Raw genomic sequence first — 72089 nt, forward strand, 5'->3', positions numbered from 1 at the left:
AATAAGAAGAAGAATAAAACTAAATTTGAAGAAAGAAAAAGAAGAATAAGAAAGACAGAAGACGAAGAAGAAGAAGAAGAATAAGAAGAAAGAAAGAAGAAGAAGAAGAAAAATTATAAAGAAAGAAAGAAGAAGATGAAGCAGAAGAAGAAGAAAAATCAGGTCGTCATCGTCGTCGATGTCATGGGCAGCGATGGAGGTGGCATCGCCGGAAGATATCTGAGATAGACACTGAATGGAGGAGGAGAAAGAAAGAAAAGAGAAGAGAGAGATCGTGAGGGAGAGAAGAAAAAAATAAGACAATTAAGTTTATGGTACCATATTTTAAACTTTTTTTTCCAAAACTTACTATATTTTGTATAACTATTTTTTTTTCCCATAAATTTAGAAACTACATATATTTTTCCAATATATATATATATGTAAACTACTCTATATTTAACACTCAAAACCCTCGTGTTGGAGATAGACTAGAAAGCCCAAAGATTGAGTTGAAAAATAAACTTACGCCCCACATAGGAGGTGACCACAAAGATGGGCTTGGGCCCGACCTATATTAGTATAAACTCATATGGGCTCACAATGGGCCATTACCATGTCCTACTTGGGCTTGGGGAAATAAATACCCTTAATAGTGATAATTTTTAATTTTTAATTTTAACGTTAAAAGTTAACAATATATTAAAAATAAAAAGATTATGGACTAATTTTCCACTATACACAAAAGATAGGGGTCAAGTTGTATTTAATCTTATTTGTTTTAACAATTTTTTAATGGTGTTAATATTAAAGATGTAACTGCATCAAAACAAGAATGTTGTGGACTAATTTGCTTATTAAAAAAAAACGGAGATAAAGATTAACTTACCAACATCTCTTCTATATAAAAAGTCTGTAAATAACAAAAATTATTGGTTTTAACGATTTTTTTTGTGTTAACTTTAACTGAATATTCTTATATTTAAGAGAATGTTATTATATTTAATGGTATATTCTAAACATGACGTAAACTTAAATAAATAAATAGTTAAACAAATTAAAATAAGATATTTTACAATGGTAATTATTTAAAATTAATAAAATCATATATTTTATAACTTAAATAAAATTTAGTTAAACTTAAACATACTATTATATTAAACATATAATATATAATATTTTGTTATGTCAAATTAAAAAAAATAGAACAAACATAAACTTAAACAAAAATAAATAAATAAATAAATAAAATAGGATATTTTAAGATATTTTATGATAATTTAAATAATTAAATCATATTTATTTAAAAATAATAAATGCATATATATCATTTTTCTATCTTATAAATTTGTGTGATAGTTTATTTTTTTATCAAGTAATTGAAGCTCTTTTTCTTCATCAAATTCACTAAAGGACATTGTGAGATACATTATAACTTAAAAAATAATTGATGCATGTATACTTCTGTCTATACTATGACTTTTTCTATTCTTATTTTATTTTTATTATTAATTTATTTTTAAATATTATTGTATTTTATATATATGTCTTGTAGCCATGTAAATATATATCTATACGTTGTGTTTAGATGTCATATATGTAAAAATTATTGATATAAATATTTATATATATTATAGAACTATAATTCATTCTATTCTATATATATTTAAAAATAATAAACTAATTTTTATTAAAATTATAGACAATGTTTACAATTTTAAAATTAAATAAATGTGCAATGCACGTTGCTTCTACCTAGTATTAAATATATATATATATATATATGAACCAACCTTACAAATAAATCTAAAAAACATTAACAAATCCATACTAAATGCGTCTACTATAATTTTGCTAATGGCATAAAGTTGTTAGAAGAAATTGGTACTAGTTCTTTTTCTTGTAAGAAAATCTTAATTTTGTAGATTAATTTCTTTATTATTTTAAATGTTAAATTACAATAGAACTCCTCAAGTGTAACAAAAAAAAAAATTCCCACTTCCAAAAAAAAAAAATTATTACTACTTACTTAATTTTCTATACTAATAACACTATCATGGTACATGACTTTAATTTACCTCTATATTAGGAAAGAATCAAGAAAAAGTTTGTCTTTTCTAATTCACAAAGTGACCTTACAAGCATGCTCAGCAAACAGCTAAAACCAATATAAGTTACAATTGTGAATAACTGTATATCACATGTAAAAAATAAAACACCTCTAGCTGAGGAAAACAAATGTAACCAACTAAAACAAAGCTAACTAAAAGGCCCAACCACTAACTAATTCTGGTTAGTCTAATACTCTAATTGTCACTATTTGAATAAATTCTATTGAAACAATGAAATTCACTCAATGATTTTGTAATTTTGGTGGGGTTCATATAATAGGGACTAATGTGTTTCCCTTCTTCATTGGAGATTCAGGCACATTGTGGTAAATATTTTACTTAGAACGAAATCATCTTTATATATATCTTTGGAATATTCTTTGGGGATGAGAGATTATAAGGAAAGGTTGTTGCTGAAGAGTTGGGAATCAAAAGCCGATGAAAGTTTGTGTAAAGTTTTCTTAGGTTTGGATGGTCTCTTTCCAACTCCTTTTTGCCAATGGACGTAGAAGTTATCTATTCCTATGGGCCAATCCTATGAGAAAATGGGCCCAAAACAAAATAAAAATTTGGGGTATTTTTTTTAATATAATTCTATAAAAGTGATATTTTTGCAAATTAATTTAAAATATGACACCCTTATAGAATGTGGTCCTGGATATGGGTCTAACTCACCTATGCCTAGGCTTTGGGAATGATTGAAGATTGAGAACTTATAGTAAATAACCTAAAAGAATGATATCAAGAAGCTCAATATCCTCATTTTAAAAATTGTAAAGAAATAACCATTTTACATTATTGATTGCCTAAATTGTCCTTGTCATATATGTGTCTCATTTGCATCTCATTAAAGTGATACCCATAACAAATGACATCTTTTTTAGGATGATAATTATAAATATTCCTTATTTTTAAGTTAGAGAGAAATAATATTTTTTTCATATTTTTAATTTTATTAGAAATTTTCATAAATATGACTTTTATGCTATTATTGTGCCAAAATATGAGGATTATATTTTTCCTAATTTGTATGAGGAAATTTATTAAAGAAAAAAACAAAGTATGAGAAACACAATTGCTAACTAACTAATTAAATATGGAAGCTAACTTCAAAACCAAAACACATCAGCCAAACAGGGGTACTATTGTAAATTAGTATTCCACTATTCCCTCTCTTAAACCCCAGCCATACAAAACCTTTCTCTCTCCAAACCGAGCCGCACCATCCTCTCTAGCTCCACCCAGCACAAATCCCCTCCAGCTCCTGCAAATCCACGACCCCAAAGCAAAACCTAACTCCGGTGAATCCGTGACCCTCTGTTCAACAGCCCCATCCATTCGAGACCTCAGCTCCGTTTGAGAGCCCCATCCAAGCATTGGCCCAAGCGCGACACCACCATCTCCACGAAGAACCACATACAGCTTCGGGCATGGTGTCGATGCACACCCAGCTCCATGACGAACCACCTCCCAGCTCCACGACGAGATTGTTTCTGCAATTTTCAGATCTAATTTATTTTTGTAGATCTGAACCCAGGAGGCGGAGAGGCAGGCACGGTTTAGACGTGGACCTTGGTGGGGATGTGTAACGTCCTGGATAGCCAAGACCGTTACACTGTGTGTTTACAAAAGTGCTAGACTTGCTAATCAAGTCGTTAAGTTGAAAATGTGTTATCGAAACTAATGTGGAACTAGGGTTAAAATATTTTGGTCTTAAAAGTAGCATTTCTTATAAATAAAACATTCTCTGTTTACACGGTATCCCAAAATCAATAGAATTAAAACCATTTACAAAAGATTCAAGATTTAATTACAGTATTAGCCATACTAAGGCAAAATAGACAGTTAAGCAATCCCTGTACTGATCCACTCCTCGGCCATGGCGACCGAACAGCTGACTATGTACATTCTGCCCCGCAGCCCTTCACCTCAGGGTTGGTCCAACTTGCTTTTGCCTTTACCTGCACCACGTAGCACCCGTGAGCCAAGGCCCAGCAAGAAAACACACTAACAGAGCATAAGAAGTCAACAAACAATCCAATATCTCATATCACATAGGCATGTTCTCAATCATATAAACATTCATGATAATCAAGTATTCAACATACTAAACATATCAACTCATATCAATCACCAATTTACAAATGAAAATTAGGGTTAGCGCCCTTAGGCTGCACCCTCTGTTTATCCCACTGACTCCGACCCGCTTAAACCGAGCTCAGTGAATATAAAGCTGTCCTTGGCTACCAGTGGCCAAGCCCCGCCCTGTGCGCGAATATCGTATATGGTACCCTTAGGCCGTTTATCACATGTCCCATGGCATAATACCATCATTGACATTATACAGATATCGGGAGCACTTAGTCCCATCACAAACATATACCGAGTGCAGTTTTCTTACTTTTAAATTTACTAGCTTTGTTTACTTTGATCTTTGAGCACGATCCCTCTTGAACCCTAGCGTGCACCTAGTCACAACCATAGGTCAGAACCATCACTAAACCTCAAGTCCAAAAACCTAACCTCGGGTCCAATCATGAGCCCTCGGGAAGCTCTAATTCCACCAAACGGGGTGGTGGAATTGAACCCCGAACCCCTGGGCAAAAACCCTTGAAAATAACTCAAAAACCCTCTTCTGGAAGCAGGGTAGCGCTACAACGCTCTTTGGAGGGTGCTACAACGTTACAAGCAGAACCAAAGACTGAGGAAACTTCAAAAGTCTTACCTCAACTAAATGGATTATTCTTGCTAAACCCTTGTCAAATCTTCAAGTCAGACCAAGAACTCTTGCCTCAAGCTTACTCTGGTTTCCCCTGGGTTTCTGCTCCAAAATACCTCAAGAATTGATGGAGAAAACCTAGACCGACCTTGACAAAATAGCCTGCTCTTCTTTCCCTTTTCTTTCCCTTCTTTTCTTTCTTTCCACAGACTTCTACTTCATTCTACAAACTCCACTAAGCATAAAGCCTCAGTTATTCCTATCTTTATATGCCAAATGACCATAATAACCTCCCCTTTAATTCTAAATCCTTTAATCCATTTAGGGGCATTTTGGTCATTTTACCCAATTCCCGCTAATTCCTCAAGTGTCTCTAGTATTTTCCGCTTACTTCCCGACACCTAATTAATCACCAATTATATTCCTCGATGTCAAAATAGACCCCAATATATTCTCTAAATTCCCATTTATACCCCCAGGCTCGCCCCGAGCCGGGTATAAATCCCCGCCGTGACTTTTTCGCTATCCTGCTCACTAGGATCGTCTCGAATCACAGATCCCAGATATATCCACATAATAATGTGGCCTCAACAATTATCACATATATATACAGTTATGCCCTCAACGAGCCAAATTTACAATCATGCCCTTTCTAACCTAATCAGGGCCTACATGCATACTAATACACATAGTCATGCAATCTCAGACATTCAAATAGTCATATAACATACTTTAAATCATTAAATCACATGTATTCCAGTTATGACCTCCCGACACACTAATCAAGGCCCTTAAGCCTTATTAGTAAATTTGGGTCGTTACAGGATGGGTGCTCAGATTCTGGGATCTCGGGTTGGTTGGGTTGAGTGTGATCCGTGGTGCTAGGAGCTCCGAAAAATAACTAGGATGGTGGGGTTGCGACGGGGTTCTGTGCGCACGGGATATGGGTTTTGGTGGTGGTTGGAGGAGAGGGAGGAGGGTGGTTCGTGGTCGGAGGTGATGCAAGGAGGTGGTCGGAGTAGAGGGTCGGCAATGAGAGGCAGGCAACAAGTAGTGTTCTTGGTGAGGGAAGAGAAGAAAATGGGAGAGAGACAAGGGGGTGGATCTATTTTTTTTTTCTTTCTATCTTCAGGTTTGTGGTAGCTGGTTACCTACACGTTCTTTGTGTGTATATTTCTGGGGGTAACTAGTTACCTTCATGTTCTTTGTGTGTATATTTCTGGGTTCTTTATGGTAACTAGTTACTTTTATGTTATGATATGTGTGTATATTTGTGGGTTCTTTATGGTAACTGGTTACCAATGTTACTAAAATTATAGTTATTTCTTCCCTTTTTAATGAAGTGTTCTTCATATTTTTCCTTCCAATTTGATGTTTCTTCTCATATTTAATATGATTAACATGTTACCCCTCTTACGGTAGCTGGTTACCCCTCTTATGGTAGAATGTTACTCCTCTCAAGGTAACTGATTACCCCTCCTAATACATGTTATTTAACCTAGATGTAGGATTTTTTGTGAAAGATTGGTCAAGTAAATAGTTACCTTAACCAGACTTTGAAAAAAAATACAATCTAAAAAAAAAAGGAAAAACAATGTTTATAATAAATAAAAAATAATAATAAACACAATTCATATTACCAAAAAAAAAAAAAAAATTGAAAAACAACTAAAGAAAAAATTAATATAAAAAAATCAATTAAGCTTAATAAATAATAATCAAATTACAAAAATACCCTTCCAACTTAATAAATTTGATTAAGAGTAAAACTATGATATAAACCAACTTTTATACAAAAATATAGGAAACTAAACCCATAAAAGTGAAAATTCTTAAAAAAAGCCATAGAATATATATTTTTTTTTTAAAAAGCCATATTTTTGTAAACTTTATTTAAAAACACATATAAAATGTAAGTTCCTCTATTTTTGTTTTTCCAATTTAATCTTTTCTATGACTTTAATACGGTGGTATATGTATATTAGTTTTGTTCAATTATTTTTTATTTTAAAGTTATATTGATTTTTTTTATTTTTTATGGGTTGTTGGTATATTATTTTCCAACTAGTGTATGTATTTTTTGTGGTATGATATATCATATTTTTTTATTGATGATATTTAGTTTCTATATTTTTATACATAATGATAGTATATAATTTTGTATTATGGTATTTATATTTTAGTGGCGGTATATAATTTTGTTCGCATAATATATACATTTTTGAGTAATAGTTTTGTAAGTGTTGTTGGTACACTATTTTTCAATTCAGTATATGTATTTGTGGTATGATAGATGACATTGATGTTCTATCTTGTTATATGTAATGGTGGTATATTTTTGTTAGCATGGTGCATACATTTTAATGGTGGTATATAATTTTGTTAGCATGGTATATACATTCTTTTAGTAATAATTTTTTAAGTGTTGTTAGTATATTATTTTCCAACTCAAATATATATATATATATATTTTGTGGTATGGTATATCATTTTTTTTGTAGAAGATATTTAGTTTCTATCTTGTTATATATAATGGTGGCATATAATTTTGTTAGCATTATATATACATTTTAAAGGTGGTACATAATTTTTTTAGTTGTGTATATACATTTTAATAGTGGTATATAGTTTTGTTAACATGTTATGCATATTTTTTGAGTAATAATTTTTTTTTTCATTTTTTAAGTGTTGGTATATTGTTTTCCAACTCAGTATATATGTTTTTTGTGAAATGATATATCATTTTTTTAGATGATATTTAGTTTCTATCTTGTTATATGTAATGGTAATATATAATTTTGTTAATATAACATATTTATTTTAATTGTGGAATATAGTTTTGTTAGTTTGGTGTATACATTTTTTGAGTAATAATATACAAATTTTATTATCATGGTATATTGATTTTTGTCTTATGGTATATAAATAATGTGGTACATATGTTTAAAGATTTTTTTTTCCAGCTATAGTCATAATTTTTTACACTTTGTAACACTTATGTCCCAAAAGTTGATTTTCTATTAGTTAGGTCCACAGCCTTTTTAAATCGTATAATTTAGTTTCCTAAATGCTATTTTTATTTCTTTTTTTCTTTTAAAATACATAAAACAAAATACAAAATAAATGGTGAATCATTCTTAAAATATTTGGACACTTAATTTATGACAATAACTGTGGCGTCCCGTTTGAACACATGTTAGTAGCCGGTTCGGGCTGACAACATATTTTGTGAAATATTATTTTTAATAATATTATATGAATTTGAGACAATTCACGATTTGTTATAGTCACTGTGATGATCTGGTGAATGATCTAGTCTTTTTGCAAAGAAAAACTTGGTCTTGGACCAAGGGGTAAACCCTAATGGGAGAAAAGTCTTGGTTTAAATAAAATAAGAAAAATATTATGACATAATAATATTTTTAGACAATTGGAGAATTTATTGTTAAGCCAATAAATTTTAAGAAATTGGTTGAGGTTTGAATTCTAATTAATTATGCTTAAGGGGAAAAAATGCTTGCTTTGACCTTGAAGGGCATTTTGGTCAATATGAGATAAATTGACAAATTATTTTTAATAGTGTGACAAATATTAATTTTGGTCACAAAATATTCAAATTAATTCATGCATGAAAATTTAAAAACTATAGGTTAAAAGAAGGAAAATGCCTATTTTGCATAATATTGAAAATTAACTAATAAATAATTCCACAAATTTATTTGGGCAAATTTTAATAAATGTGATACATGTAAAAATTGGTGTCACATTTATTCTATCATTTTAAGTTTACCATATGTTAGTATGTTACCCCAAGTATTAAGGGTTAGTAGTTTTGTGGCACCAATACCACTTTTGAATAATAGCTAGTTGTGGACATTATTTGAGGTATTAGTTTTAAAAAAATATTTAAAAATAAATAAATGAGTGTAGGATTTTGGCCAATGGGGGGAATGGAGATGCATGAGGTGTCACTCATGTATGGAAGTAGCCAAAAACCCTATTCTTAGATAGTCAAGAACCAATCAAGCAACAAAGACCTTTCCTCTTCCTTCCTCCCCTCCCAAAACTGAGACACTCCACTTTCCTTCTCATTCTTTTCATTTTCTAACTTTGAAAAAAATTCAGAGTCTCTCCCTCTCCCTCTCACTGCAGCTTTCTCTCTCTTTATCTCTCAAGGAGAAACTCCATTGAAGCTTGTGAATAACCCTAAGCAAAAATGAGTTCAAGGTAACACATTTCACAATTTCTTCTTGTCTTTCTTTATGCCAAATGTCTTCTACCATTATTCTCTAAGTTGGATCTCATTTCTCTCATGGTAATACAAGCTCCGAGCTTAGGAGAGCACTCATAAGCCAAGAAGGAATGAAAGGTGGTGTAGGCAAATCCGAAAAAAAGAGATCTACCTTTTCTTTTCCTTCTACATGCCAACCCTATGTCACCTCTATCTCCTCTTTATTCTCTGAGTTTACTCACTCGTGTCCATGGTTCTAAGGTCAAGAGGTTCAAAGAGCAACCCCAAGTCGTGCAAGATCATTTAAGTGCATGCATGCAACCTTGAGCACCAAAAGAGGTAATTTATTTAGGGTTTGAAATGTCAATCCCTCTCTATTATTTACTCATTTCCTTATGGTACAATCTGACCTTGTGGTGTTTGGAGAAGGTTTGAAGATATTGGAAGCTAGTGGTGGGATTCGAAACTTAGGAGAACACCAACCCAAAGCCTAGAACAACAAAGGGTAAAAATATTATGATTTTTTGGTTAACTTTGTGTATGATTGGTAAATCTGAATTGCATATGTAATTTTTGTGGTTAATCCTTCATTTGGCATGTAGTAATGTGTTTAGTGTGAATGATTGATGCATGCATGGTAATGATTGATGCATGTAGTTTTGTAAGATTTTAGGTGAAGTTGCTTGCTGCCATTTTCGTGGTCTGATTTCCAACGAGTCAAACCACACATTTATGCCCCTATTTGTGAAAATAAATTATGTAGTTGTGTAGTACTTGGAGAGTAATTTATGTTAGGCTTTGGAAAATCACAAAAATGTATTTTTAAGCTCAAGTTATGCACTTTTTGACATTGTGATGCAAATCTGAAAAAAAAATATTGGGTAGCGTGCACTGCCCAGATTTCATTAAATATTTGAGTGGGTTTTACTATCCTAAAAATTATGACATTTTATAGGAAGATATTTTATATATGTATAAAGGTCACTGTAAAATTTTAGAGAAAAATACGTTATGTTTTAAGAGAAATAAAGTTTTAAAATTTTCCCTAAAATCTGGAAAATGTAAAATACTGACCATAACAAAATGAGGATTTTAGGATGTTGGTTCTCCCAACCTAAAACGAGTTGACGCGAGGTTTTTGCTGAGTTCATGTCATTATTGCAAGGAATAAGTGGACAAAATTTCAGGGGCTTTGGCAAAAAACTAGAGATATGGCAAAGGTTTGAATATAGATTTTTATCGCTTAATTAAAAGTTAAAAGTTAAAAATGTGAAAAATATAAATTTGTTCTTTTTATGAAATTAATTAAAGACTTAGGATATTAAATCAATCTAAATCAGTTTGAGATAAATAAAATATAATTTTTACCATTTTGAATAAATTAAGGGTCCAATTGCCATTCTTTTCAAAACTGGCATAAAAGAGGGAAAAAATTATGGTATTTTTTCTAAAAAGAGATTTCGTTAACTCTTTTGATTCTAAACAAGAGTACATAAGTATCAAATAAAATAGTTTCTTCCCGAAGAAATATTAAATTATGTGGTATGGAGAGCATGTTACTTTGGAACCGATTCCTACGATAATTTAAAGACCGAAACAAAAATCCGACCTTTATACATTATGAAATGTGTAGGAGACTACTATATAGAGTCTATAAGTATTGATTGAGTGCAACTATTATAGATTAGCTATAAGTACATGCCTTAGTTTAATCCGAGCGCACTATATTAATTACAATAATTGTCAAGGGGAAAATGAATGGCGGTATTAAGGATTCTCCTGGAAGCTAAAGAATCTGGGTGAGTTAGCTTTTCCCTTTCTTGGCTATAACATGAATATACTAGTGTGTGCTTGTAGTAGATTACACTAGTTTTGTTTGGGTCATTAAGATCAGGGTATGCTTGATACCCACCTTTGCAATTATTATACATTCTGCGGCTTAATGGTAAGTGGGTTTGGGTTGGAGCAAGAACCTTAGTGTAATACCATTCGGGTTGGAGCTAGGACATGGTAAAATATAGTCTGGGTTGGAGCCAGGACATGGTAAGATAAAGTCTGGGTTGGAGCCAGGAGGAGGGTAAGACATAGTCCGAGTTAGAGCTAGGACAAAAATAAAATGGTCTGGGTTGGAGCCTGGGCAGCAGTAATATAGTTCGGGTTGGAGCCAGGACGTTAAGAGTGAATCCATGTTGGAGCCAGGATCCTTTGTGTTTGTTTGAATTGATTAAATTGTGTAATTATATATCATGAATGTTCTGGTATTTTCTTAGTGCATGTTTTATGATATGTGTGAAATTGGTTGTTAGGTACAACCAAAGTGTTAGTTTATGATATGACTATTATTTAAGAAAATTGTGTGATGGGGTTGGAACTTATCCAATACCCTCGTGACCAGTAGTGGTAACTACCTTAGGTCAACCCGTTATCGGGGTTTAGTATAGTTGTGTTGTAAGGCTATTCTTACTAATCTTTGTTGCTTACCTAGTTATTCTTGTTGTAGGTAAGAACAAGAGGGAACGGTGAGCGCCGAAGTTTGCTTGCGAATATGTACATGTTGGCCGACCTGGGAATGGTTTTGATGGATCACCAGTTTGAAAATATTAAGTTGAAAACTTGATATGACTTTTGGGATAACTACTATATTATAACTCTTTGGGATAATTACTTGAATTTTAGTTTGTTAAACTAAAAGTGTGTGCATACGATCTTTTAAAGGTATTTTTTATATGGATTTTCGATAAGATGAGCTAAAGTAAAAGTTTTTAGGCGCTCTTTGCGGGTGGTTGCACGATCCTCACAGAGTGCTAACGGAGAGTGTAACTACTCCCATCCGAGGAAGTATGTCTGTTCTTCATACTGACCAGTTGTTCTCCTGGCAAGCGTACCGAGCAGTTACAATTATTCATTCGTCAAGTGTACTCCGACCAACCTATTGGGGGGGGGGGGGGTTTCCTAGTCTGCTCCACACATCCCAGATTAGTGCCACGTCAGATATGCTAATTTTTTTGGATAACATTCCCCCCCCCCCCCCCCCCCCCCAAGTTTGCAATGGTGCTAAGCAGCATGGAAACTTTCTTTTGAGGGCCATATCGTCCAATATGGTAGGAGGTACACGCCCACTGCTACGTGGCATAACACTTGGTATAGTTAATAGCCTTTGTATTTTTAAGAAATGACCTTTCAGTTCTTCCCACCACTTTTTGGAACTATAAAGCATCATAATAGCCCTCCATTTAGTGTACCGTGCAGTTATCAAAGAGTGGGTGATATATTAGGTGGCTGAGACGAGGTGATTGGATGGGCGTGCTGACGTGTCTGGGGAGATGTGTCTGCGATGGCTGAGGGGATTGCTGAGTGAACGGACGCATTGAATTCTTGTAGGGAGGAAATCATTTTCCCTTGGTTATAAATAGGGATGATTTTTCCGTTCCTCTTCTTTTCTACTTCAAATAAGCCAGAGGTGTCCTGAAAAAACCCTAATCTTTATCTACTAGTTCATCCAAGAGAGCTAGCCTATATTCCGATCCCTACATTGCACCACCTTCGCTCCACGAACTTGTCTTCAGTGCCAAAATACCACAGCAAGTAAGTTTTCCAGGCTCTTCTTTTTATAATTTCTGTAACTCATGTAAGATGCTCTCTTTTTTCTTTGCGTTTTTTACATTGTGGCTATGAGTAATTTTCTTGATGAATCCCTAGATTTCTTGAATGTATGCTGCCTGAATCCGTAACTAGATGTCCATTTTGAGTGGCTTTTGGCCTAAATAGCCTTTTTTGAACTTCTAATTTTGTACAAACTAAGTTTTAACTTCCTCTTTTTGTTGATTGACGTTCGGGGTTCTTGAAAAAACCCAAAGAACACCATTCAAAAACTATTATGGAACAAATCTTCCATTTTCTTGAGCTCCTTTGTTTTTAACTTGATCTACCCCTAGTTCATCATGCTGCCCTGTGTTTGTTCTGGGCTGGTCAGTAAAATCCATGAACCCCTACTGACTAGCACTATTCGATGTTCTCGCCTCACCTTTCCCTTTTTCTTGTATGCGTAGAAGAGAGTTGACCACCAAACTGTGTTGTTCATCAGGCTACCCTGTGTTTGTTCTGGGCTGGTCAGTATAATCTGTGAACCCCTACTGACTAGCACTGTACGATGTTCTCACCTCAACTTTCCCTTTTTCTTGTATGTGTAGAAGAGAGGTGACCATCAAATTGTGTTGTAAGACATCATTTGAAATGACTGATGGTCCGCATGAAACATATTAATTGCGGGATAAAAGAAGAAGACTCCCATGTGGCACGCCGTGCCACCACTGGGGTCGCGCAGGGGGTCCCATCTATTGAGGAAGAGGCGAGCTCTTTGTTGCAAAAATTAAAGCTACGCAAGTATACGTAATCGCTTTTGTAGTTTATTTCGGTAAGACCGATATCGTTCCCACGGAGACTGATTTTCAAGTACCAATAGCCTATTTTATTTTCTATTTGGTAATCAAAAATTGGAATTTGTAAATCTAAAATAATAAATAACAGAATTAAATGAAAAACAACAAAAAACAATAATCTTGCAGCAAACTTGATTCAAATATATTAAAGAAATTAGGGATTCTAATCTCCTCTACTATCCACTTTATTATTCATTAACGCATCATAAAGATAATTCTTCTCATTATGATGAAAGACATAAAAAAGTGTTAAATATTCAGGTTAAGAAATATAAAACTCGACCTAATGCAAGTGATCTATATTTCTATGAGAAATTTAAACAATAGGAAACAATGAACTCAGCCCTAAATCACATAGATCAATTTGATACTCTCGTTCTAAATTGAAATCTATGTCTATTCAATTTTAGCATATCCAAATCTCACTTCTCAGATTTTGATTTGAATTCATAAATAGCATGTAAAAAGTGCGCAATCAATCACATATATAATAAACACAAATTGAATAGATCTTAGATGAAAAAGAAATTAAAATCTTGCATTAATTCATAATAAAGATTCAAGAGATTCAATTAAAAACCCTAAATAGAATTTAGTTCATGTTCATCACTAAGAAATTCATAAACATGAAATTAACATAAAATAAAAAGAAAAGAAAAGAACTCTAATGATAAATCCAATCTTCCTCCAAAGCACTCCTAAACTCTTCTCCCAGTCCAGATTTGCAAAAAGTGCCTCTTTCCCTCTCTTTAATCGTATTTTAAACATAAATAGAATTTTTTTTAAAACATGAAATGGCTAAAACGCCCTTAATTAAAAATCTGCATTTTTCTCATTTGTAGACGTATCCTGCGGTCGCAGGAATGCCCTGGAAATGCCAAAACTCTTCTGGACTTGCGGCCGTAAGACACCCTTCCTGCGGTCGCACGAAGTGCTCCAAAACACCGTTTTCCACCAATTTTTGTCATTTTATCGATTTTTCCACCATGTTTCCACACCTAAGTCACCTAAGCCCTTCGACACCTGAAAACATACAAAAACAAACGTAAAATAGAACAAAACAAAACAAACACCTAATACTTTACCTAAAAAACACATAGAAAAACAAGTCTAAAAATCATTTATCAAACATCCCCAAACTTAACATTTGCTTGCCCTCGAGCAAAGAAAACAAGACTCAAGAGAAACTAAACAAATAAATATAGACACTAAACAAATGAATCAAGATAACCACAATTTTTAAGCCTCAAAATTAATGAATGACAAGCATATATAATTTTTGAAAAAAATTCTGACAAGTAATCCAGATTTTCAATCCAACCACTTCTTTAACTTACCCTAACCCATTGATCATTTTTGTTTACTCAACCATGAACAGTAAATAACACACATTTAAAATAATTTACACAAATTGAATTCTCACCATCAATCCATCAAATCCCATATTTCCATATGCTTGCTAACTTATTATTCTCCACTAATATTGTAATGACCCAACTACTCTAGACTTTGGACCATTAACGACAACTATACATAGACACTAATCTTTAATAAAACATACAAGTGAAATAATCATTACTTCATTAAAAACTTGTAAAAACAAATGTTAAACTACATAAAACTTAAAGTAGGATATGGGATCCCATTGTTTTAAAAGAAAAACATAACATAATTGTAGATAAAATTGATTACATAGTAAAGTGTGGAAAATACATATAAAACCATAATTAAAGAAACTTCGTCCTCGAATCGAACTCTCGGGCCTTTGATTCCATTCCGCCTCAATACACTTCCCAAAGCTTCCAAGAACCTTTCCCGCCACCAGAGCTATTTTCCTGCACATATAAACATAAAGGAGTGAGCCTAATGCCCAGTAAGGAAAACCTAACACATAAACCATATACACATATAATTCATAATGAAACATAAAACATATCATAAACATATGTCACATATACTATAATGGCCATTATTACTTGGGGTCCCATAAACAAACAAGTCATATGCCCATTAGATTTGTGGGACTTGCTAGCTAAGCAAGTCATATGCCCATAAATTTATTGGGGCTTGTTAGTTATATAGGTCATATGCCCAAGTCTACAAACATACATAACATCACATAAATCATAGGTTAATCATAACACATATATTATAAGATAACATAACATAACATATAGAACCCTATCCTATTTTCCTTACCAAAAGTACCGGGATATGAGAACAGATTTGGGACTTTGGAACACTACTAAAAACCATAAATGGAAAGGTGAGTGTACTAAAGAGAATAAGATGAAAAGAATGGACAACTATACCATCAAGAATATACTTACCAAAAACCTTATGTTCAAGATCTTAGATTTCCTATCCAAGAATAAAGAATAAAGTTAGGGTGCTGAGTAGAAAACTATAAAAACTTAAAGAAAACAATACCAAAATGAACTAGAGTTTGGAATACCTTGAATGCTTCTATGACCAATCTAAACCTTGAACCGAAATGTGCTATAAACCTTACTTTCCAAGTGTTTGGTAAGCTTATAATGATTAAGCTTATAATCCCCAACCCAAGTGTTTACACTCTCAAAATAACCTAGCAACTTGCAGCCTCTGAACTTAGCTTGATGAATGAATAAATGGCTGGGTACTAGGTCCTATTTATAGAGTTCAAGAATGAAAAGATCTTCATTTAACTTGAATAAAATAATGGATTTTTAAGTGAAAAATATTTGAATTATTGTTCAGCAGAGGATGAAGACTCGGTCAGAAAGATGCTGGACTTATCAAGAGGTTAAAGATTAAAATGGGAACGTTTTAAAAAATATTCAAAAGTACACTGAAGGAGCCGATATATCGCCCCTTGTAGGAGATATATCGCTTGGGCCAGCATGCCCGAGGCTCGTCGAGGTGCTCGTGCGAAGTTACGTGTTATTCGTATCCCCATATTGCGATATATCGCCCCCTATAGCTGCGATATATCGGCATACGCTGAATATTTAAACACGAAATTGCACATTTTAAGCTTAATTTGAATTGAGTAAACAGCCTTGACTAAGTCCTCTAACGTTTTCAAAGCTCCTGACAGACCCTAGGATATTCAAATATTACTCTTAAGAAACTTATTCCTCAAAAATACTTAATTATCATTAAACATACACATGACAAGTGTTACTTTCTTATTGGGTCTATCTAAACCTTATAATATAATAAATATCACCATCAATATCAGTCATATTAATCAAACCTTAGGTTAAAATTAATATTCTTAAACTATAGGTTAAACTTAGAAAATCTACAAGTATTACTATGAGTGTCCAAATAAATCCCGGCCTGAACCAAAGTCCACAGTCATAAAAATACTACTACTATTACTATTATACTACTATCTAACTAGCTAAGTAAAGTTCTTGGACTCTACAAATATAAACCAATGCATGTTCAAGAATCTAAAGGTCTTTTAAAGCTTGTATTGATAGACTTAGGTAACCATAGATAAGATAGTCATTTTGGCTCAAATATACCATAAGCACATAATCCAAACAAACCAAACCTGATATCCACATTGTAATCCAAACAACTCCAAATTTCCCTTTATTTTCCAATATTGAGAAAAATTCACACTAGATATATCTTTTTTTTTATTTATTTTTTTAACTACACTTCCCCAAACTTATGTTTTTCGATGTGAACAAACATAAGAACTGTAGTGTATTTTCAATCTTTTTTTTTCTTCTGAATTTTCATCTTAATCTTCCCTTTTATTTTTCTATTGTCACAACCAAATCACAAAATAACACCCATTACAAATCAATCCCCATTTATATGTTTATATGTTCATGGTATAAATCAAGGGAATGAAAAATAATTAAGTGTTCAATTAGGCTCAAAATAGGTGGTTAACAATAAAAAGTTATACTTTTAGGCTCAAAAAGGTCAACTAGGGATAAATTAATTAATGATGGCTTGAAAGGCTCAAATGTTCCAAAAAAAATCGCCTAAATCATTTTCCTAAACATGCATTGTCTATGATTTTGCCTCAAATAATAAGCAAGCAAGTTCTAGAATTTTTCATACATTCTTTCCACATTCAAAATTCAGCAAGTGTAAATACATTTAAATGCAAGAGTTTACCAATCATGATCAAATATTCAGTTTACAATGAATTAAAGTAATCCAAAGAAGTGGTCAAACCAAGCACACAAATTTTTCTTTTACAATCAAATATATTTTTCTTGAATTATATTACAAGTCATTCATGTATTCTCATCGACTAATCATTGTTATCTTGATTCGACAGACTCTCTAGATACTCTAACACACAATACAATTTAACAAAATACAAAACACCAAACTAAACAAAAACTTGACTCAACTAACCTGATACAAATAACTAAAATAAAACCACCTTCTCCAAACTTAACAAAGACATTGTCCTCAATGTTTAAATAAAAGCTAGGGAAAGGAAACTTACCTGACTCGACTCACGATGAAGGACCTGCCTCGTCATCCCCCTTAGATGGAGGATACCCAAAGTTGGGTGGTTGTGGATATGGTGGAAATCCACTAGTGTCAATGCCAAAATGAGTTGCGAAAGCTTGGTTGTAGGCATATTGATTCTGTGCCACATTGACACTCCACAAGTGGTGTTGCTGGAACTGTGACACCAAAGTGTCCAACCTTTGGTTGACGTTCTGAGTTCTTGGTGGTGGATGAGTAGACCGTCTTGAGGCACTTGCACTAGGAACAGTTGAAAAAGTTTTCACATTGTTAATCTTGACCAAATCATAAACTAGAGGGGGAAATTTCTCCTCTAATTCATTAATGGGGATCCCTGATTGCAGACATAAACTAGTGATAAGGCTAGGAAAATATAGCCCCACATAACCAGTCACACAACACTCATTCAAATTGGCAGCAATAATATTGCCGACATCTATGGATTTCCCGTGTAAGACAACATAAAGCAAGACCGCCTTACTAGGGGTGACAATGGTAAAAGCTTTGGTGGGTGTCAAATTTGAACAAATAAAATACAACCACACTCTTTTCTCCCTCGTCAACAAATTAAAGGGAAACCCCACTCGATGAGTGCCATTGAAGGTCCATTCAGTGCCTGGCGGGGTTAAAGCTTGCAGGATAGTGTCCCAAGTACTCTCCTCATAGAGTTGGTCCTGTAAGTCCCTATACTCATCAGTTTCTAAGGTAGGCAATTTGAAAATTTTGTTGATATCATTTCTGTGAAATTTCACAGTTTTGCCCCCAACAGTTGCTTCCCATGTATAGTCATGGTGAAAAGCATTAGCGTAAAATTCTCGAACTACAGGGATGATAGCAGCAATTGGAGGAGCACAGAAAACCTCCCACTTATGGGCTCTAATAACTAATGTATACTCTTCAGGGACAATAAACTCATCTTTCCAATTGGTAGCAAACCCTCTTTCCCTAATAAGGCTACGCTACTTATCTTGAATGTACCTAGAATTGGCCATTGGGTTGACAAACCTAGGCACATCCTCAAAATTTTGGTCATCTTCATTCTCTATGGGTGGGGGTGGTGGTTGTTGTTTTTTCATTTTTCTAGTTTAGTTTTTTCTACTTGTGGACATTATGACACAATAACCAAAACTACTCAAAATAATTCACACACCACCAATAATTTACTTAAGAGCACCAATTGAAAAAGTTATAATCAATGTTCAATTTATAATATTCCACAATCAAAACAAGCACAAGAACAATGATCAATTCCTTCAAATTGCAAAATCCTCAAATTTACACCTTAGAATAGGAAAATGGCAAAATTCTCCAAATAAATTGAAGACCCAATGAAATTAAACATAAAAATAAGCATCTATAATTCTCAATTTCACCAATGTCACTTCAATTTAACAAAATCATTAAAAATATTCGGACCCAAAATTAGGTCAAAATTTCCCAATTGCAAAATCAAGCAAACTCAACACAAATGCGAATCCACCAACATGCAATACAATTGTTTCAATGATAGCATAAGAATCCAGAAATAACATATATTTATCAAACACCACACACAATTTCGGATTCAAGAGCTTATCATGAAAAATTTCTCAAGAACACAATGTAAAACTTAAGAAGAAAAAGATAAAGGAGACTTACAATGGTAGATGATAATGGAGAGAGAGTTGAGAATAAGTAGAAGAGAACTATACTTACAAAATCTTGGAGTGATATGGCCTCTTGAAAAAAAAAATTAAAGAGAGAAGAAGAATGAGAGAAAAAGAAAGGAGGAGATGAAGAAAGGAAAGTGAAAAAATGAGAGGGAGAAGAAAGAGAGAGTCTGATGCAAATATATTATTATTATTATTATTATTATTATTATTATTTTTAAATAGAAATACGCGATCCTGCAGTTGCATGATACCATTCATGCGGTCGCAGGATTGCTCCCATTTGGCGTGGACCTCTGGACCTGCGGTCGTAGAAAGTGATTCCTGCAGTCACATGATTGCTCCCATTGCGCCGAGATCTCTGGACCTGCGACCATAGATAGTTGTTCCTGCTGTCACAGGAATGCTCTTCAAACCACAATTCAGGAAAAAAAACTTGTTTAAAATTTCTTTATTATTATTATTATTTTTTTTATTATTATTTATTTATTTATTTTTCTTCTTTATTTTTAAAATTTTTTTTTTACGTATTTCACAATGACTGAATCTACAGTATTTACAAAAAAAAATAAAAAAACCAAAAACTAATAAATAAAATAAAAATTGTCTCAACTAAAATAGCTTAAAAACTCAAAGAACTTAAATGAATTTGGGATGCCTCCCAATGACACTGTCATTAACGTCATTTAGCCGGACGATGAACTTCTCATCAAAGAGGCTTCAATAAAATAATGGACTTGGCTTGATCAATGGGACCACCCAAGTATGGCTTCACTCGTTGACCGTTCACCTTGAATGTTTCGTTATTTCGATTTTTCAACTCCAACGAACCATAAGGAAACACCGTTACTACTGTGTACGGTCCCGACCATCTCGATTTCAACTTCCATGGAAAAAATTTCAACCTTGAATTGAACAATAATACCTGCTGACCGGGTTGAATTCTTTACGAGACAAGTTCTTGTCATGCCATCTCTTGGCGCCTTCCTTGTAAATCTTAGCATTCTCATAGGCTTCATTCCTAAACTCATCAAGTTCACTCAATTGCATTTGCCTATTCTTCCCAGTTGCATTCCAATCCATATTCAACCTTCGCATTGCCCAATATGCTCGATGTTCTAATTCCATCAGTAAATGGCAAGCCTTACCAAAAACCAACCTATAGGGAGACATGCCAATGGGGGTCTTAAAATGTCGTTCTATAAGCCCATAAAGCGTCATCAAGCTTTTTAGACCAATCCTTCCTTGAGCTATTAACAATCTTTTCAAGAATGCTCTTTACCTCCCTATTAGAAATTTCCGCTTGCCCATTAGACTGTGGATGATAAGGCAAAGCAGTTCTATGTCATACTCCATACCGAGCAAGTAAAGCATCAAACCATTTATTACAAAATGACTCCCTTCATCGCTCAAGACAGCTCGGGGAGTTCCAAACCGAGTAAAAATATTCTTATGCAAAAAATTTAGAACCACTTTACCATCATTCGTAGGAGTTGCCCCTGCTTCCACCCATTTAGACACATAGTCCACAACGAGCAATATATACTTGTAATTGTAGGATGATGGAAAGGGTACCATGAAATCAATCCCCCACACGTCGAACAACTCAACTTCTAAAATAACATTCAGAGACATCTCATCTCTTCGTGATATGTTACCGGTGCGTTGACATCTATCACAAGACTTAACAAAAGTATTTGCATCTTTAAATAAAGTAGGCCAAAAGAAACCACATTGCAATACCTTTGCTGCTGTCCTGGTAGCACCAAACTGATCCCCACAATGAAGAGTGTGACAGTGGTTGAGAATAGAAATCATTTCATCTTCCGGTACATAACAATGAATTATTTGGTCAACACAATGTTTATAGAGGGTGGGCTCCTCCCAATAATAATGTTTGATCTCGGAGTAGAATTTCTTCAACTGTGCTCTAGACATATTAGGAGGCACAACCTTTGCCACTAGGAAATTGACATAATCTGCATACCATGGTGCTTTGGCTTGGTCAATCTCCCCAAAAAATTGCTCAAATGGAAAATAATCATTGATTTGCACTTTCTTGGTAATTTGATCTTCCTCAACTTCCAGCCTAGACAAATGATCCGCCACAAGATTATCGGTACCCTTTTTATCTCGGATTTCCATATCAAATTCTTGGAGTAATAAGACCCACTGAATGAAACGGGGTTTAGCATCCTTCTTTGTCATGAGATATTTAATAGCGGAGTGGTCCGTGTACACAATCACCTTATTGCCAATTAAATACAGACGTAACTTATTGAAAGCATAGACTATGGCTAGAAGTTCTTTTTCTATTGTTGCATAATTTAATTAAGCATCATTTAAAGTTTGACTAGCATAGTATATGGTTCGAAATACCTTGTCCACTTGCTGCCCAAGAACCGCTCCAACCGCATAATCACTTGCGTTGCACATAAGCTCAAATGGGAGGTCCCAATTAGGTGCACACACTATAGGCGCTGAAATTAGCTTCTCCTTGAGAGTCTTGAAAGTAGTCAAACACTCTTCATTAAAGTCAAAAGGAACCCCATTCATGAGCAAGGTAGACAACGACTTTGAGACCTTGGAGAAGTCTTTGATAAATCTCCTATAGTAGAAATTGGAGGAGGAAAATTCTCTATAGTAGAAATCTTGGCCTGATCCATTTTAATGCCTTCACTAGAAATTTTGTGTCCCAAGACAATCCCTTCTCTCACCATAAAGTGGCACTTCTCCCAATTAAGTACCAAATTCGATTCTTCACAACATGTAAGAACTGCTTCTAGGTGATCCAAGCATTCATCAAAATCAGACCCGAACACCGAGAAATCATCCATAAATTTTTTTATACTTTTCTCTACCACATAAGAGAAAATAGCCATCATGCACCTTTGAAAAGTGGCTGGTGCATTACAAAGACCGAAAGGCATCCTTCGGAAAGCAAAGGTACCATATGGGCAGCTGAATGTTATCTTCTCTTGATCCTCCAGAGCGATGGCAATTTAATGGTAACCTGAATACCCATATAGGAAACAATAATAACTGTGGCCTGCAAGCCTATCAAGCATCTGATCTACGAATGGCAGCAGGAAATGGTCCTTCCTCGTCGCCTTATTCAGCTTGTGGTGGTCAATACAAATCCTCCATCTCATCACAGTACGAGTAGGGATGAGTTCATTGTTCTCATTTTTTACCACATTTATTCCTCCCTTTTTAGGCACCACTTGAACAGGGCTGACCCAAGCACTGTCAGAATTAGGATAGACCACCCAAGCATCCAACCAATTAAGTACTTGCTTCCGAACAACATCCTTCATAGAGGGATTTAGCCTTCTTTGAGCTTCAATAGAGGGTTTGCTATCTTCTTCCATAAGAATTCTATGCATAACCGTTGAAGGGCTAATTCCTCGAATATCAGCCAAAGTCCACCCAATAGCACGTTTATGATCCCTCAAAACCCTCAAAAGTTTTTTTACTTCACCTTTTGACAGCAATGAAGAAATAATAACAGGCAACGTTTCTTTCTCCCCCAAGTACACATAACAAAGATGCTCCGGTAAAGACTTCAACTCAAGGACTGGAGGCTTCTTAATAGATAGTATGGGGCGCTCAGGCACTTGCCCCAATTCTTCAAATTTCTTCTTGTAATATGGACCATATGAATTGATCCATTTCACATACTCATGAGTCTCCCAATCCTCCTCTTCATTATTATCACCCAAAGCCAAAGGCAACTCAAAAGGATAATTAGTAATCCTCTTTTTCGAAACCACCTCATCAATCACATCAACATTAAAGCAACTATCACTTGCTCTTGGATAAGACATAGCCTTGAATACATTAAAGACCACTTCTTCCCCTTGAACTCTCAACCTCAACTCACCCTTTTGCACATCAATGAGGGCTTGTCCGGTAGCCAAGAATGGTCTCCCAAGAATAATGGGAACCGTCGCATCCTCCTCTATGTCTAGAACAATGAAATCTGCTGGAAAAATAAACTTGTCTACCTTGACTAGCACATCTTCAATAACTCCCCGTGGGTGCTTGATTGATCGATCTGCAAGCTGAAGAGTAATAGTAGTAGGCTTTCCCTCACCAAGACCAAGCTTTTGAAATACAGATAGAGGCATGAGATTGATACTTGCTCCAAGATCACAAAGAGCATGTTTGCATTCAAATTTCCCTATAGTACAAGGGATAGTAAAACTCCCCGGATCTTGAAGCTTTTGTGGAAGTTTCCTTTGGAGAATTGCATTGCACTCTTCAGTAAGTGCTACTGTCTCAAAGTCTTCCAACCTCCGTTTCTTTGATAAAATCTCTTTCATAAATTTTACATAACTCGGCATTTGCTCCAAAGCCTCAAAAAATGGGATGTTAATGTGAAGCTTTTTAAACACCTCAAGAAACTTGGAGAATTGTTTGTAAAGAAAATTCTTCCGGAGTCGTTGTGGATACGGGATTTTGACATGAGAATCAACAACTCCTGGTGGAATATTCTCTTTTGTTGCGAGGCCTTCAGTAACCTTTTTCTCCACTTGGGGCTCAACTTTTTCACAACTCTCCTCTTCTTCTGCCTTTTTTCTTGAGTCCCTTTAAGAGTAGGACCCTCAATTTCTTTCCTGCTCCTCAAGGTGATAGCTTGACATTGATCCTTAGGATTTACCACAGTATTGCTAAAAAAATTCCCTTGAGGCATAGTATTCAACATATTGGCCAGCTGCCCCACTTGCATTTCCAAATTTCTGATGGAGGATCTAGTCTCAGTCATAAACTGAGTTTGAGTGTTGGTGAGAGTCAATAGGGCAGCTTGCAATTCACTAGGCTGTTCTGTAGGAGCTGGTGGCCTAGGTAGCTGAGAGGTTGATGCTTGTGGTGAAGCTTGAGTCATAGGCCACTAATACTGTGGTTGAAATGATTGTTGTTGGTCCTGATTTTTTCTCCAAGAAAAGTTAGGATGGTTTCTCCCCCTCGGATTATACGAGTTGGAGTATGGGTTGTTGTAGGGCCTCTGAAAATTACCCACTGCCTAGACTTGAGCTTGATCTAATGGGACATTATTGGGATCTAAAACAGCTTGGCACTGGTCAAAAGGATGAGCCCCCCCACATAATTCACACATTACTTGGGCTTGCACAACCTGGGCAGACATGGTATTTTGTTGCAACTGCTTGGTTAGAAACGCAACTTGAGCAGTTAAGGCTGTGATTGCATCTAGTTCATGAACCCCTGCAATCTTTTTATTATTGCCCGCTCGTTCACTTGGCCATTGGTAATTATTAGTGGCAATTTCCTCTAAGAGTTCATAAGCTTCACTAGCACTTTTGCTCATAAACGCTCCTCCCGCTGCTGCATCAATGATTGTGCGAGTGGTACCGCACAAACCATTGTAAAATTTGTGGACCAACATCCACTTCTCAATACTGTGCTGGGGACATTATCTGATCAAGTCCTTGAACCTCTCCCAAGCATCATACAAAGATTCTCCTTCAAGTTGAGAGAAGTTATTGATCCCCCCTCTCAGTTTAGCAGCCTTAGCAGGTGGAAAGAACTTCGCTAAGAACTTCTGAGCTAGAGCATCCCAAGTTGTGATAGTATTGGACTCAAGTGAATTCAACCAAATTTTCGCTCGCTCCCTTAGTGAGAATGGGAACAAGCGCAATCTAATGGAATCATCACTTACCCCATTCATCTTGAAAGTGGCACACAACTCCAGGAAATTGGCTATGTGCATATTGGGGTCTTCAGTGGGGAGGCCACCAAATTGAACTGCAGTTTGGACCATCTGGAAGTTAGTAGGCTTGATCTAAAAATTGTTTTCCTCTACTACTGGTGGACAGATGCATGAGTGTACCCCTGTGACAGTCATAGTCCCGTAGAGATCTTTGACTAGCTGGATTATGATTTTGTGGTGCTCTCCTACTCATGTTTTCCACACTGTTGTTATTAATATCTACTGTAACAACAGTGAAACTTTCAGCCCTCTTGTTTCTTCAGTTTCGCTTGCACTCTTTCTCGATCTCAAGATTAATTGGAACTGGATTGTCAACTCCCCTTCTACTGCGCATATAAGGAAAGTACCTGAGATAGAGAACAACCCCAGCAAAACCAGTTAGAGATTATTTCAAGAAAACCAACCAAATTAGAAACAAAACTAGCTATTTGATATTGATAATTTTTCAGATCCTCGGCAACGGCGCCAAAAACTTGTTGCGAAAATTCAAGCTACGCAAGAATACGTAATCGCTTTCGTAGTTTATTTCGGTAAGACCGATATCGTTTCCACGGAGATTGATTTTCAAGTACCAATAGCCTATTTTATTTTCTCTTTGGTAATAAAAAATTGGAATTTTTAAATCTAAAATAATAAATAACAGAATTAATGGAAAAACAACAAAGAACAATAATATTGCAACAAACTTGATTCAAATATATAAAAGAAATTAGGGATTCTAATCTCCTCTACTATCCACTTTATTATTCATTAATGCAGTCATAAAGATAATTCTTCTCATTAAGATGAAAGACATGCAAAAGTGTTAAATATTCAGGTTAAGAAATATAAAACTCGACCTAATGCAAATTCTCTATATTTCTATGAGAAATTTAAACAACAGGAAACAATGAGCTCATCCCTAAATCACATAGATCAATTTGATACTCTCGTTCTAAATTGAAATCTATGTCTATTCAATTTTAGCATATCCAAATCTCACTTCTCAGATTTTGATTTGAATTCATAAATAGCATGTAAAAGGTGTGCAATCAATCACATATATAATAAACACAAATTGAATAGATCTTAGATGAAAAAGAAATTAAAAACTTGCATTAATTCATAATAAAGATTCAAGAGATTCAATTAAAAACCCTAAATAGAATTTAGTTCATGTTCATCACTAAGAAATCCATAAACATGAAATTAACATAAAATAAAAAGAAAAGAAAAGAACTCTAATGATATATCCAATCTTCCTCCAAAGCACTCCTAAACTCTTCTCCCATTCCATATCTGCAGAAAGTGCCTCCTTCTCTCTCTTTAATCTTTAATTTAAACCTAAATAGTGTTTTTTTAAACATGAAATGACTAAAACGCCCTTAATTAAAAATCTGCGTTTTTCTCATTTGTAGACATATCCTGCGGTTGCAGGATGTCATTCCTACGGTCCCAGGAATGCCCTGGAAATGCCGAAACTCTTTAGGACTTGCAGCCGCAAGACACCCTTCCTGCGGTCGCAAGAAGTGCTCCAAAACACTGTTTTCCACTAATTTTTGTCATTTTATTGATTTTTCCACCATGTTTCCACACCTAAGTCACCTAAGCCCTTCGACACATGAAAACATACAAAAAAAAAAAAAAAAAACGTAAAATAGAACAAAACACAACAAACACCTAATACTTTACCTAAAAGACACATAGATAAAACAAGTCTAAAACTCGTTTATCACTCTTCAGGTCAAGAGGCGGAAGCCAGAATCGATTATGCCTTGGAGATCCATACCGAGGCCTTCCTTAACCTGGCCTTAGAGATAGAAGATGCCCCATAGATGTTGCTCCTAAGAGCATGATTTCAGACAAGCACCTGTGAAATATCAGAGAGCATTTCAACCTCAGAGATGTTTCCCTCTTCAAACCTGCAGCTGTACAAACTGCTGAACACCTTGGGGCTCAGTTCTGCGCCTGGAGCAGATACCATATGAACGCGGGTGCCACCCTTCCTCTTCTACCATACTTTAATAGTGTGGTAGATTACTTCGGGCTTTGCCCTACCTAGATTAGCCTTAAAGGCATCCGATTCCTCTCAATCCTTTATGTTTTGTATCAATCTTTAGACTGGCCAGTACCTACCGCACATAAGATTAATTATATATTTGATCTTGAGTCTCCCCAAGGCAGGCCAGGGTATTTCTACTTTAGCCACCAGGACTCCAATATTTACCTGTCGAATACTGAAGGTATCTCCAAAGTTGGGGAGTACACTAGTCAATACTTTGTCACAGACAATACTGCTCCCAATCACTTGTCATTTTGTCGTAATGGTCTTTTTAGTTGTTCGCCCCCCGTTAGGGAAATGGAGACAAGGGCTAGAAAACTAGCTGCTATGGGCCCTAGCGACAAAGATCTGGTGGCCCTGACTACTGCAGAAAGACTTATGTTCGCTGGGCTCTACCTTGACCCCAAGACTAGGGCCAAGGATGCCACCCCTGAAAATCAATCACCCAAGAAAGCTTCATCCATTTATAAACCGCCTAATCTACCACACTGTAAGAAGCAAACTAGAGCGTCAATCCCCCCATCCACACCCTGCGTGGCTCACCACACCAGGAGTTCAGCTGGAGTTGCCATCAAGGAGCCTGCCGAGCATATCACTTCCAAAGCTGCCACCACCCCCTATCCTGACAAGGGCAAGGAGGCTGCAGTAAAGCATATAGACTCGGAATCATCAAATAGTGATGGGGGTCTCCAGTTTGAGGTAGTTGACTGCTCGGGGGGAGCTGAAGAGGGTGATCTGACTCTCTTTCCACAACTTAGTTTTAATATTTGCCTAATTATGATGATATTTTTTTTGTTTCGACCCTGGTCAGCACTTTTCCTAATCCTTTGCTTTCATTTTGCAGATATGTTGTTCGTATTTTTCAAGAAATTTTCCTAGAAGCACACAAGTGGTCCTAACAGTGAGGTTCCCCTGGCCAAGCGTCAAAAAGCCGACCTTTCTGTCGAAATTACTGAGTAGGTCGAGAAGACCATTGATAAGGCCTCTTCTAGAAAAAAGGCGCCCATACCATCGTGCAAATTGGGTAGAGGCAAAGGATTATCTATTGAGGAAGGTACCCATATGGCCACTGCACCAGAGTTGATCAGCCCGAGCAAAACTCCTGATGGCACTGTTGAGGATCCTACCGAAGAGGTCCATGGTCCCCTGAAGAAAGCTATGGCTGTCCAGCAAGGACAAATAAAAAGGATGTCTACCTCCCAAATTGAATTCATGGATACTCTTAGTAGCAAATTTGTGGACTTCATTACTAGCACTGGTCTCCAGGATGTTACCAGAGTAAGTAATAAATTTGTTCGATCTCTGAGTGGTCCTATACCTTATTATGGAATAACATAATAAGGTAGCACTCAGCTACACTCATCACCTTGTTATTTTATATAATAAGGTAACATAATAAGGTACCTTATTATTTAATAACATAATAAGGTAGAATTCTGAGTGGTCCTATACCTTGTTATTTGTTTTGAATTTCTTTATTTCATATTGCAGGGTATGCTAGCTCTCAGCTACACTCATCACTGAGCTAAGGGGGTAAGAAAACATGTATTTGGTCTATTGAAAGAGTCTGAGGACAAAGCCTCTTAGGTTGCCCAACTGATTGAGCAGGTCCAAAGTCTTTAGTAGACCACCAAGCAGATTTCAAAAGAAAACGATGAGCTCAAGACTACAGCCGAACAGAGGAACCTTGACGTCAACCAACTGGAGAGAAGAGTGGAGGAGCTGAAGGATATTTCCATGTGAAATGCTACCAAGGGGAGAGCCATTCAAGTGGAAAGGGATGAACTAGCGAAGGCCCTTGATGAAGAGAGGGCTGGCAGGGCTCTTGATGTCGCGGCCTACGAGACTTTTGGCCTGAGTACTTTCTATGACTTCTGGGTGCACATCAAGGGGGTGGATTACAACTATCTAGGGGAGGATTTCGATGAGCTTATGCAATACTGTACTAAGCAAGAGCAAGCCGAGGCCCAAAATGTTTCCAACGAACAAGTTTCAGTTGCCCAGGATCCTGCCTTCCCTATTGTTGAAGAAGACAACCCTTCTGCCCCTGAGAATTCTAATCTACCTTCCATTCTGAATGCTTTAGCTAACACTTTTGCTCTTGTCGAATAGCTTCAAGACCAACCAACTGACCAACTTCAACACTAACTAACTCTCCAACCTCAAGACCCTTGAAGCACTTTTTCTCTGCAGCTTTTATTTTTATTTTTGCAAAAACAAAAATGGCTGAGTCGAGCAGCTTGTAATCTCGAGCAATCTTTTACTTTGGTCAAAATTGCATGGTTGAGCCGAGTAGCCTTTAATCTCGAGCAATATTTTACCTTTTCATAAAATGCTTCTCGTTCTAGCTATATGTATGCTCGTGCTTCTATGTATATATATATATTTTATCTACTCGACATATACTATTTTTGGAGCTGTTCGACTCTGTGAATCGGAGCTGTTCAATTTTTTTGAATGAGTTGTAAACAAAAATGGTTCAACCCTATCTACATAAATTGTTTTAAGGCTCTTTTTGTTTTTCGGTACATACCTAGCAATGCACAAGCACTTTAACATTAATAAAAATTAATGTTTCTAAGTCCTTTTGATTACACACTTTTCTCTCAGCTTGTCCATGTATGATTATGGTGCCCCCCAAGTGACCGAGCAGGATTCACAACTCTTGGGTTATCCTCTTGGTCACTTGCTAACTAACTAGAGTTGTTCATAATAACCTATTCTTAGGTACTTGGGTTCTCCAAAACCTACAAAGGTTTCCTACATTGCCGACAATCCATGAAATAAATCACTAATTAGCAAGATAGTCATTATAAAAATAAGGTTTGTAACAATGGACGGAAACTGTGTCATATTGATTAAAAGTTAACTATACAAGTTGCGTCGCTACTGTGTAGCTTACATTCATTAATATTAATTATTACAATAAATGGGCAAATTGTGCTTGTGCATAATTAGCTAAATTGAGCTGGTCGGTGGTATGGGCAGTTCGTGCCTGTACCGGCCAGTCAATAATCACTTAAAAGTGATCTTTATTGGTAGTACATCCTCAGGTGTTCCCCATTCCAGTAACGGGGGATAGATACTAACGTGAGATCTTGGTCATACTGTTTTAGCTTGTATGTTCCGAGTGACACTATTTCTGTGACCTGGTAGGGGCCTTCCCAGCTTAGCCCTAGACTTCTGCTGAGGCGTCACGATTTTCTGGGAATATTCTTCGCAGGACTAGATCTCCCACGCCAAACTTTTGTTCCTTAACTCTACAATTGAAGTACCGGGAAACTTTTTGCTGGTGGGCGGCCAGGCGTATGTTGGAATTTTCACGTCTTTCTTCAATCTGGTCTAAGGATTCGACTAGTAGTTGGTGATTACAATCTTGGTCATATGTTGTACGCCGGTGAGATGGTGGAGTCATCTCAACTGGTAGCATTGCATCATACCCATACATGAGTGCAAATGGGGTATCACCAGTAGCTGTTTGCTCGGTAGTCCTGTATGACCAGAGTACCTCAGGCGATTTGTCAGGCCAGTTTTGTTTAGTCAGTTCTAAATATTTCTTCAGGGTGTCTTTGAGAGTCTTGTTAACTGCTTCAACTTGCCTGTTTGCTTGAGGGTCCGAGACTATAGAGAAACTTTTTGTGATGCCATGCTTGGCACATAAATCCGTAAAATGTGGACTGTCAAACTGGGTGCCGTTGTCAGACACTATCTTCTGGGGTAAACAAAATCAACAGACTATATTTTTCACCACAAAATCCAGTATATTTTTGGAAGTGATGGTTTCCAGAGGCTCGATTTTTGTCCATTTGGTGAAGTAGTCAACCGCCATGACTGCATATTATACTCCTCCCTTTCCTTTTGGTAACCAGCCAATGAGATAAATCATCCAAATAGAAAAGGGCCACGAGCTATGCATTTGAGTAAGTTCGTTTGGTGCTGCTTGAGGTATCTTAGCAAATCTTTGACACTTGTCAAATCTTCGAACATATGCAAAGGCATACTCGTTCATAGTTGGCCTAAAGTAGCCTTGCCTTAAAATATTCTTAGACAGACTTTGCCCCCTACATGGTTCCCACAAAATTCCTCATGTACTTCCTCTAGCAACCGTCCTGATTCATTTTGGTTGACACCTGAGTAATGGCATGGAGAATCCCCTTCTGTACATAACTCCATCCAGGATTATATACCGAGCAACTTTCCTTACTAATTTTATGAATTCATTGCGACTATTGGGAAGGATATCATGTTCCAGATAAGCTGCAATTGGGGTCATCCAGGGTGGAGTGTTGTCTATAAGAAAGATTGGTTCTGGCAAGTTGATACTGGGTTCAGCCAGGTATTCAATAGGGACTAGGTTGGCCTTGTCTATTATAACACTGTTGGCTAGTCTAGCCAGTGCATCTGCTGTGGCATTCTGCTCTCTTGGTATCTGTTGGATATTGTAATTTTTAAGCTGAGCAAGCAGGTCTTTGATCTTATTGAGATAGGCCATCATTTTTCCCCTTGAGCAGTATACTCTCCAAGGATTTGATTAACAACTAATTGCGAATCATTGTATATGTCTAAGAATTCATCCTTTACTTCCCTGGCTAGCCTCAGCCCCGCGATTAATGCTTCATATTCCGCTTCATTATTGGATGCTTTAAATCCAAAATGAAGTGCACAATGGATGTGTTGCCCTTCATGTGTGATTAATGTTACACCTGCCCAAATAGTTGATCAGTAGCTGAGCCATCGATGTGCAACTTCCATACTTGGGGTTCTTCCTCGAAATGAACAGTACTGGTCGCTGGGTGCTTAGTACTCTGCCCAGCGTCCGTATTGGGCAGTGGTTCAAATTCTAATGACTGCTCGACCATTTCTTCATTTATTCCTGGCAGCCCTGTACATTCAGCTACAAAATCTGCAAGAGCTTGTCCTTTAATGGATGTTAGAAGCTGGTAAGTGATTTCATACTGGCCGAGCTCTATGGACCATCTTAGTAACCGACCGGAGGTGTCTGGTTTTAGCAGGATTTGGCGCAATGGTTGGTAAGAACCTTTATGGGATGAGCTTGGAAGTATGGGTGAAGTTTTCTGGACGACAAAAGTAGGCAGTAAGTTAATTTTTCAATTAGTGGATACCTGCTCTCGGCTTCGATCAGCCTTTTACTGACATAGTAGACTGGATGTTGGATCTTGTTTTCTTCTCTGACCAGGACTACAATGACAGCATGTTGAGTTACTGCTAGGTATATGCATAGTTCTTCACCCTCCAGAGGTTTGGAAAGGATTGGGGGTTGTGCCAGCTGCTGCTTTAGAGCTTTGAAGGCTTGTTCACACTCTTCAGTCCATTCAAATTTCTTTGTGCCTCTGAGGATATTAAAAAATGGAATACACTTATCAGTGGATTTGGACATAAATCTAATGAGTGCTGCTATGCGTCCTGTTAGACTCTACACGTCCTTGATTCTGGTTGGAGAGGGCATGTCCAGCAGTGCCTTTATCTTTCTGGGGTTTGCTTCAATTCCTCGAGAGTTCACTGTAAACCCTAAAAAATTTCTCGACCCAACACCAAAGGAGCATTTTAAGAGGTTCAATTTCATTCTATACTACCTCAAGATGTTGAAGCATTCCTCCAAGTCTTCAATGTGCCCCCATAATTTTTGGATTTTACCAAAATATCGTCCACATAAACCTCCATGTTATTTCCTATTTGGTCTTTGGACATACGGTTTACCAACCGTTGATACATGGCTCTTGCATTTGAAGGCCTAATGGCATGACTTTATAACAGTACAACCCCACATTTGTGCGGAAGCTAGTGTGCTCCTGGTTGGGTGGATGTATACTTATCTGGTTGTACCTCGAATAAGCATCCATAAAATTTAAGATCGTGTGGCCGGCTGTAGCGTCCATCAATTGGTTAATTCTCAAAAGGGGGAAGCAGTCCTTCGGGCATGCCATATTTAAATCGGTGAAATCTATGCACACTCTCCACTTGTTATTAGGTTTCGGCACCAATATGGGATCGGACACCCATACTGGGTAGAAAGATTCCTTGATGAAGTCGTTATTTCAGAGCTTCTCCACTTCTTCCTTCAATGCCTTTGCCCCGTTGGATCCAGTAACCTCCTTTTCTGTTGTACGAGCTTGAAGTGTTCAATATCGATGTTGAGGGCATGGCTTATAATGGTTGGGTGGATCCCCACCATATCATCATGAGACTAGTCGAATACATCTTGGTTGTTCTGTAGGAACTGGATCAATGAGGATCTTATGTTCCGAACAACCCTTTTCCTACTTTGACTACCCTGGTCAGGTTCTTTGGATCAAGCGGAACCTCCTCTAATTTTTTGACTGGGCCCACCCCCGTATCAATATCCCCAAAATGAGGGTCTATGTCCTCCCCCCCATTTTGGGCTGCATCCTATTTTTGGTGACTGTGCTCTGCAAGCTGTGCAGTGCAGGCTACCTTTCATTCCTTTTTTACTGAAAAATTATAACATTCTTTGGCCACTAGTTGGTTCCCTTTAAGACATCCTATACTTGCCCGGGTTGGGAATTTGACGAGCAGATGGAAAACTGAAGTGACTGCTCGGAGTTCATACAGGATTGGTTGGCCTATCATGGTATTGTACGGAGAAGGTATGTCTATTACCACGAACAAAGCCATTACTGTGTTGATATTAGGTGTCGTCCTCACTATCAAAGGCAACCTTATGCTTCCAGCTGGGGCCATGCCATTCCCTGTAAGCCCATACAGTAGCTCCTCACATGGTTCCAGATCTCTAATTCTTAAATTCATCCTTTCCAGGGTACTCTTCAACAAGATATTGGCAGATGATCCATGGTCAATCATTATTCGGGCTATGATCATATTAGTTATCTATACTTCTACTACCAAAGGATCATTGTGTGGATGATGTACATGACTTGTGTCTTCCTCGCTCAACGTGATAGGCTCACATTCGTAGTGAGGTTGTTGAGGAGTATGCTCCTGGACAGCCAGTACATCTTCCTCGTGCTCGTGCCTAAGGGAACGAGCGTACCTTTCTCGAGCCTTACAGGAGTTGCTAGCCAAATGTGGCCCACTGCAGATCATATATAGCCGACCAAAAACTGGTGGTTGTAGGATAGGTTGACTACTCTGATACTGCTGAGACTGTTGCTGAGGAGATTGTTGAGGATGCTGGTCGGCAGCCGACTGTACATACCTCTTTAGATGAGCATTGTTTTGTGTGATGAGGAATTCTATTTCCTCCTTTAGGTGGTTACATTCACTGGTTTCATGACCATAGTCATTGTGAAACCAATAGAATTTGGTCATATCCTATCTATTAACATCCTTACTCATCAGTGGAGGTAATATGTATGGTACAACAGCCTGTGCAGCATTAAAAACATCCACCCAGGTTTCCAGCAGGATGGAGTAAGTAGTAAATTTGGGAACATATTCCCGTGGTTTGGGTTGCTCGGTAGTCTTAGGCTTCTTGTTGTCATTCTGATTACTGCTACTTCCAGTCCCATTACTGCATTTGCCATTTTAGCCCCATTCTTTGCTCCTTCTGTAGGATTGGTGCTATTTCCAACATCTATTTTCCCTTGCTCGGTAACCGCCTGAGTTGGATTATCCACCTTCTGCTCAGTCTCCTCTAGCTTAATAAATTCCTCTATCCGATTAAGGAACTCTTGGGTGATATGTGCAACCTTCTTTTTCAAGCTGCTCCAAAACAGACTCTTTACCTTAATTCTTGAATTGATGGCTATTAATTTACTGTCATCACTAAGGGATTTCACCCTGGTGGCTTCCCATATAAAACATTGAATTTACTCCTTCAAAGGTTCATTATCTTTTTGTTTTATGTTCACCAGGTCATTTGGCTCGGTAGGAAGGGGCATTGCTGAGGAGAATTGGGAATAGAACGTGTGTACAAATCCATCCCATGATGTAATAGATCCTGGTGGTAACTTAAAAAAAAATCCTGGGTAATTTTTGACAGGGTGGCTGGGAAGATCCTGCACCTGGCATTGTCCCTAACTCCCTGTAAATCAGTCTATAGTTCAAAGTGATGAACATGAGATACTGGGTCCTCCAACCCAGTATACATTTTCCATGTTGGCATTTTGAATTAGGCATGTATGGGCAGCTGATTAATTCAGTCTAAAAATGGGTAACCTCTCTGCCGTTCCATTACCTTGGGGATTGTCATGTCCCTTACCAGTTTGGTTAACAGATGAGGCTGGGCTTGGATGTTAGGGTCTGCAGCTGCCTGGGGTTGTGCTGCATTGCAGACCTTATCCATTCTCGGGTCCCGACACAGTCTCAGGCAGAGCTACGTTGTTTGAATCCCAATTTTCCCTGTTGCAATTAAGAGCATCCCAAAGGTCTTCACCTCCCATAGGGGCCATCCAGTTGAAAATAGAATTTGGTTGAGGTCCGCCCCCGACATTCTGGCTGTCTGCTTGACCTGGCACTGGATGGTACTCCCTGGAACCCTCTACCCCGAGGTGGTTGGTTGTTTGGGACATCCTGCCCTTATGGGACAAACAATCCTTCAGGATGGTTACCTTTCTGACCTTGATTATCCTGTTGGAGAACTTGGCTTGCTACAAACCTTTGGCTCATCTCTTTGGGACCTTGGTTGGTACTCTTGATGCTGTCTGTATAGATCAGGTTGTTGTTGGTAGTTATGGGGTTGACCATTCCTATTTGGTGCTGGAGCTCAGGGTTTGCATCCCGTCCTGTAGCACCAGGATTCCTGTCACGACCACTGCCTTGAGATACTAGCCAAAAATTTGCAGCTTGGTCCTGTCCCATGCCACACCTTGGCAAAACCTGCTCATCCACCGGTAAAGGTCGCCTATTATTGTTAGCTTGAGCGCCCCGAACAGATCTATGACTCTTGGTCGGACCCTGGTTCCCCTTCTGAGGTTGAGCCTCTAGTCCATGCATGACACCTTCATCGAAGCCAAAAATGAGAGGGCGTTGTTGGTTTTGGGCAGTAGTTCTAGCTTCAGTTCCCATATTTTGGGTTTGCTGCTGTTGCATATAATTGTAGATGGACTCAGCTGTTTCTCGAGTACAGTGTTCCTTGTCTTCCTTACAGGCCTGCACTTCCTAGGCATGTCGATCCATCCATTCTTGAAAATCTCTCCTTCGCTTTTTGAAATCACCCATGCAGGAACTTTAGGTGGAGGTGCTGCAAGGGGTACCGACCAGCAAGGACCAAGGGCTGGGGGTCCCAGACAACATGAGCCCCATGTAGATATTGAAGGGTTCGATCTCGAGATCGAACAAATAAGAGAGGCCATGGGACAAATGCAGGATCAGCTTGCTACTATGAACCGAGGGCGGGCCACTGCCCAGCACGCAATTAATGAGGCGTTCGAGAAACAGCGTAGGGATTTTCAAGAGTGGATGGACCACCATGCACGGGAGATACATGCCCGACAAGAGGATATGGAACGCTGGACAAGGGAGGATGCTGAATCTATTCGCAATTACATGCAATAGCAGCAAACCCAAGGTGTGGGGACTGCACCTGGAACTATTGCCCATAACCAGCAACGTCCTCATATCTTTTGTTCAAGTGAAGGTGTCATGCCCAGACCAGAAACTCGGCCATAGCAAGGAAATCAGTGTCCGACTAGGAGTCATCGATCTTGTCAGGGGGCCCAAGCCAATAGTAATAGGCATCCCCTACCAGTTGATGAACATGTCCTTCCTAGGCACTACATCGGGCAGAACCGAGCAGGTAATTTTTGGCCAAGATCTCAAGGAAGTGGCCTAGAAAGAAATTTGGATGTTGCGGGTCAGGATGGCCACCACCAAATGTCAGCACAAAATAGGAGCGGTCAATCCCAGAACTACCAGCAACAATTTGGTCAATACAAACAACAGCAAGAGTACTGACCAAGATCTTGAAGGGAGGAGCTAGAAGTTAGTAGTGCATTCAGACCCCATTATGCTGATGGGTATGATCAAGATGAGATAGCCAGCCAAGTTCGCCAGCATAATAACCAAGGTCAGGGGGTAACCAGCTTGAAGGACCGTTTGTCCCACAAGGGTAGGAAATCCCTAACAACCAACCACCGCGAGGTGGAGGGTTCCAGGGAGTACCTCCAGTACCAGGAAGAGCAGACAGTCAAAATGCTGGGAGCAGGCCTCGGCCAACCTATTTTTTCAATCGATTGGGTCCCATGGGAGGTGAAGACCTTCGATATGCTCTTAATCGTAGCAAGGAAAATTGGGACTCAAACAATGTACTCCCTCTTGAGCCTGTTCGGGACTTGAGAATGGATGAGGTCTGTAATGCAGCACAGCCCCGGGAAGCTGCAGACCCTAACATCCAGGCCCAATTGGACCTGTTAACCCAATTAGTGAGGGACTTGACAACTTCCAAATTAACAGATATTGAAATAGAAAGGCAGAGAGGTTACCCATTTTTGGAACGCATTAATCAACTGCACATACCCGTTAAATTCAAGATGCCAACATGGAACATGTATACTGGGCGAGAAGACCCAGTATCCCACATACACAACTTTGAGTTGCAAACTGACATCCAGGGGGTTCGGGATGATTCTAGGTGCAGGATCTTCCCACCCACCCTGTCAAAAACCGCCCAGCAATGGTTTTTCAAGCTACAGCCAGGATCAATCATGCCATGGGATGGTTTTTTCCGCATATTATATTCTCAGTTCTCCTCGGCAATGCCCCTTCCAGCCGAGCCAAATGATTTGGTGGCCATAAAACAAGGGAACAACGAGCCTTTAAAAGAATACATTCAACATTTCATGTAAGAGGCCACCCGAGTGAAGTCCCTTAGTGATGATGGTAAGTTGATAGCCATCAATTCGAGAGTCAAGGTAAAATGTCTATTATGGAGTAGCTTGAAGAGGAAGTCAGCGCACACCACTTAAGAATTCCTTGATAGGCCAGAAGAATTTATCAAGCTAGAGAGCTGAATGGAAGGTGGATAATCCTACCAAGGCAACTACTGAGCAGGAGAAAACAAGTGCTGGGAACACCACCAAACCCTGTAGAAGGAAGTAAAAATGGGGGCAAGAACGACAAACGCGATAATAGAGCTAGGGGTAACAGTCACCAGAATGATAATAAGAAGCCTAAGACCACCGAGCAGCCAAAACTGCAAGAATACGTGCCCAAATTTACTACTTACACTATCCTAATGGAGTCCCGAGCAGATGTTTTCAATGTCACCGAGGCAGTAGTACCTTACAAGAGACCACCACCATTAAGGAAAGACGCTAGTAGACGGGATATAAATAAATTTTTTCGGTTTCACAATGACTACAGTCATGAAATCAATGAGTGCAATCACCTAAAAGAGGAAATACAATTCCTCATTCGGTAGAATAATGCTCATCTAAAGAGGTTTGTACGACCGACCACCGACCCACAGCTTTAACAACCTCCTCAGCAACAACCTCTCCAATAGTATAAAAGTAATCAACCACTCTTACCACCACCAGTTACTGGCCGACTAGATATGATCTGAGGAGGACCACATTTGGCCAGTAACAGTGGCAAGGACCGAGAAAGATACGCCTGTTACCTTAGACACAAGCGAGAGGAAGATGTATTGGTATTCTAGGACCATACTCCCAAACAACCTCGATACGAATGTTAACCCATCACATTCAGTGAGGAAGACACAAGTCACGTACATCACTCGCATAATGAACCTTTAGTGGTAGAGGTGAAAATCACCAACATGATCGTGGCTTGGATGATGATTGATCACGGCTCGTCTGCCAACATTCTATTCAAGAATATCCTAGAGATGATGAATTTAAGAATTAAAGACTTGGAACCATGCGAGCAGCTGCTGTATGGGTTTACTGGGAATGGTATGGCCTCCGTAGGAAGCAAATGGTTGCCCTTAACAGTAGGAACGACACCTAAAAGCAACATGGTAATGGCTTTGTTCGTGGTAATTGACATTCCCTCTCCGTACAACGCCATGATAGGTCGACCGACCCTGTATGAACTCTGACCAGTCACCTCAGTTTTCCACTTATTACTCAAACTCCCAACCCGAGCAGGTGTAGGATGTCTTAAGGGGAACCAATTGGTGACCAGAGAATGTTATAATTCATCAGTCAAAAAGGCAGGCAAGACAGTCTGTACCGCCCAGCCTGCAGAGCCTAGTCACCAGAAATAGGATGCAGCCCAAAGCGGGGGAGATGACATAGACCCTCATTTTGGGGATACTGATACAGGGGTGGGTCCAGTCAAATAATTAGAAGAGGTCCCACTTGACCTAAATTACCTGACCAGGGTTGTCAAGGTAGGGAAAGCACTGTCCGGGAACATAAGATCTGCTTTGATCTAGTTCCTATGGGACAATTAGGATGAATTTGCCTGGTCACACGATGACATGTTGGGGATCTGCACAACCATTATAAGCCGTGCCCTCAACATTGACATAGAACACTTCAAGCCTGTACAACAAAAAATGAGGTTACTAGATCAGACGAGGGCAAAATCATTAAAGGAGAAAGTGGAGAAGCTCCAAAATAACAACTTTATCAGGGAAGCCTTTTATCCTATATGGGTTTCTAATCTCGTATTGGTACCACAACCTAAGAACAAGTGGATGGTATGCATAAATTTTACAGATTTGAATAAAGCATGCCCTAAGGTCTGCTTCACACTTCCAAGAATTGACCAATTGGTGGACGCTACAACCTACCACAAAATTTTAACCTTCATGGATGCCTACTCGGGGTACAACCAAATAAGCATGCATCCACCCAACCAGGAGCATACAAGTTTCTGCACAGATGTGGGGTTATACTACTACTAAGTAATGTCGTTCCGCCTGAAAAATGCTGGAGAAACATATCAGCGGCTGGCAAACCATATGTTCAAGGACCAAATAGGGAATAACATGGAAGTTTATGTGGACGATATGTTGGTAAAATCCAAACAGGCTGAGGGGCGCATTAAGGACTTGGAGGAGTGTTTCAATATCCTAAGGCAGTATAGAATGAAATTAAACCCCCTAAAATGCTCCTTTGGTGTGGGGTCGGGAAATTTTTTGGGGTTCATGGTGAACTCCAGGGGAATAGAAGAAAACCCCGAAAAGATAAAAGCACTGCTTGACATGTCTTCACAAGTCAGGATCAAAGACGTGTAGAGCCCAACATGACGCATAGCAGCACTCCGCAGATTTGTGTCTAAATCAACTAATAGGTGTATTCCATTTTTTAATATCCTTAGATGCACAAAGAAATTTTAATGGACTGAAGAGTGCGAAGAAACCTTCCAAGCGCTAAAGCAGCAGCAGGCACAACCCCCGATCCATTCAAAGCCTCTGGAGGGTGAAGAACTATGCATATACCTAGTAGTAACTCAACACGCTGTCAGTGCCGTTTGGTCAGAGAAGAAAACAAGATCCAGCATCCAGTCTACCATGTCAGTAAGAGGCTGGTCGAAGCCGAGAGTACGCATCCTCTAATTGAAAAATTAACTTACTACATGCTTAGTCTTGAAAACTTCACCCATACTTCCAAGCGCATCCCATCAAGGTTCTTACCGACCAACCATTGTGCCAGGTCTTGCAAAAGTCGGACACCTCTAGTCGGTTGCTCAAATGGTCTATAAAGCTCAGGTAGTACGAGATTACCTACCAACCCTGAAAAGTAATTAAAGGCTAGGCTCTTGCAGATTTTGTAGCTGAGTGTACTGGAGTACCAGAACCAGACGAAGTCATAGACGAGCAGTCATCCGAGTCTGAGCTACTCCGCAGCACGAATGTTGCGCAGAATGCTGGAGACCAAGAATCCAGCACTATTGATTCTGAAAAAGGACAACAAGCCTAGAAACTACATGTAGATGGCTCGTCTATCTACCAGTTGTATGGAGCCGGTCTAACTCTAATCACCCCCGAAGGGCAACACATCCATTGTGCACTTCGTTTTGGATTTAAGGCATCTAATAACGAAGTAGAATACGAAGCCCTAATTGCGGGCCTAAGATTAGCTAAAGAAGTGAAAGATGAATCCTTAGAGATATATAGCGACTCGCAGCTAGTTGTCAACCACGTCCTCAGAGAATACGTTGCTCGGGGAGAGAAAATGATGGCTTGTCTCAGTAAAATCAAAGATTTGCTTGCTCAGATTAAGAGATACACCATTTAGCAGATACCTAGAGAACAAAATGCCACGACAGATGCACTGGCTAGGCTGGCCAGCAGTGCCATGGTGGAAAAAGCCAATTCGAGCTCCATTAAGTATCTGGACCGACCCAGTATCAACCTGTCAGAACCAGTCCTTCTAATAGACAACACTCTGTATTGGATGACCCTAATTACAGCTTATCTAGAGCACGAAATCCTCCCCAACAGTCGTAACGAGTCGAGAAAATTGATAAAGAAAGCTGCTTGGCACCTCATCCTGGATGGGGTCATGTACAGAAGAGGATTTTCCATGGCATTGCTCAGATGCGTCAACAAAACAGAATCAAGACGACTTCTTGAAGAGGTACATGAGGGTTTCTGTGGGAATCATGCTGGGGGGGGGGGGGGGGGGCAGAGTCTATCTAAGAAAATTCTAAGGCAAGGCTACTTCTGGCAACCTATGAATGAGAAATCCATATCGCATGTTTGAAAATGTGACAAGTGTCAGAGATTTGCAAAACTCCCCCCCTAGCAGCCCTAAACGAACTAACACAGACGCAAAGTCCATGGCTCTTTTCCATTTGGGGGATCGACCTTATTGGTCGGTTGCTAAAAGGAAATGGGGGAGTACAGTACCCGATAGTAGCAGTGGATTACTTTACCAAATGGACAGAGGCCGAGTCGTTGGCAACAATCACTTCCAAGAAAGTATTGGACTTTGTGGTAAAGAATATAATTTGTAGGTTTGGTCTACCCCACAAAATAGTGTCTGACAATGACACGGAATTTGACAACCAGTTATTTACTGATTTCTGCACTAGACACGACATCACAAAAAGCTTATCTGCAGTCTCACACCCACAAGTAAATGGACAGGTAGAAGTAGTTAACAAGACTCTCAAAGACACTCTGACGAAGAGTTTAGAAGAGGCTAAGCAAAAATGGCTTGAGAAAATACCTGAAGTACTATGGTCCTATAGGACTACCGAGTGAACAGCTACTGGAGATACCCCATTTGCACTCACATACGGGTATGAAGCGATGCTGCCCGTAGAGGTGACTCCACCATCTCACAGGCGCACGACATACGACCAGGATGGTAATCACCAGCTGTTAGCGAAATCCTTGGACCTAATTGATGAATGACGCGAAAAGTCCAACATACGCCTGGCCGCCTATTAGCAAAAAGTTTCCCAGTACTTCAATTCTAGAGTTAAGGAACGAAAATTTGATGTAGGAGACCTAGTCTTACGAAGAGGCTTCAGAAGGAGTACTAGGCCCCAGCTGGGAAAGCCCTTACCAGGTTACCGAGATAGTACCACCCAAAAAATACAGGTTGTTGACAGTAAGAACTCATCAATGATACAAGGTCAAAAAACTCAAGTTATATTGCGAAAGATAGCTAAGAATAAGATGGAAGGACCTTGAATGAGCTGAAAATACAGAACTACAATGGGGAAAAGATCATATATTTCTTAATTATATGTCCATACAATGAATTTTCCAACCCCTTACCCTGAGGGGTCGAAGCCTATTTATAGGTGGGCTCTATTGGCCCCTGATACAAGTAAGTCCCAAGGGACAAGGATGTACGTAGGTACATTTCCAGGGTAGTGGCTTAGGAATTAGTGGTGTTTACCCTAACAATGCCAGAGTTGTTACACAGGACATCGTACTGTCGATTCTGGTATATGGTCAGGGCTACTCAGGTAGTGCCTCCACTCTCCGTACGGGCTCGTACCGCCACTACTTGTCAGACGCGGATGTCAGGGCCACACCTTTGTCCTCCTCATGGTCGTACATCCTATATCAATACACGTACCTTGTACCCAGTCGTCTCCATCATATCTAGTTTGGAACCAAATGATTGTTTGGTATTTCCAAGTGTTCCTCATACGCATATTGAGGGGGTTTCAAACTTTACATGTCATGAGAAGACAAGGCGTGGGAGTGCCTCGCTGGTGGCACCTACTTCTAGAAGGGAACTAGGGCCTCTTCAGCGAGGCACAAGGTGCTTGTGACGAGACAAGGTGCACGCCAGGGGGGGTGAGGCTTGTCGAGAGCCTCGCATAGCGAGGGTGGCTCTCTTGGCCTAACGACTCCGATACCAAATGGGGCCCTCGCTCCTTCGTGCATGCGGAGGGTAGCCTAGCGGGTAGGCGCGCGTCACTCCTAGAAGGGTTAGGCCTTGCTATGCGAGGCCTTTCCCTCGCAAGGCCTTTGTGCGAGTGTCAACATTAGGTTACCTTACGCCTATACCGCCTAGGAATTACCACACACCCTTGGCACCTCACGCCGATGTCCACAAGGGTAGCGACACGGAGAGCGAGGTATGTCCCTAGCACGTGTTTCATAATCTTTAAGGTGCCTCGTAATATAGAGGTTCTCCTAAATGGAATTCACAAGGGAAGAATTCCCACATTTACAGAAGCTGGCGCGGTATAACCAAGATCTCCAACTAGTACATGTCCCCCATTATTGGAATGGGCAACACCTAAGGAAGTACTACAATTAAGATTGCTTTAATGTGATCATTGATTGGCCAGTACAGGCACGATTGCCCTTACCACTGACTTGCATGGGCACAATTTGACCATTTATTGTAATAATTAATGTTTATGAATGTAAGCTACTTTGTAGCGACGCAGCTTGTATGGTTAATCTTTAGTCAACAAGACATGTTTTGTCCTTTTTTACAAGCCTTTATTTTTACAATGATTATCTTGCTAACTAGTGAATTACATCATAGATTGTCGGCAGTGTATGAAACCTTTGTACGTTTTGGCAAACCCAAGTGGGCCCGAACAGGTTATTAAGAACAGCTTTGGTCAATTAGCAAGTGACCAAGAGGATAAACGAAGAATTATGAATCCTGCTCGGTCACTTGGGCGGCACCATAGTAATACATGGACAAGAAGAAGAAAAAAGCGCGCAATTAAAATGACTTAGAAGCGTTAATTTTATTAATGTTAAAGTGCTTGCGTGTTGCTCGGTATACCAGACAACAAAAATAGCCATAAAACAATTTCTGTAGATAGGATTGAACAATATTGTTTACAACTCATTCGAAAAAAATTGATTAGCTCCGATCAACAGACAGAGCCACACAACTCCAAACAGAGTTGCATACCTCAAAAAAATAGTATACACCGAGCAGTAATGAAAAATAAAGTACGAGCATATACATACCCAAATAAAAATATCATACAGACATGTGTCAAAAGGCACTCGAGATTAAAAGCTACTTGGCTCAACTGTAGTTTCAACAAAAGGAAAATAAGTGTTTTAGAATAAAGATTGCTCTACTCAGTCACTTTTGTTCATACATAGACTACATATAAAAAAAAGACATATAGAGTTTTCAAGAGTCAGGGATGTGTTCCTCCGGCAAAACAATAGGAGTTTCAGCTGGGAGATTGCTGGACTGGTCCGCATGAGTTGGAGCCTCAGTTGAAGAACTTTGGTCGAATAGCAAGACATCCTCTTCAAGAGCTATGACGACTGGCTTGGTTGGCTGCTCGACAGTCTCTGGTTCAGAGATTGGCAGCTGCTTGGTAGATACGGCCGGAGCTTGGTTCTTCTCCCGCTCAGTGCAGTACTACATGAGCTCATCGTAAGCCTCTCCCAAATAACTAAAGTACACTATTTTTTTGCGAACCCAAAAATCAAAGAAAGTGCTCAGGCCAAAATCCTCCAAAGCCTTAGAATCAGTAGCCCGATCAGATTTTTCTTGCTCAAGAGCCTTTGCCAGTCTATCCTCCTTTTCCTAGGCATCCTTCTCAACAGCAGCAATCTTTTCCTTCAGCTCTTCGATCCTCTTCTCCAACCATTTAACATCAAGGTTCCTCTGCTCGACAACATTTTTAAGACTCTCATTTTCCTTAGTAACCTGCTAGGGGGTCTGTTGAAGATTCTAAACTTGTTCGGACAACTCATTAACTTGGGAGGATTTGTCTTCAGACTCCTTCACCAAGCCAATCACATGGTTGCTCACCCCATTGGCATGATAATGAGCATAGCTTAGGACCATCATACCCTGCAGCATGAAATCAGGAAACTAAGAACAAGTGACAGACAAGGAAAATCAATTAGCTCCAAGAATGCCAAATACTTACCCTAACAACATCCTGGAGGCTAGTACTGGTGATATACTCCAAGGATTTGGTACTTAGATTAGTCATGGAGTCAGATTGGGTAGAGGACACCCTTTTTGTGTGGCCTTGAAGAATGTATAAGGCCTTCTTTAAAGGTCCATGAAACTCCTTTGTAGGGTCCTTAGCAGCACCCTCTAGGACTCTGCTTGGGGGGCTAGACCTTTTCACAGGGGATGAGTGAATAACCTCCTCAGTCTGACGTCCCTTGCCTTTGGTAGATTTGCGAATCGGAATCTGCGATTGTGACCTTTTCTGAGACGGAGTCTGTTCGGGGGTCCTAGCAACCTGCTCGGCAGGTTCAGCAAGAGAGTCTGTCTTCTGGCATTTGGCTGGAGGAGCCTCACTACTCGGACAGATGACATGCTTCTGAGAAAAATTCTTAAAGAGCACGGATGACATATATGTAAATCAAAATAAAAGGTTAGTAAGGCGCCAAGCAGCATTAGAACAAGCTAAAAAATTATAATTACGAAAGAATGCAAAGAAAGTTATATATAGAGAGTGAAATCACCCTGTTCGTTCCCTCCCGAGTAGCCGATTGCTCCGGGCAGTACATCCTTATCACTGTATGAGGATCTTGGGGGCAGTGGCACCTTTTTCTCCCCCTTTCCAGACTGGGGGGCGGTGGCACCTTTTGGAGCACTATGCTCAACAGGCTCTTGGATGATGACGCCTTCCGAGCTTATTGTTTGGTGGGCCATGCAAGGTCTGCATGGAGGTACAGATAGCCTGGTTTTTTTTTTTTAGATGGTGGAGAACTGGGCGACTTAGTACTGGGCGGGTGCTTCCTAAGTAACTGTCTAGTAGGGGTAGCACCCTTGGCTTACGCCTCTGGATTGGGGTAAAGCCCAGCATTGGTTAATTTATCTACGGTGGTCAGAGTCGCCATATCTTTAAGGTCGGGGTTCATGGCAGCCATCCTACAAGCCCGTTTAGCCATCTCCCAAGTAGGGGCTGGACAGCTAAAGGGACCATTGCGTTGAAAAGATAGGTGGGTGGCAGCAATATTTTCAGTGAGAAAGTACTGGCTGGCATACTCCCCAACATTGGAGATGCTGTCCGTATTGGCCAGGTAAATATTGGAATCCCTATGGCTAAAATAGAAATACCCCGAGCGGCCTTGCTAGGGACTAGATTTGAGGTCGAAGAGGTAATTAATTTCGTGGGCAGAAGGTACTGGCCAATTTAAGGATTCGTACAATACATAAAGGGTGAAAAGAAACCTAATGCTCATGGGACTGATCTGGGTTGGGTAAATCCCAAAATAATCATCCACACTCCGAAAGTATGGCTGAAGAGGGAGAGTGGCTCCAACAGTCATATGGAATCAGCTCCAGGCACAGAATTGGGCCCCGGGGTCGGCAGTCTGACAGGCAGGAGGCTTGATGACGGATACACCATGCAGCATAAAATGCTCCTTTATTTTCTGTATTTGTTTAATGGAAATAGACTAGTAGGAGCCACATAGAGAGGACCCTCTTCCTTCTCAGCAACAGATTCGTAGCATACTCAGTTTCAGAATCTTCTTCCTGTCCTGAGCCACTGGGCTCCTCCTTGGGGGGTGATGCCTCCCTGGGATCCCTTCTAGTAGCACATCGTGCCACGCGAGGATCTTCTTCTTTTAAGCCTTAAGTTGTCTTTTTGGTACAAGCCATTGTAATGGAAGACACAGTGATGGAGTTCGGTGATCACTTCCCCTGAGTAGTCTGCGCACACAAGAAAAAGGGGAAAATGAGGTGAGAGCACTGAACAGCACCGGTTGGTATAATTGTCGTATGGTATACTGACCAGCTCAGAAGTAAACACAACACAATATACCGCACAACAGGAAGACAAGATCAAAAGTAAAGGAAATTGAGAAAATGAAGGGTTTTTCAAAAAATTTATCAGAGAGTTGTTCTTGGTGTTTTTCAAGAACATCGAACATAAATCTACCAAAATGGGCCATAAAAAAGTAGTTTTTTGTAAAATCAGAAAATAAAACAGATTACCCATTACAAGAGCTACTCAAAGCAGTTTTTTATTTACTAATTCAAACAACATTCATGCATGAAATCCAAGGGTTTGGCAAAAACAAAACCCACGACCACAGAGAAAAACATAAGTATTTTCGCATAAATCACAGATATACCAAGAAGGAAAAAGAAGAACTTACTGGTAGTAGGTATGTAAGGGTAACACGAACCGAAAAGCTTCGGTGATCACGGGTGGGCACTGGTCGGTGTAAAAACTCGAAGGTCACAAAGATGGAAGTTCTGAGCGTTTGGGATGTTTGAAAAAAGAAGATACTGTAAAAAATGACGCCAGAAGAGAAGGAAGCTCTTTATAGTCTAGGTACAACACTCTACCTCCTCCTATGAGCATTGGTGAGACACCTTTTCAACTGCTGCAAGCACATCTACCCAGACACGTCAGCACACCACCCAGCACGTCCTTCCAGTCACTTCGCCTCAACCACCCAACATTTTAGCCACTATTTGGTAACTGCACAAACTAATAGTACAGTTATTAAGAGAAGCCATTATGACACTTTATTGTATTAAAAAGAGGCGGGAAATAGTGTTAATTCATTTCTTAGAAACTTGAAGAAGTGCAAAGGTCTTCAACTCTATTAAATGAAGATTCCACATATCAAAGAGAACATACCCCCGACCAAGCTAGACGGGGTGGTATCCAGAAGGAAATTTTACATACTGCTCAGCACCATTGCAAACTTGGGGGCATATGTTATCCCAAAAATATACACAGTTGACATGGCATGAAGGTTGGACACGTGGCATCATATTGTCGACACGTGTCATCCTATTCTTGACACATGGCATATGCATCCAATAGTCAAACAAGCTAAAGAGAGCAAATTTGCCAAATGAATAACAATTACTGGTCGGTATGCTCACCAGGAAAGTAGCTACGCGGTATGCTTACCAGAAAAGAGGCTGCTCAATATGCTCTCCACGAAACTCGGTATACTTGGTTAGATGAAATTAGTTACATCCTCCTCACACCTAACAGATCACCTGAAAATTTGGTCAAACTCCTGAAGAATAGGACTGCAACTACCTACAAAAAGGAAGGGATATTTTGCAGCAGTTGCGGTGTAGGCGTAACTTCCTGGGCGTTGGGGACAATATAAATACAAGTCTTCCATCACTGTGGAAGAGGGGAGATTTTTAGCCTACCTACCAGCACCAGAAATATACCGACCAGACTGTTAGGAACACTTTGCAGTGATTTCTGCCATTTTGTATTGTTTTTACACTTAGAATCGTACATGTTTTAACTGGTCACCTTGTGTAAACCTTAAAGATCAATACAAAATAAAGAGGAAGTAGGTCCTTGTTGTTTCTTGGGGCCGAACCTCTATAATTTCTGTTGTCTTTTATCATTCATTGCCCATAGTTATTAGGTTCTTGGCTTATTTATGGTTCATTGATTGTCTGAATGAAAGCTTTCTAATTAATTATTTTAACACTGCATTAGTTGACCAAACAACCAATCAACAACCTAATAAGCCTTAGGGCCTTAATTAAGGGGCCAGGATGGAAATATATGTAATTATATATTTATTTGATACATTTGATTGAGATTATGTGAGTTATATGATAATATAACTAGTTATGCATGTTTAGGAGTATTAAATACGCATGTGGGCCCGTTTCTTATTAGAAGGGCAACTTTTGTAATTTGGCTCGTTATGGGCATAATTGTATATACGTGCATATATGTGATATATGTGAGAGACCACATTATTATGTGGGTATATTTGGGTTACTCGACATAAGACCATCCTAGGGAGCAAGTTAGCAAGAAAGTCACAACGGAACCCAATACCTGACTCAGGGCGAATCAAGGGGTATTTAATGTATTTGACATTAAATTGGGTTATCAGGTAATGTGAATGAATAATTAAGGATATATTTGGAGTTAGTGAGTTTAGAAGGGAATACTGGGGATTTTGACTACTTTACCCTCGGGGACGTTTTTTGTACCCCGAGCCTCGAGATTAGCCTAAGTACACTTTAGCCTTAAGAAAACACAAAAACACTTAAACACCTTTCAATAGACTCTCTCCCTCTCTGTTTTTCTCTCAACTTTTATAAGGGAACTCTTTGAAGAACTAAGGAGATTTTGGCTAGAAACTAAGGAATTGAAGGCTCGAGATTAGAATTTGGATAGCTTGTGGCTAGGGTATCATCATTCACAACTAAGGTAGTGTTTAATCTATGCTTTTAGCTCAATTTTGTTAGAGTTTATAGATGTTATTGAGGTGTTCTTGAGCCTTAAAGCTCAAGATTTGAATTGGAACTTTTTATAAGTTTTTCATCTAGGTTTTAGTTGGGTTTTGTTGCTGGGAAGATATTAAAACTGTTATGATGATTGAATTGTTGTTTTAGGGTTAAATTGGGATGGTTTTGGTTGGATTTGTCTGAGGAAAATTGGAGGAAATCTAGGTTCGCAAGGCCAAGTCGTGGCCCTGTTCTTGAGGGGCTGCGACCCAACCAAACCCAGGGCCTTGGGAGGCTGCTGTCTGGGAGGTGCGCCACGACCCTCTAGGGAAGGTCACAGCCCGTGTCCATTATCAGGGGAGGAGGGTGTCAGACTTGAGGGGCGCGCCATGACCCTCAAGGGCAGGTTGTGGCTGGCCTGGGCTTTTTTGGCCATGGTGAGTTTTTAGTAACATAAATCTTTTCCTTAGCGCTCGGGAGGCTGCTTTCTGGGAGGTGCGCTGCGACCCTCTAGGGAAGGTCACAGCCTGTGTCCATTATCAGGGGAGGAGGGTGTCAGACTTGAGGGGCGCACCATGACCCTTAAGGGCAGGTCGTGGCTGGCCTGGGCTTTTTTGGCCATGGTGAGTTTTTAGTAACATAAATCTTTTCCTTAGCGCTCGGGATCAATACTACTACCCGGGTAAGTAGAATTCGACATCCCAGAGGCTAGGACTCAGTCCGAAAGCCTTTATTTGCTTGTTATTGATTGAATCCTATATTATGGTTGTGACTAGGTTATCACTACGGGCTCAGAACCAGGATCGTGCTCGAGGATCATTCTTATTTTACATTATACTCGGACCTGAGGTAAGAAAACTGCACCCAATATGTGTTATATGTGATTAGGGCTTGGCTCGACTGTTAATAATAATTATGGATAGGGCTTGGGCCCCTGAGAAAGATTATGATGTAGTTATCATTCTATTATTGATTAAACATACTTGAATATTCTATACCTACTTAAGTGTTTCATGACTGTTCGCATGGTTTGCGTGGCTAGGGCTTGGCCCCGTTAAGTAAGCATAATTATTACTCTTTTTATAGTTACTTTATGATGTTATGTGATTAATATGTAAGCGTGTTTGTCTTGTTGAGGTATGCCTATCCATATCTATTTCTGTATTGATATTCGAATACCTAGATCAGGGCTTGACTTATTAGTCAAGGACGACAATAGCGCATTGCGCGTTGGTCAATAGGCTTGGGCCTAAACCAGCAACGTACTATTACGTTGGCCGACCCTATGGTCGTTGAAACATTAAAGCGCTAGCTATGTTGGACTAGCTCTATGGCTAGTTACTCAAACCTAAAGGCGAAGGCCCCAAGTGACTCTATGGTCACGTAGCCAGGGCATAGGGCCCGGGGTTGACTCTATGGTCAACTGTTCAGGGCGGCGGGCCCCAGAATGGTCTAATGACCATTTATTTGTAATTGAATGACTGTATGAGTAGGTTATTACTACTGGACGAGCTAGATAAGTATATGTGAATCTGTATTTTCTGTTTATGAACACGTTTAAGTTTTCTTGCTGAGCTTGGCTCACAGGTGCTTTGTGGTGCAGGTAAGGGTAAAGGAAAGCTTAACCATCTATGAGTCGGAGAGTTTTGGTGGCGGCGTGGATTGGCCTGTCAAATAAGGGACAACCATGGACTGTAAAGTAAGATGGTGACTTCTGAGGTTGAAAGGAAAGGACTCGGTCGCAATTATGGGATTCCTGGTTGGTGAGAAAGATAACACTGAGGTTATATTAGTTAGACCAAATAAACACTGGATCACCCCATAAGGTTTGAAATGAGTTCACGAGGATTTATTGGGACTATTTTCACATCTAGGGAATTGAGTATGATACGAGATTAAGGCAGGGATAGAATCGGCATCTAGGACATTATGAAGAATGACACTAGCTTAGCAGAAAGAATTAAAGGTTCAGTTTAAGAAGTGTTTGACTTGATGGTTGATCGAATGAAACAGCTTATCATGGGAGATGTCAACACCATGTGTCAAGAAAGGGGCCAAGTTTACAAGGGTATGTATCGCATATGGATAGTCAAGGAAGTGATTGTTAAGGATAGGTACCCATTGCCTAGAATAAAAGTTTTATTACCCGGTGTCGAGGGTATGATAATGCTTTCAAGAATTAACCAGTTGATGATCAAGGCAAGAGACATTCCAAGAATTGCTTCTTGCGCTAAGTAGGATATGATAGATTGTCAGTGCAGACTATTAAACTAGACAATGCTTCAGCGACCTAAGTGAGTTTCACAAGAAGAGAATACATGGATGGTATGGATAAGTCACATTAAGATTGATCAGGGATGTTTTAGACTATTTCCAGTTAGAAGCAGAACATAAATAGCAAGTTCGTTGATAGTACCAAGGCTAAGGAAGCAAGGTTACAAGTAAGGTTCCAAGAGGGACAAGTTCCGATTTCTCCAGAAGACATTAAAGGTCATGCTACGAGAGGTAATGGAATCATGTATGAGGTAATCAATACGAAAATCGTAAGGAAGTTGCCAGAGGAACACCTTAGGTTTGAAAAGCACAGTGAAACCAGTGGGACACATCGGCTACTACTTGAAGCATCTTCGAGGACAACCCTACCTTGACTGAAGTAACATGAGAGCATAAAGCTTGTCTGAATGGATAGTTTCGTACTAGATTTTCAAAAGTTGGAATGAAGAGTGATTCATACGTCATGGTCTCAAAGTTTGTACGTAATGGACTGTTATAGTAGAACGATGCGAAGGACATCATCCTTGCTTAAAGTATGGAATTATGGTGCAGTATGCTATAAGCTAGGGTACGCCCATGTGTATATTGGAAACGAAATCTTTTTCATGCTTCATGATGGAAAGAGGAATAAGAACATAGATGCTCGTCATAGGACCTAGAAGTTCTACATTGGATGTTGAGTTGATAGTAATTCCAGTTAGCCATGATTAGAATGAAGTAATGAACGGGGTTGGTTTGGAACTTGTAATTGATAAATGGCAAGTATATTTCTACGAATAAATGATGAAACACAAAAAGAAGATATTGTAGGAATAGTTACAAATCCTACCACTTTGGAATAGATGGGTTATGATATGTAGGTCGGATGAGTGATCCGAAGGATGTTGGCATTGAGGGGAAGATGCAGGATGAACCTTAAATCACTCCTTATGATTATGATATACAAGAAGTTTGAATGAGTGTTAATACTACAAGTTTGTATATCGGAAGGCACATGGCCTAATTGTTTAGTCTATCAACGAACTTGCTATTTATGTTCAGAGGCCAGAAGGGCTATTATGACTCTAGTGTATCTTAGAGTTAGTAAAGGGATATGATTATGAACCCTAGAGGTGGATAACCTTGGATTAGAGATGAGGTGGGTGGATGCGAAAGTTGTGATTTGACCTACTAGGTTGGCACACCATGGTTGGTGTGAGTGAGATATCAAAAGAGGGAGTTGGTATGACAGGAGACTGTACGTCTCCATTGGACACCGAGGTTGATAATGTCAGATTGGGACCCATGGATTGCTAGGTTCTCAAAAAAGGGTCATAGAGTGACTCTTAGTAGGATATTTTCAGAGAAGGAATGATAATTGCATACCCCAGAAAATGAACCCAAGGACAGAAAGTACCCTGGTTCAGAAATGGCTCAGAGGACCAGTGAAATTTTTAAGAACGTTGAGAGCAAGAGAGTTTGCGTTATTACAAGGACGTAAGTATTTGCAAGGTTAGATATGGGAATGTGGAGGTCTAGGTTTGAGGGCCTTATGTCCTCCATGTATTATGAACTCACAAGGATATGATGGTTCGGAAAGGAAAAAGGAGTTTGACTCTAGATTTGACATAAGTTTATGAGATCCTAATAGGGATTAGGCCAAGGCCTATAGTTTGGCCTTACCCCAGTATGGGTAGAGGCTTACGAGGTGTTACTGGTGCCAATGTTGAAGAAATGGGTGACGAGTACAACTCCTAATTGGGTAAGGAGACCCTGAAAATTTAGTGGAACTTACTGTGTAAGGAAAAGCCAGTGGAATTCTGGATAAAAGAGAGGAAGTCTTACAGAATAAGACTATCGTACTTGTGAAAGTGTTGCAAGTAGTGACAAGGTAAAGGACATGATTTTGGGATTATAGTCAGATTTGCGGGATTAGCATCCCAAGATGTTTGACCAAATTTCGAGGATGAAATTTTATTAAGGAGGGGAAAGTTGTAACGTCCCGAATTTGATATTAAGGCTGAGTATCTTGACTACAGTGCCTGGAGGGCCAAATTGAAATTTTATGAGTGAGTAATTGATTTTAAGCATGGTCATGTGATATAAATAAAGTATGTGGTAATGTGATTAGACATGCATGTTTGTGTGTATTAAATATGCATGTAGGCTCATTTTTGTGAATAGGGGCTTGTTTGTAATTTTGTCCTGTTGAAGGCATAAATGTAATTATGCTTGTATTGTGAGTAAGACCCCAGTGTTATGGGGATATATTTGAGATGTGTGGTCTGAGACAATCCTAGGGAGCAGATTAACGGAATAGTCACAACGAGGTTAGACACTCGGCTCAGGGTGAGCCTAAGGGTATTTTGAGAACTTGGCATGTGCCTCAGGCTTACCAGGTAACAAGTAATTTCTATTAATTATTTGGGTTTGTCAGTATTAAATGGAAATTTATAGGAGTACTTGAGGATTAGCGGGAACCGTGGCAAATGACGATTTTTCTCTAGGGGCCATTGAGGGATATGGATATGTCTAAAGGGCATTTTGGACTTTTTAGTTAGGGGATAGACTTGGATGGCCTTAGATACTACAACCCACCAAAATTAGGAGGAACTCTCTCTCTTTCTCTCTCCCCCCTCATGCTTCTCCCTCTCGTCTCTCTCCCTTTCTTTAGTATGCTTGGAGGTGTTAATGAATTCTTAGGATTTTAGCGAAGGAATTGTAAAATTGGAGGCTTGAGATGCTTGGGAATTAGCTCAGGCTGAAATTTTCACTAAGGTGTGATTCAAAACAAATGTTCGTACTGAACTATGTGGTTTAGTCTAAGTGTTAGAAGGTTTAAGCTTTGGTTTGATGGTTTGAATTTTAATGGGTTATGAGCTAAGAATTGGGGTGGTTTTGCGGATCATGCTATGTTGTCATAAGTTTGGAATGTGATTATGAGTTTGGGGCAAGTCTAGGTAGAAATTGGTGAAGTTAGGCTAAGAAAAATGCAATAGAAATGGTGAATTTCTGGGTTTCAGAGGCCCGAGCCGCAACGCTGTTCTTTAGGCAGCGCGGGCCGCATGTTTGAAGAGGCTGAGAAGCCTCTGGTTTGCCCAGGCACTGCAGCCCTAGGGGTGCATGTCGCGGCCCACGTCCTTCATCAAAGAAAGCTCTGCTCTCTGACCTATAGGTGCGCCTCGGCCCGAAGGCACATGCTGCGGCCCATAATGGAAAGAAAAGGGAAAAGAGGGGAAATGAAGGTTTTAGGCTACGGAACCCAAATGTTAAGGCTCGGGAAAGATTCTACTACCTATTTTAGTAGAATTCAAGGTCCCGGAGGCTAGTATGTTATTCCAAAGGATTTTAATTGATTTAGATCATGATGGATATTTATTTATGCGTTGTGACTAGGTCTTACCACTCAAGCTCGGGATTATGAGTTGTGCTCAGGATCGCTTTGGGTTGTCAGCTTGGGACACCAGGTAAGAGAATTGTTTGTACCCGTAGAGCTATGAGATATTATATATTAATATAATGTTTGATTGATTAAATAAGTGTTACAATAGATAACTACTTAATCTAGTGGGGGAATGTTATATTATTTATAATATAATGTAATATTATATTATTTTATAATATAATGTTTTAGATTAAAAAAAGTTGACAACGAGTGTCACATATTGTAACATATAATAGAGAGTTACAATATTTACATATATGTGAATATCCAAATATGTGACATATTTGGTGCTACAAATTCAGTTACAAATTTGTAACTTCCAAATATTGTCCATTATTGTGTAGATTTGTTGTTACACAATATTGAGATGAATTTCATAAAGCCACATGTGACATGGCTGTTAGAGATATGATTTTAACCCTAATAATTTGTTTTGGGGGTTAGAAAATCAATAGGGAGTGATTTTGAACCATTTGGGAAAATATCACAATTTGGTGTTCTGAAATTTGGCAGTGGCCGCAGGGACAGAGAGCCACAGCCGCGGCCATCACTGCCTATGGTCGCGGCCACAGGTGCTAACTAACTAAAATTTCAGTTTTTCCAATCTTATTGAACGGCTCCAAAAACACAAATAACTCTAAAATCTCATTTTTAATTCCATAAACATCTAATTAATCATTGGTAACAACCATGGGGGTTGGTGGAATTTGAAATTCAAAGGGTATCTCAAACTCTATAAAGAGGAGCCTATTGCTCACTTGTAAAACACTAATTTTCCGTCCACAAAGCACTTGGCTGGAAAATACACCATAGAAGCTTGATAGTTCCAGAGAGCTATTTCCTAGAGAGATCCCTTAGTGCTAAGAGAATAGGGTGAAATAAGCTTTTGGACAAAGGTTTTGAACCTTGTTCAAGTTGGTGATCCCCACTACTCTACACTTTGGTTGTGTGAGAGTTTGTGTTTTTCATTGATTTTTCATTCTTTTGTGCTTCTTGTTCTTATTTACTTGTATTATTATTGTTTTGAGTTTGTAATCCTCTTCTTCTATTTTCTATTTACATATTTATTTGAATCTTTTGTTTTAGAGTTTGGTTATGATAATTCTCTTCTTTCACTTATTTATACATTTACTTGTAATGTTGGTCCTTGAGTTGTATACTTATTTATCTATCATCTTTTCCATTGTATTTTTTTTCGCATAGAGTTGTATTTTGGTTTTACCATTTCTATTGAGCAATAAAATATATTCTCTAGCAATCAAAAGCTTTTTCCTTTTTGTTTCAATGGAAGGTGAGACCATCTAGATCATGAACCAAGACCTGGTGAGGTTGGATAGGTTTGATGGATCCAATTTCACTAGGTGGCAAGACAAGGTGAAATTCCTTTTGACAACACTCAAGATAGCCTATATCCTTTAGTCATCCTTGGCACCTCTAGCCGAGCCATCCGACAAAGACACTTCCAAGGTGGTGGAGAAAAGAAGAAGAGAGAAGAGGACAACCTTCTTTGTAGGGATCATATCCTTAATGCCCTATCCGATAGGCTATATGACCTCTATACCAATACCAAATCCGCGAAGGAGATTTGGGATGCGTTGGAGAGTAAGTACAAGGCCAAGGAAGAAGGTACAATAAAGTTCTTAATTTCTCAATATTTTTAATTTTCTTTCATTGATAGGAAAACTCTTTTACCTCAAATTCATGAGTTACAAGCGATTGTGAACAAGTTGAAAGTTCTCAAGATTGAGCTTCTCGAGGCCTTTCAAGTTGGTACAATAGTGGCATGATTACCACAAACATGGATGAGCTATAGGAAAAGAATCCTTTATAAAAATGAGGAATACACTTTGGAAGAGATCCAAAAACACATTAGAATTGAAGAGGAATCAAGAATAAGAGACAAGGGTGTGAATGAGTCTAAAGATGAGACTTCCATGGCCAATGCAGTTTCACACAAGCATCCCAAGGGCAATAATAACAAAATGGGTAGTGGGAACCCTTTAGATCCAAAGAAAGATCATGGACAATTCAAAGACGTGAGAGGCCATTGTTTTGTTTGTGGAAAATTTGGGCATTATGCTAGAGTATGTAGGTACCGAAAAGACCCACGTGAGAATGAGTTAAATGCTATAGAAAAGGAAGAAGAGATCCTAGCATGATTACCATGTCTTTGTGCCTTGTTGGGAAATGATCATTTTCATGTAATAAAGCTTGTACTTTTGTAAGCTATCAATAAATTAAAGTATTATTCTATGATAATTCTTTATTTTCTATGAGATTTTTTATATGAAACATTTGTGTGAGATATTAACAAAGTTTCAAAATGAACTTGTTAAAATAATAGGTAAGAGTGACCTATTTTTCCATAATGAGATTATTTGTTTGAAAAATTCTCACATTATATTTGTGTTCACATTTTTATTTTGTGAAAATACATAAAAGAAAGAAACTAAGTGAAAGTTGCTTTGAAAGAAATGTGCATTTCTTTAGCAAGTAAATAAATCAAGATAAAACATTGAGGTTTTTGTCTTGATCTATTGAGAGTTTATCATGTGGCTTAAAGGACTCATGATGTAGTGTCCCAATTTTTTTACTTAGCTAGATAGTAGTAGTAGTAGTTAGTAGTAGTTTGTACTATGTTAGATTTCGTGGATTTTGGTTCAAGCCGGGACTTAGTTGGAGACTCATATCAACAATTATAGATTTTATAAGTTTAACCTATGGTTTAGAAATATTAGTTATTACATAAGGTTTGATTAATATTGTTGGTTCTAGAAATATTATAAATTATAACCCAAGGATTAGATATAATTAATAATAGCATGACACTTGTCATAATTATGTTTATTAAGGATATAAGTATTTTTGATGAATAGTTTAAATAAAAGAAAGATCTAGAAGCTCTAGAACCTTCAAGAAACTGTTAGGATCACGTTTAGACTCAGTCAAAGTTGTTTTGTCAATTCAAAATATGCTGAAAAAGTGCAAATACGTGTTTGATATATCAAGGTATGCCGATATATCGAAGCTATAAGTGTCGATATATAACCTATGAAAGATACTAAAAATACGTCGACTTCACACGAACGACCGAACGGTGCTCGAGAAAATGGTCTAGGCAATATATCACCCAGGGTAGGTGATATATCGCCCCTGGTGCATAATTTTTTAATCTTGAGGATTTGTAAATTTAAAAATACCCTTAACCACTTACACCTGCCTTTGAACGATTTTGACCAAGTTCTGAGCATCTGTTGAGCGAAAATTCAAATCTTTTTCATTTTAAAATCATTTATTTATTCAAATTAAAAGGGGTTAGTTTCACTCCTTAAAATCTATAAATAGGACCTAGTACTCAACCATTTTCTTCATTCTTCATGCATTTATTCATAGCCTCCAAGTTGCTAAAATTACTATAGAGGGAAACACTTGGATTTTGGGTTAAAACCATTATCATTCTATGCTTTTCTAAACACTTGGGAAGTGAGAAATAGTCAGATTTCAGTATCGAGGTTTAGATCAAGTCATAAGATCATTCAAGATATTCCTATCCTTTAGTTCATATCTTCATGGTTCTTTAGTTTTCTTTTATTTTCTTTCAGATCCTAACACTTGTTTATGATTCTTGGTTAGATGTTTAAGTTTCTTGAAAACTTAAGGTTCTTCTTGGTAAGTTTCTTCATTGATGGTTTAGTACTCTTTTTCATCTCATTTCTCTAGAAATACTCATGGTTTGTGTTCTTGGTTTTTAGGAGTGTTCCAATCCCGTTCTTGTTCCCAAATATCCCGGTTTGTGGTAAGGAAAATAGGATAGATTATATGTTCTTATATGTTTATGTTATGATATGTTTTATGCTATAATATGTATATGTATAAATATGTTTTATAGTCCTTGGGCCTATGACTTGTTTAGATAACAAGCCCCGAGAATATGTTTTATAGTCGCTTGGGCATATGACTTGCTTAGATAGCAAGCCACAAGAATTTTTATCATTTTCATGGTTTAGAGTTATGGTATACCCTACCTCGATTAGTAGACAGAGGACCTAGATGGGTTATCATATACTACCATGTGATCTAACCTACCTCGATTAGTAGACAGAGGACCTAGGTGGTTTATCACATGCCATGTTAATGACTTAATGGCCATTAATATTGTAGTCCTATATGATATATGTACTTTATAGTCATATGTTTTATAATGTATGTTTATGATATAGTCTTATGTTTATAATTCATGATATATGTTGTCAGTAGATTTTCCTTACTGGGCATTAGGCTCACTCCATTATTTTTAGCATGATGCGGGAAAATAAATATGGAAGGTGGAAAGATTCATGGCAGCTTGGCTTGTGTGTTAAGGATGAATGGATTGAATGGACTACGTGTCGATCGAGGATGACGTTATTTTTAAGTCTTTGAAATTATATTTTGATGTGGTTCCGCAATTAGTATTTAAACAATTAAAGTTTATGTTTTATGTTTTATAACAATGTGATCCCATACTATATTTTATATTCATTTATAATTTTGTATTTGATACAATATTTTGGGTTTCAAATAAAGTTATGTTATGTATTATGTTTGTATCAAATTAGTAGTTATGTCTTAGTAGTTTTAATGGTCCAAGGTCTTAGAGATAGTCGGAGCATTACAGTTGGTATCAGAGCAAACAGTTCATATGCATGAAGTTCTCCTTGATACACACGCACAAGCTGCAAATCTAACCGCCAATGTAAGTGTTTATGTTTATAGCTAACGTTTTAGCCCTTATGTTTTCAGTTAAGAATGGATGGAGCCTTGACCTATGAGTATATCTGGGCCATTAAGGAATTGAAAAGGATTAGAGAGGCAAGGAGTACAATAGGAGTATTAGAAAGAATCACTCAGAGATTAATCTTATTCCACAAGGAGATAGTTCATCTTTGGACTACTAAGCAAATTATGATGAGAGCTACGGAGCAATATGTCTTAGTAATTAGGCTTTTTAAATATTTTCCTTTTGTAATTTCAACTTTAGAAGAAATATTGAAGACTATAGATGATGAAGATGATTTACTGGTAGCCATGAGATATTATTTTATCATACTTAGGTTTACCTCTAAGTTGGAATTTCAATTCACTAATGAGCAAAAAAATAGAATCTTTATGAATCTTCCCCGAGGAAATTTTGAGGCTCAAGATAATGATGAGTATGAAGAGATAGATGAAGATATGTTAGATGAAGGGTCAGATGTAGAAGATCATAATTTTTAGATTCACCCTAGTTATGTTGGTTTATTTATTTATTATTTTTGCATTTATGATTGTACTTAGTGAAAACCTTTTTCCAAATGAATATTATTGTAATTTTTGATAACATGTATGAGTTTTTTTTTTTATTTACAATCATAATAAATAATAAATTTAATAAATAATGACCAAGTTTGGTGAGGGTAGATATAAATCAATGGACCGCGTTCTATATTGAGAGTTAGGGGGCCATAGTATTGGGAACAATTTTATTGATCTCAGCCCTCCCTCAATATGGTTAAACCTTGGAACAATGACGAGTTTCGATCTTGAGGATTAAGTCATATAGGATGATTAGAAACAGACTTAGAAAATAATAAAGATGGCTGATTTTCTAAGTATAGAAACACACCCTAATTATAAAGAAGGCTTACATAATTCTTCATAAGAAATCATAACTAATAGGTCCGAGTTATGTTTGTTTAGATTAAGTTTTGCCTTAGAACCTATTAGGGAAAGTTCTAACATGTTGTTGACTTTTAGAAACTCTACTAAAAATGTCGCTCAGAAGGTCTGCACGCACAAACGCCAATGCCTCCAGCACCGCCCACGAGACTAATGAAGCCCCTCCAGTTCAAAGAAGGGGAGCGCGTCCTACCAATGCTACTGCTAACAGAAGTGCACCGCCACCTCCGGTTGACAACACTGCAGAAATTTTCAGGCTACAACAACAAGTGGAAGAGCAGCTGTAGCAACAATAACAACAGGCTTAGCCACAGCCACAGACTCAGCCTTAGCCTCAGCCGCAACCGTAACCTCAGTAAATGGCTCAAGCACCCCAACAAGGATGTCCTTAGAGGGGATGGCCAATGGCGGACTATGTGCCTTACCCAGCGCAGTACATGTAGCAAATCTATGAGCGGTTTCGTAAGCAACACACTCCAAAATTTGAAGGGACAACGGACCCCTTCGAGGTGGAAGAATGGCTCAGGAATGTAGAGCCGATCCTAGTACACATGAACCTCAGCAACGCAGACCGCATATCTTGCGTTTCGTCTCTTTTAAAGAAGGATGCTAGAATCTGGTGGGATTTAGTTCAGTAGACTCACGACGTCGCCACCATGACATAGGCTAGATTTGTGGAACTATTCCACAAGAAATATTATAATTAAGCAGTCATCGCTACGAGGGTAGAAGAGTTCACTAGTCTGAAGCAGGGCAACTTATCGGTGGCAGAGTATGCTCGACAAATTGATCGACTAGCCAAGTTTGCACCAGAGTTGGTCCTAACTGACTTTTTGAGGGTCACCAAGTTTGTTAGAGGACTCAGACCAAAGATTGAGTTAGGAGTCAAGCTATCAAATCCTTGAACCACTACTTATGTTGATGCTCTAGAAACGATTATAGAAGTAGAAAGGCTTCAGGAGAATGTTAGTAAGGAGGAGGCTAGTAAGCCTGAACCTCAGAACGGTCAGAACCACAACATCAACCATCAGCATAGCAACAATAATGATCAGAAGAGAAGGCATCCTGACAACAAGCAATCTGACAATGACAAAAGAGCATGGACAAATAATGGAGGCAATAGGTCGAGTTATGTAGAATACCTGCAGTGCTCAATATGCCACAAGAAACATCCTGGTGAGTGTCGTGCAAACACCAAGGGATGCTATAATTATGGCCAGAAAGGTCATCGGAAGAGGGAATGTCCACAACTCAAGCAAGAAGAGAAAAAGGCCAACAAGATGGTTCCTGCCAGAGTCTTTGCCTTAACCCAGGGAGAAGCTTAAACTAGTAACAAAGTGGTCACAGGTCAGATTCCTATCCTCGATAATATATGTTCAGTATTATTTGATTCGGGAGCAACAAACTCTTATATCTCATTAGGAATGATAGAGAAATTAGACAAACCTTGTGAAAGATTTAGAACTAGGTTTGTGACAGAATTGCCTACGGGCGAAGTAGTCCTATCATCACGGATAGTACAAGGCATACCGATCAAAATTGAGGACATAGAACTTGAAGGAGACGTGATAGAGCTATAGATAAAAGACTTTGACGTAATACTGGGCAAGGATTTTCTAGATAGGCATGGCGCAACCATCGACTATAGATGTAAGCAAGTGATGTTCGAGACACCTGACGTTCAGAGACTATGTTTTATGTGAAAGGTTTCAGGACTACGTACGCCGCTTATTTCATCTCTCAAAGCTCAGAGGTTGATAGAGAAAGCATCATGGATGTGGTAAACGAAACACCACTAAAGATTGGAGACATCTGCATCACAGAAGTATTTCTTGACGATTTACCAGGGTTGCCGCCGACTCGGGAAATTGACTTCACAATCGAACTAGTACTAGGGACCGAGCCTATCTCAAAGGCACCATACCGGATGGCACCTACCGAACTCAAGGAATTAAAGACGAAGCTACAAGAACTCTTAGACTTGGGTTTCATTAGACCGAGCCATTCGCCATGGGGAGCACTGGTTCTATTTGTGAAGAAAAAGGACGGAAGCATGCGGATGCGTATAGATTACCGCGAGCTGAATAAGGTGACAATTAAGAATAAGTACCCACTACCCCGGATTGACGAATTTTTTGATCAACTCTGAGGAGCGACCGTGTTTTCAAAGATTGATCTACGGTCCGGGTATCATCAGCTCAAGGTACGGTAAGAGGATATTCCCAAGAAAACTTTTAGAACTTGATATGGACATTATGAGTTTCTAGTTATGTCTTTTGGTATTACCAATGCTCCAGCTGCATTTATGTATTTAATGAATTGGGTCTTCAAGGATTACTTGGACATATTAGTCATAGTGTTCATCGACGATATTTTGGTGTACTCAAAGGATGAAGTTGAGCACGAGGAACATTTAAGAATGACCATGTTGCGACTGAAAGAGCATCAACTTTACAGCAAGTTCAAGAAGTGCGAATTTTGGCTTTCACAAGTAGCATTCCTTGGCCACATAGTATCCAAGGATGGAGTTGTTGTAGACCCAACTAAGGTAGAGGCTGTGAAGGATTGGCCAAGATCTAAGAATGTGTCAGAGGTTAGAAGTTTTCTCGAGCTAGCAGGCTATTATCGGAGGTTTGTAGAAGGCTTTTCTAAGATAGCCACTCCGCTTCCCAACCTGACCCAGAAATAGCAAAAGTTCAACTTGACGGATAGATGTGAAGAGAGCTTCCAGTTGCTTAAGGATAAGCTATGCTCAGCACTAGTACTTTGTGTACCGACACCCAACAACAAGTTTGTAGTCTACTGTGATGCATCGAGGCAAGGTTTGGGTTGTGTGCTTATGCATAATGACAAAGTAATAACCTATGCCTCAAGGCAGCTGAAGGAATATGAGCAATGCTATCCAACGCATGATATGGAGTTGGCAGCGGTGGTCTTTACATTGAAAATTTGACGCCATTATCTTTAGGGAGAACGGTGTGAGATTTATATGGACCACAAGAGCTTAAAGTATTTCTTCACACAGAAGGAGCTCAACATGAGGAAGCGCAGGTGGTTAGAATTAGTAAAGGATTATGACTGTGAAATCCAATACCACCTAGGAAAAGAAAATGTAGTTGCTGATGTGCTAAGCAAGAAGAGTTATTGAAATCTAGCAGCATTAGTCGGAATAGAAAATCTGCTTCAGCAAGAGCTGATCAATGCCGGAATAGAAGTTGTCATTGGTAAACTGGCTAACTTGTCCATCCAGTCAAGTTTGTTAGAAGATATATGGATCGGACAAGGGCATGATGACACATTAGTATCTCACATAGCTGCAGTTAATGAAGGCAAGGCCACAGATTTCTCAATATCAGGACAGGGGTTCTTGAGATATAAGGACTGAGTATGCGTGCCAAATGATCATGGGATTAAGATGAAGATTTTAGAAAAAGTGCACAATACCCCATACTCAGTTCACCCAGGGTCGACTAAGATGACCCATGACCTTAAGGCGTTGTATTGGTGGCCGGGAATGAAGAAAGACGCAGCAGAATATGTGTCTAAATGCTTAGTATGCCAGCAAGTGAAAGCAGTTCTCCAGCGGCCTATAGGCTTGTTGCAACCGCTTAGTATTCCATAATGGAAGTGGGACGATATAGCCATGGAATCTGTGACAGGATTGCCACGAACAAATAAGCAGCATGACTCAGCTTGGGTAGTAGTAGATAGACTAACCAAGTCAGCTCACTTCTTGCCTATCAAGACCACGTACACAACAGATCAGTACGCAGACGTTTATGTCTGAGAAATAGCATGAGTACATGGAATGCTTAAGACCATAGTATCTAATAGAGGATCGGTGTTTACATCGAGATTTTGGGGAAGCCTGTAGTAAGCCATGGGTACCAAGTTAAGTCTTAGTATGACATTTCATCCTCAGACTGATGGTCAGTCTGAGCGTACCATACATATGTTAGAGGATATGTTGCGCGCTTGTGTACTATATTTCGAAGGATCATGGAGTAAGTATTTATCGTTTATAGAATTCTCCTACAACAATAGCTACCAGCCAACGATCGGGATGGCACCCTATGAGCTACTTTATGGAAGAAGGTGTTGATCGTTGTTACATTGGGACGAGGTAGGAGAAAGGAAACTTTTTGGACCCGAGGCTATTAGAGAAGCTCAGGATGCAGTAGCATTGATTAGAAAGCGTATGCTCGCTGCTCAGAGCTATCAGAAAAGTTATGCGAATGCCAAGCGGTGTGATGTGGAATTCAAAGTCGGAGATCAAGTCTTCTTAAAGATATCTCCTATGAAAGGTGTGAAGCGGTTTGGGAAGAAAGGCAAGCTTAGTCCCCGGTTTATAGGTCCTTTTGAGATATTGGACAAGGTGGGAACAGTTGCATATAGATTGGCCCTACCGCCAGCTCTAGTAGATAGCCACAATGTGTTCCACATCTCGATGCTGTGTAGATATGTGTTAGACTCATCTCACATCCTCAAGTAGATACGATAGCACTCTAGAAAGAATTGAGTTACGAGGAACGACTGGTTAGCATCCTAGATATAGGGATAAAGGATTTATGGTCTAAGAGTATTCCGATAGTCAAGGTTCTATGGGGTAATAGTTCTTAACTGGAGGCAATGTGGAAGTTGGAGGAAGACATGTTAGCACGGTATCTGGAATGGTTTGGTAAGTTAATTTCGGGGACGAAATTCTTTTAAGTAGGGTAGAATTGTAGTGTCCCATAATTTTTACTTAGCTAGATAGAAGTAGTAGTTAGTAGTAGTATGTAGTATGTTAGATTCCGTGAATTTTGGTTCAAGTCGGGACTTAGTTGGAGACTCATTGCAACAGTTATGGATTTTATAAGTTTAACCTATAGTTTAGAAATATTAGTTATAACATAAGGTTTCATTAATATTGCTGGTTCTAGAAATATTATTATTTATAACCTAAGGTTTAGATAGAATTAATAAGAGCATGACACTTGTCATAATTATGTTTATTAAGGATTTAAGTATTTTTGATGAATAGTTTAAATAAAAGAAAGATCTAGAAGCTCTAGAACCTTCGAGAAACTGTTAGGATCACATTTAAACTCAGTCAAAGTTATTTCATCAATTCAAAATATGCTGAAAAAGTGCAAATACGTGTTTGATATATCAATGTATGTCGATATATCGCAGCTATAGGGGCCGATATATCGCCTACGGAAGATACAGAAAACACGTCGACTTCGCATGAACGATCGAACGGGGCTCGGGAAAAGTGTCTAGGCGATATGTCGCCCCTGGTGCATAATTTTTTAATCTTGAGGATTTTTAAATTTAAAAATAGCCTTAACCACTTAGACCTGCCTTTGAACGATTTTGATCGAGTTCTGGGCATATGTTCAACGAAAATTCAAATATTTTTCATTTTAAATTCATTTATTTATTCAAATTAAAAGGGGTTAGCTTCACTCCATGAACTCTATATATAGGACCTAGTACTCAACCATTTTCTTCATTCTTCAAGCATTTGTTTTGAGCCTCCAAGTTGCTAAGATTACTATAGAGAGAAACACTTGGGTTTTGGGTTAAAAGCTTTATCATTCTAAGCTTTTCTAAACACTTGGGAAGTGATAGTGAGATTTCAGTATCGAGGTTTAGATCAAGTCATAAGATCATTCAAGGTATTCTTATCCTTAAGTTCAGATCTTCATGGTTCTTTAGTTTTCTTTTATTTTCTTTCAGATCCTAACACTTGTTTATGATTCTTGGTTAGGTGTTTAAGTTTCTTGAAAACATAAGGTTCTTCTCGGTAAGTTTCTTCTTTGATGGTTTAGTACTCTTTTTCATCTCTTTTCTTTAGAAATACTCATGGTTTGTGTTGTTGGTTTCTAGGAGTGTTCCAATCCCGTTCTTGTTCCCAAATATCCCTGTTTGTGGTAAGGAAAATAGGATATATTATATGTGCTTATATGTTTTTGTTATGATATATTTTATGCTATAATATGTATATGTATAAATATGTTTTATAGTCCTTGGGCATATGAGTTGTTTAGATAACAAGCCCTGAGAATATGTTTTATAGTCGCTTGGGCATATGACTTGCTTAGATAGCAAGCCCCAAGAATTTTTATCATTTTCATGGTTTAGAGTTATTATTTACCCTACCTCGATTAGTAGACAGAGAACCTAGATGGGTTATCATATACTACCATGTGATCTAACCTACCTCAATTAGGAGACAGAGGACCTAGATGTTTTATCACGTGCCGTGTTAATGAGTTAATGGCCATTAATATTGTAGTCCTATATGCTATATGTTATTTATAGTCATATGTTTTATAATGTATGTTTATGATATAGTCTTATGTTTATAATTCATGATATATGTTGTTAGTAGATTTTCCTTACTAGGCATTAGGCTCACTCCGTTATTTTTAGCTTGATGCGGGAAAATAAATATGGAAGGCAGAAAGATTCATGGCAACTTGGCATGTGTGTTAAGGATCGAGGATGACATTATTTTTAAGTCTTTTAAATTATATTTTGATGTAGTTCTGCGATTAGTATTTAAACAATTAAAGTTTATGTTTTATGTTGTATAACAATGAGATCCCATACCATATTTTATATTCATATATTATTTTTTATTTGATACAATATTTTGGGTTTTAAATAAAGTTATGTTATTTCTTATGTTTGTATCAAATTTGTAGCTATGTCTTAGTAGTTTTAATGGTCCGAGGTCTTAGAGATAGTTGGGGCATTACACATTATGAACTTTGAGACTTATAAGTCTAGATTTATCTTGGAGGATAAATGACTTAATAGAAATGAAGAGATTTATATTTTAAAGTGATTATCACTATGTAAGAATGTGGGGGTGATGCTCCAAAGTTAATCAATTTATTTTGTTGATAATAATTGATTAGTTTGGTCACCCTATCAAACAGGTAATTTGGAATTCCACATTCTAAATCACATTGGCTATATGTGTATAGAATGGACAAATCTGGACATGTTTGGTGTCTAAAGCTATTGTTTTGTAATATTTTGATTCAAGAAGGAATCAATTTAAAACATAAAGGAGAATTTTAGAAACAAATAAGTTTCTAGAATTAATATTCAAATGTTTATCTTGGATATTAAACTATAAAATAGTGGGGGTGTTGACTATGGTCAAAATCACTATTTTAAAGGGGTAACTATTATAATCAAACTATGGATAGCAAAAAAGGTTGAATAAAATAATGAGAGTGTGTTAAGGATGCATGCATGAGTAAAGAAATGACTCAAATTGAATCATTTCTACATCTCAAGGGATGGGACTTAGACTCCCTGAAGAGATTCATGATTGATGGTAACATATCTTAATACTAGTAACCAAACTAGTATTAGGTTCAATAGGTAATAACAAGTCAAGCAAGTGAATAGTAGTAGACTCAAATGTTGTCTCATCTGAGATATGAGTACTATTGTGTTACCAAAATAAGGGTTAAAACCGAAAGGTTTTTTAAAAGAACTCAGTCTTGAAAAGACAAGTATTTTTAGGGTAACAAAATATTGTAAGAGTTCTACCTATATAGACCTAGGGGTGGTGCCTCCCCTCATGAGAATTGGGAGTCATTCTCAAGAAAAGTCTATGAATGGAATGTGCCATTAACGGTGCAAAAGCGAGACATTGAGGTCTCAAGTGAACATAGTAAAGGTGTGTGTGTTTTCACCAGTGTGTTATCAAGGGATAGTGGTTCAATGCTTCAGCAACCAAAATCTTAATGACCAACAATACAAGTAAATGTAGAAGGCACCTGTAACGCCCTGGTTACCGCAGAACAGTTACGGTGAACGGTGAACCGGAAATTTAACTCGCTACCCGAGTCCTTTGGTTAAAAACGTGTTCTAAGTGTTATTAACAGGTTAAGGTGGAAAACCAACAAAAAGGAAAGGATATATTTTATTATATACATAAAATTGTTCATGGACCCACAAGAACATTTACAAGTTATTTACAACTCAAAAAGGTCATTACTATTTCAAAATTACAAACCACCGACCTAAGCGGCAAAAAAGGGTAAACCCCCTAGTTACTCTGAGAACTCCTTGGCCGTGGTGGTCAAGCGGTCGCATATGTACACATCACCACCTAAGCTCTCCACTCAAGGCTGGGTGAGCTTCTCTTTCCCTTTACCTGCACCACACAGCACCCATGAGCTAAAGCCCAGCAAGAAAACACAGTATTGAATATAAACATTATCAAATGATTATCATTATAATCACATAGAACTTATAGCTCTTAAACAGATGAGTGAATATCACTTGAGGTTCTAGAAAACCATACTGAGTGACTGACAAGCAAGTAACTAATTTAAACAGAAGAGTGGCTGCTAGGTAAGCCACTAGCCTTAAACAAATGAGGGACTGATAGGTAAGTCTCTAACTTAACAGATGAGTGACTGATGGGTAAGCCACACAAGCACTTATAGTATTCATTGAACTAGAGGTCGGTCCGACATTAGTGCTCTTTGAGTCATCCAATGCAGATGTCGATTAGATCTAATCTTTATTGGCTTGCGTTGAACACGCTAAGGCCGTCCTGACTTATGAGTCAGCACCGAGTGACCAGTGCCCAGTACCACTGCCGAACCTGACTAATGAGTCACAGCTTCACAGTTGATACTGACACCTTTTCCAATTCTGACTAATGAGTCAGTACCATGCACAAGTGAGCAAGATTTGCTAAGCATTCAATAATCAATCCATGTCCACATTTACACAATCAATCATGCCTCAAGAATAATCATGCATGTCACATATGGGGTGCAGTTTTCTTACCTTTGATTCGAGCTAGAATGAATAGAAGAACGACCCTTGAGAACAGTCTAGCTTTTAATCCTTTAGCGGTCACCTAATCATAACCAAATATGGGACACCATCAATAAAATGATAATCAAGGGTTCCCAAACCAAGATCTAGCCTCCGGGACATCAATCCCTACTAATCTGGGTAGTAGGAATGATCCCGAGGCCAAAACACTCAAACGGGCTCAACCCTGCTCAAGGGCTGCGGCCCTGGCACCTCGGGCCGCGGCCCCCAGCCACCACTGAAGAAAGGGTCGCGGCGCCCAGCAAGCACAAATCCTCCCACCTGCTTCTTCGAGCTAGGGCCACGGCGCCCAACCCAGATCATGCCTAAACATTACCAAATCATCAAATCAAAGTTCCCAAGCTTCCCAATACTCCAAAACCATCAAAACCCAAGGTTCAATCAAACCAAAAACTCAACAATTCACAAAAGCCAATCCAAAGCTTAGAAACTCTAAAAACTCAAAACTTTAAACTTAGATTACCTTCTATTGGGTTGTTTCTCATTAAATCCTTCGGTTAAGAAGCTTCTAATCTTTCCTAGGATTGCTATGCCTCGATCCTCGCTTGATTCCGACTCCTAGAACTCAAGATATCTTTGAAAACGCTTCGAACGGTGAAAATGAGCTAACAGAGAAGAACGAGAGGTTTTCTAACGTACATTCTATTTGACAAGCTACTTCAAGATTAAGTAACCTCAAATAAAACCTAGTGCTTGGGGTCCCAAAAACACCCCCGGGGATATTATAGTCAAAACTTCCAGAATTTCACCCTGATCTCAATAATTCCCAATTTATCATCAAATAAACATTCTTACTACCCAAAAATTGACCCCATTGTGACAAAACTGCTAATCCATTAAATAGGATCATCTCATGCTGAATAGCTCGAATATATCTCCATAATAATGGAATCTCATTCACAAATCACAATATGCACCCAAATACACAAATTTGCCCTCAATGGGCCAAATTATCAAAACATTATAATATTCAAATGTGGACCCACATGAATGCATATAATATCATATTATAATATAATTCACATAAACATGCATATATTCATTTAATGGCATAATTAAACAGTTATAGACATCCCGGCCTACTAATCCAGCCATTAAACCGCATTAGAGATTCAGGGCATTACAACACCAATGGAAAGGATTCTATAGAGAGTGATTATTTAATCAAGTGGGGAAATATTATATTTTAATATAATGTTTAATTGATTAAATGAGTGTTACAATAGATAACTATTTAATCTAGTAGGGGAATGTTATATTATTTATAATATAATGTAATATTATATTATTTTATAATATAATGTTTTAGATTAAATAAATGTGACAAAGAGTGTCACATATTGTAACATATAATAGAGAGTTACAATATTTAGATATATGTGAATATCAAAATATGTAACATATTTGGTGTTACAAATTCAGTTACAAATTTGTAACTTCCAAATATTGCTCATTATTGTGTAGATTTGTTCTTAAACAATATTGAGATGAATTTCTTAAAGCCATATGTGAAATGGTTGTTGCAGATATGATTTTAACCCCAATAATGTGTTTTGGGGGTTACAAAATCAATTGGGAGTGATTTCGAATTGTTTTGAAAACAGTACAATTTGGTGTGCTGAAATTGGGCAATGGCCACGGCCAGGAGCACTGGTGGCCGCGACCTAAGGACAGAGAGCCACGACCGCAGCCAGCAATGCCCGTGATTGCGGCCACAGGTGCTTACTGACCAAAATTTCAGTTTTTCCAACCTTTTTGAACGACTACAAAAACAAAAATAACCCCCAAATCTCATTTTTAATTCCATAAAGATCCAATTAATCATTGGTAACAGCCATGAGGGTTGGTGGAATTTGAAATTCAAAGGGTATCTCAAACTCTATAAATAGGAGCCTATTGCTCACTTGTAAGACACTAATTTTCCATCCACAAA

The 72089-nt window shown here is 38.5% G+C and overlaps 2 protein-coding genes and 1 non-coding gene across 3 annotated transcripts; 2 read left to right on the forward strand and 1 right to left on the reverse strand.

The window, feature by feature from the left end:
* Positions 1-20805: 20805 nt before the first annotated feature.
* LOC133824173 (uncharacterized) lies at positions 20806-24507 on the reverse strand. Its single transcript, XM_062257047.1, has 6 exons — positions 24283-24507; positions 22633-24193; positions 22367-22476; positions 21999-22124; positions 21090-21866; positions 20806-20934 (listed from the first exon to the last, which is right to left on the reverse strand). The coding sequence occupies exons 1-6, from the start codon at positions 24505-24507 to the stop codon at positions 20806-20808; spliced, it is 2928 nt and encodes a 975-aa protein (XP_062113031.1).
* Positions 24508-25036: 529 nt separating this feature from the next.
* LOC133827749 (small nucleolar RNA R71) lies at positions 25037-25143 on the forward strand. The gene has a single exon (XR_009890400.1). It is a non-coding gene; the product is annotated as a small nucleolar RNA R71 (small nucleolar RNA).
* A 12429-nt stretch (positions 25144-37572) lies between these two features.
* Positions 37573-38750, forward strand: LOC133824174 (uncharacterized). Its single transcript, XM_062257048.1, has 2 exons — positions 37573-38171; positions 38381-38750. Exons 1-2 carry the CDS (start codon positions 37573-37575, stop codon positions 38748-38750), a joined length of 969 nt encoding a protein of 322 aa, XP_062113032.1.
* The last annotated feature ends 33339 nt before the right edge of the window (positions 38751-72089 follow it).

The sequence above is a fragment of the Humulus lupulus genome, chromosome 3 (genome assembly GCF_963169125.1).
Source record: "Humulus lupulus chromosome 3, drHumLupu1.1, whole genome shotgun sequence".
In the NCBI taxonomy this organism is placed as follows: domain Eukaryota; kingdom Viridiplantae; phylum Streptophyta; class Magnoliopsida; order Rosales; family Cannabaceae; genus Humulus; species Humulus lupulus.

Coding starts and splice junctions, on each gene's coding strand:
- LOC133824173 (XM_062257047.1), bottom strand. CDS start 24,507: ATGACTCAAGCTTCACCACAAGCATCAACCTCTCAGCTACCTAGGCCA. Junction 22,477..22,632: donor TTTCCTATATGGGTATTCAG/GTTACCATTAAA, acceptor CTTATGTGGTAG/AGAAAAGTATAAAAAAATTT. Junction 22,125..22,366: donor GTTGTGAAGAATCGAATTTG/GTACTTAATTGG, acceptor ACTACTTTCAAG/ACTCTCAAGGAGAAGCTAAT.
- LOC133824174 (XM_062257048.1), top strand. CDS start 37,573: ATGGGAGGTGAAGACCTTCGATATGCTCTTAATCGTAGCAAGGAAAAT. Junction 38,172..38,380: donor GAATACATTCAACATTTCAT/GTAAGAGGCCAC, acceptor ACTACTGAGCAG/GAGAAAACAAGTGCTGGGAA.